Raw genomic sequence first — 68,462 nt, 5'->3', positions numbered from 1 at the left:
GACTTTGCTGGTGGTCCAGTGGCTAAAATTCCATATTCCCAATGCAGGGGGCCCGGGTTTGATCCTTGGTCAGGGAATTAGATCCCACATGATGCAACCCAGAGTTCACATGCCCCCCCTAAAGATCCCACATGCCACAGCTAGGACCTGGTGGAGCCAAATCAATGAACACATATTAGAAAAGGAGAGGGGAGCCTAGATTATCCAGTGGGGCCCAGTGTGGTCACAAGGGAGCTTGTAAGAGGAAGCTGGAGCATCAGAGTCACGGAAGGCGATGTGACGATGGAAGCCGAGGGTGGGGTCAGAAGCCAAGCGATGCAGATGCCTCTGGAAGCTGGAAAGAGTCTCCCTTCAGCCTCCAGAAGGAACACACCTTGATTGTAGCCCAGCGAGACCGATTTGAAACTTCTGGTCTCCAGAACTGTGAGAGAATAAATCTGTGTCTTTTAAGCCACTAAGTTTATGGTAGTTTGTTACAGCTGCAATAGCAAACTCATACAGCCATGAGTTATTTTATTTTGAAAAATAACTCTTTGAAGTATATGTAATATAGGGCTTCCCTGGTGGCTCAGTGGTGAAGAATCTGCCAGCCAGTGCAGGAGACAGGGGTTCGATCCCTGGTCCGGGAAGGTCCCCACATGCCCCGGGGCAACTAAGCTGTTGTGCCACGACTGCTGAGCCTGGAGCCCAGTAGTCGTGGGCCAAGTCCAGGCTGCAGCTAACGAAGGCCAAGTGTCCTACACCCTGTGATCAGCAACAAGGGAAGCCAGTGCAGTGAGAAGCCCGTGTCCCACGCTAGAGAAAGCCAGAGCAGCAACGAAGACCCAGCACAGCCAAAAATACAATAAATAAATAATCCTATTTGAAAAGCAAAACTTTCAAATATATGTAGTATACACAGAGAAAAGGACATAAGTGACACGCGTCCAACTCGGTAAATTTCTGCAAGGTGCACACGTCCGCGTGCTCAGCTGCCAGATTAAGAAAGAGCACTTGCAGGCAGGCCCCCAGAAGCCCTCTCACGATCCCGGCCAGGCACCACCCACCTTCAAAGGGCACTCGCTAGCCTAACCTCAAACCCCACAGGTTCTTTTTGCCTCTTCCCTGGTGGTCCAGCGGCTAAGGCTCCACACTCCCAGTGCAGAGGGACCCAGGTTCAATCTCTGGTCAGGGAACTAGATCCCACATGCCACAACTAAGCCTTGACATGGCCAAATAAGCAACAAAAATAAAATAAGTACACTTTTAAAAAGTAACGCAGTATACTGACATGTGGCATTAAAAAATAAAATTTAAAATAAGCTATTTTGTTCCACCTCTTAGGTTCACATGTATAACCAGTCTAGATTTAATTTTTGTAAATTATATGAGATAGAAGCCAAAGAATTATTTATATATATTTTTACTGACGCATAGTTGATTTACAATGTTGCGTTAGTTTCAGGGGTAGAGTAACAGTTATAGATCTATAGATAGGTAGATTCTTTTTCAGATTCTTTTCCCTTGTAGTTTAGTCACTAAGTCATGCCTGACTCTTTACGACCCCGCAGACTATAGCCCACCAGGCTCCTCTGTCCATGGGATTTCCCAGGCAAGAATACTTGAATGGGTTGGTTGCCATTTCCTTCTCCAAGGGATCTTCCCGACCCAGGGATCTAACCCTCATCTTCTGCACTGGCAGATGGATTCTCTACTGCTGAGCCCCTGGGGAAGCACATATTTTAGGTCCTTGTTGATTATCTATTTTATACCAGTTATTATCACTTTATATCAGTTATTTTGAGGAACAGTTTACATACAGTGAAATGCACAGAAACTAAGTTTACAATTCCATGAGTTTTGACAAATCTGTACACGCATAACCAACACCTCATTCAGAACAACAGAACTTTTCCATCAACACAGAAAGTTCCCTTCCAAGGAATCCCCAACCCCCACAGGGAACTACGATTCCGATTTCTATTACTAAAGAGTAATTTTGCCTTTTCCTGAACTCTGAACAAATAGAATCATACTGTATGTACTCTCTGTGTCTGTTTTGTTTTTTTCTTGCTCAACATAACATCTATGAGATTCATCCATGTTACTGAATCTGTCAATAGTTTATTCCTTTGTGTTGGTTAAGAGTATTCTATTTTATGAATACACCACAATTAGCGTATCTGTTCCATTGTTGATAAAAGTCAGGGCTATTTCCAGTTTTATGTTATTATTAACAAAGATGCTTCAAACAGATTTATCTAAGCCTTTTTCTTTTTTTTTTGGAAGTTGTTTATTTATTTATTTATCTATTTTGGCCACACCGCAAGGCATGAAGGATCTTAGTTCTCTGACCAGGGATGGAATCTCCACTTGGAGACTGGAGTCTCCACTTGGAGGCTTGGAGTCTTAACCACAAGACCGCCAGGGAAGTCCCTTATCTGAGCTTTGAGTGGGATGTATGGATCCGTATTTTCATTTCTTTGGCTGAGTACCTAAGAGTGAAATTATCTTGTTATAGCAGAGGTTATAGGACCAGCGTTCTCTTCCCATCTGTTCAATGCCTGAGAATGCTGTTGTTCAGTCACTCAGTCGTGTCTGACTTTGCGACCCCATGGACTGCAGCAGGCTTCCCTGCCCTTCTCTATCTTCCAGAGCCTGCTCAAATTCAAGTCAATTGAGTCGGTGATGCCCGAACATAGTGGCCTCATATGTTTTGTCCAGTTTTGTCACGGGAGGGCTGTTCTGGTACCAGTTAACCCATCATGGCCATAAGCAGGAATTCCCAGTGTATCAGATTTATAATGAAAAGAAACTGTGATTCAGTCAAGTCCCAGACAACATGGCAGAGGGGGAAGAACGTGGGCTTTGGATTCAAAAAGAGCAGATTTGGAGTCCAACTCTAACACTTCTTCACTGTGGGGTCTTGGATCAGTATTCACCTCTATGAACTTGAGTCTTCTCTGTAAAATGTGGGGGAGAGATAATAGCATCTTCCTTGAGTGATTCGGGGAAAGATTATGGAAGTGATAACGTTAAGTGCCTGTCTAATGCATAGCAGACGCCACAAACACAGTTCATGTTTTGTTATGTTGAGGGATGGTTTTGTTTCAAGAAAATCATTTGTGTAGTACTCGGAAGACTGGATGGATTATGTATTATATTCAACAAACGTAATGAAAAGAGACCCTTTTTCTGACACGTTTTAGACACTGGGGATATAATGGTCACTGAGGATAGACTGGGTCTCTGTCCTCAAGGAGTCTACCTACTAGGGAAGAAAGACAGTCAGTGAACGGTAGGTAAACAAACAATGAAGAAAAGTTCAGTTATCATTGCATTCTATGAAGAAAATAGACAAGGGCCATTGTAGACTGCAGGTTTAACTCGAATCAGGGTGTGAAGTCTGCAGAGTGTCAAGCGGAGGGTACCATGATCTAATTTACACTTTAACAAGATCACTCTGTGGAGAAGAGGTTGTAGGGAGGCAGGAGTGGCCACAGTCAGGCCAGTGAAGAGGCCTGGAGCCTGGCATTAGAGAGGGGATGTTGGTTTTTGGTACCATGCTGGCAGAAGAGATGGAAAGAAGGGACTGTCTGCAGCCTCTTTAGAGGAAGAGCCACAGGACTGGATGAGTTGAGTTTACGGGTGAAGAAAAGAGCCCCACTGAGAACAATTTTTACATTCATTTTTTAAAAAATCTGTATTTATTTATTTTGGCTGCTCCGGGTCTTGGGTGTGGCCTGTGGGATCTAGCTCCCTGACCAGGAATTGAACCCAGGCCCCCATGCATTGGGAGCTCAGAGTCTTAGCCACTGGACCACCAGGGAAGTCCCCTCTACATTCTTTTTTCAACAACTCAGTGGAGGGTAATGCAATTTGCTGAGATAAGGAAAATGGGAACCAAAGCAGGTGTGTGGGGTAGGGTGGGAGTGGAAAGCTGTGCTGGAGAAGTCAGTGGGCCTCTGTGAGCTTGCCTGAGGAGAGTCAGGGCTGGAGACCCACGGGGGCAGTCACCGGCTGACTGGGTTTAAAGCTGAGAACTGGATGAGATCACCCTGGGAGAGAACAGAGCTCAGAGCCTGGCCCCCTGAAGCTCTCCTCCCACATCCTGAGACCTGCAAAGGAGTCTGGTGGGGAAAAGAGAACGGAGCGTGTGGCTAAGGCCACACTTGGGCCAAAAGAAGAAGTGGTCTCAAGGAGGTGCTGTGTTAAGTGCTGCTAAGTGGATGCGTAAGATGTGGGTCTAGAAGGAGCCCACAGATTTGCAACATGGAGGTCTTTGGTGACCTTGACAAGGGCAGCTTAGCTGTGTGTGGGGGGGGCGGGGGCAGAAACCCAGCCGTGTTTGAAGAGAGAACAGGAAGAAGTGGGGATAGTGAGCTCTTCCCTTCAGCTCAGACAGTGAAAGTGCTAGTCTCTTGGTGGTGTCCAACTCTTAGCAATCCCATGGACTGTGGCCCGCCGGGCTCCTCTGTCCATAGGGTTCCCCAAGCAAGAATACTGGAGTGGGTTGCCATTCCCTTCTCTAGGGGCTCTTCCTGACCCAGGGATCGAACCCAGGTCTCCTGCCTTTCAGGCAGATATCTTCTTTACCATCTGAGCCACCAGGGAAGCCCACAATTGTCTCAGGAGTTTTGCTGAAAAGAACAAAAAATGAGGTGCAGGCGATGTGTTCTCAAAGGTGGAAACTTTGGGAGTTCAGGGGGGTTTGTTTTGTGTTTTAATATTTACTTGGCGTTGTTGGGTCTTAGTTGGGGCACACAGGATCTTGGCTGCCTCTTGTGGGATTGTTGTGTTTTGGCATGCGGGCTCAGTATTTTGAGCACTCAGGCTTAGTTGCTCCATGGCATGTGGAATCTCAGTTCTTCTATCAGGAATCGAACTCATGTCCCTTGTATTGCAAGGTGAATTCTTAACCTCTGGACCTCCAGGGAAGTCCTAGGAGTTCAGGTTTTCTGAGAGCGGATTACCCGTCCCCTGCTTGGCCCTGCAATGAAGATTTCTGTGCTCAAAAAAAGGAAAGAAAGAAAGAGAAAAGAAAAAAAAGGAACTTTGGGGTGATGCTTATTTGAGATGAGAGATATCTTGAATGTGGAGGCAAAAATTATTAATATTTATGCAGGAGGGGAAAGGGGTTCATAGCAAATAACAACTGCCCTAAATGTCACTTCTCTCAGTGGACTGCCCCCTCCTGATTTTGTATGAAAAATGTCAAATATATAGAAAATTGAAAAGCAAATTTCAATGAGCATTCACACACCCATCATTTCAGTTTCACAATTGTTAACATTTCAAATGTCGACTTTTTAAAAGTTAAGTTGCAGGTGTAAATATTCCAGCATGAATCTTCTAAGAGTAAAAACATTCTCCTACATAATCACAATATCATATTATCACACTAGAGAAGACTAACATTAATTCCCTAACGTTTTCAAGATCAGGTTTAAGTTCCATTTTCCCAATTGCCCATAGACTGTCTTTCAAACCGGGATCCAAGCAAGCTCTATGCAATTGCATCTGGTTTGGGGGCGTCCACGGTGGCTCAGCAGTAAAGAATGCGCCTGCAATGCAGAAAACGCAGGAGACGCAGGTTTGATCCCTGGGTTGGAAAGATCCACTGCAAGAGGGTATGACCACCCACTCCAGTATTCTTGCCTGGAGCATCCCATGGACAGAGGAGCCTGGGAGGCTACAGTTCACAGGGCCACGAAGAGTCAGACGCGACTCAAGAGACTGAGCACAGGTTGTATCTCATTAATACGTTTCAATCTAAAACTGCTCCTCCCCCCTTTTTTTGCTCCCTCATGACACTGACTTTTAAGAGACCAGGCCAATAACCTTGTCAGGTTCTCTACCTTCTGGATTTGTCTGATCATTTCTTCATAGTGTCTTTTGACTTGTTCCTCTGTCCTTTTTTCTGTAGGATGGAAATCAAGTCTGAAGCAGAGGTTCTGAAACATCCTCATTGCACAGTACCTTTAGTGCCTCAGTAATTTTTTTCATGGTATTCCTCAAGACCCTAAAGGAATACCTAACTCTCCCATTTATTAAGTAGCTAGGTCCTTGTGATGTAAGAGTTAGCTACAACGGAAAACGTAATGCACATAAATCAAAAGACAAAAACATTTTGTTTCATCCTAACTGCCCACTAACAGGATTGTGTGCAACTGTTAGGCGCTGCAGAACCTCTCAAACTTCAGAATCAGATTAGACACCACGACCCTCATTTCCAGTTCCACAAAGATTTTCAGGGCAGTGCTGGCTTTTAAGCACAGCACTGCCAAAACCCCAGCTTCACATAGATACGTCAACTCAAAAAACATAGCACAAATCTAACGTTGAAACTGTGAACTACTTCATACACACACACACACACACACGTTACCAGCATCACGTCATTCCTCCAACTGTCCCAACTTCTGCCAATGAGAACCCCTTCAAGTTGGCACCTAGGTCCCTTTGAACTGGCCCCACTAGTATTTGAGTACTGTCCCAGGCTTACTTTGTAATTGTCCTGCCTCACACCCAGAAGCAGCTACTTTCCCGAGGAGTCTGGTTCCTTTTAGGGGGAGCAATATCTAGAAACCAAGACCAGAGTGGTTCAGTTTATTTCAGCCAAACATTCAACCACTGATGGATGTAGATGGTTTGAGATTGCCTGTTTAATATAAAGAACTAGAGTGTCGTGTCCCGTGTCTGTGACTGTTGCCGTTAGCTATTGCTGTACAGCAAATCACCCCCAGTAATTAGCGACTTGAGGCAACAAGATAATTTTATTATCTCTTCAGGTCTCTGCAAGGCAAGAATTTGGGAAACAGTCAGCTGGCAGTTCTGGCTCTAAAGCAGACGCTGTGAAACTGTGGCTAGGGCAGTCACGGAAGGAGAGCTAACACAGCCACGGGCCTTCGTCCCTCTTCAGGTAGCGTCAGGGCGTCCCTGGGTGGCCTCTCTCTGGATAGGACAGTTTGAGCTTCCTCCCAGCACAGCAGCCTCAGTGCCCTTAGTCAGCTTATGAAGCCACCAGAGGCTCAAGAGCCAGGATTCCAGCAAGCAAAGCAGGAGGCGCAGCTCGTTTATGACCTACCCTTGGAAGTCACGTGGTGTTGCTTCTGCCACTCCATTGGTCTAAAAGGTCATAAAAGCCCTCGTAGTTCTGAGGGACACGCACGTGGAGGAGGACCAGAGTGTGCGGGATGGGAGTGGAGGGGGTGTCGCAGCCACCTTTGGGAAACATGGCCAGCCACACTGACTCAGGACAAACACAGAGGTGTTAGAAACTGGACAAGCGAGCTCACAGGGACGTTGTTCTGCACCTAACTCTGTGTCCCTTGGTCAGCAGTTGCCATCTCTCCAAAGAATTAGGGATTAGGTTGGAGGCACAGTGAAAGTCAGGGCTTCCCAGGCGGCTCGGCAGTAAAGAATCTGCCTGCCAATGCAGGAGATGCAGGCTTGATCCCTGGGTCAGGAAGATCCCCTTGAGGAGGAAATGGCAACCCACTCCAGGACTCTCGCCTGGGAAATCCCATGGACAGAGGAGCCTGGCGGGCCACAGCTGGACACAGCTGTTCTGCACACATTATGCTTTTTATTCAATTACATGTTTAGGGCTGGTCTGGTGCTGGAGAAGACTCTTGAGAGTCCCTTGGACTGCAAGGAGATCAAACCAGTCAATCCTAAAGGAAATTGACCCTGAATATTTATCGGAAGGACTGATGCTGAAGCTGAGACTCCAGTACTTAGACAACCTGATGAAAAGAGCAGACCCATTAGAAAAGCCCCTGATGCTGGGAAAGACTTGAAGGCAGGAGGAGAAGGGGAGACAGAGGATGAGATGGTTGGATGGCATCACTGACTCAACGGACATGAATGTGAGCAAACGCTGGGAGGTAGTGGAGGACAGGGAAGCCTTGCATGCTGCAGTCCATGGGTTGCAAAGAGTCAGACGTGACTTAGTAACTGAACACCAACAGTGAGGGTCAGAGCTGGAGGCTAGATCAGAGCTTACCTGAGCACCCACTGTGACATTCTCCCACACCTAGTACTCTCCAAGTCAGTGACGATCTTGTTTATGACTTGTTTATCCACAGTAGCTGCTCAGTGCAAGTGTATTGAACAAAATATAGGAACATAGCTGGGGGTGGGGTGTATGTGACACCTCTAGCCGTTAGGTCCCATGGATCCCACTTAGAAAGAGTTTTCTGGGAAAACCAAATTACTTTAAGTGAAAATTTCCTTCCTTGGCTCATATTTTATTTATCAAAGGTAAAGCTAACTGTCCATGAGAACTCTGATCAGGGTGAGATGAACAGTTAACACACAGAGTGGATTAAAAAAAAAATTTTTTTTTTTTTTTTACAGCCTGAAGCAGAGAAATTTGATTTGGGGTTAGCCTCTGAAATGCTATCCCAAAGGAAACGTATACTTTACGTTTGATTTTTTTTTAATGGTAAACGTACCTTTTGACTGTCCATTACTATTCGGGGGAGGGGGAGGTCTTGGGGTCAGTGCCACTCCTTCTTAGGTAATAGAGTTTCTGGTCCATCATAAGCCCCACTCAGGGTTGAAAACGTGCATGAAAAAAATGGGGATCGAGGTTTAGGTTGCTCAGGACTGCCACTAGAGTTCAGCTTTCGGACAAAGTTTAGGGGACAGACGGTCCCCTGGGCTTGGTTTTGTGTTTGCGCTAATCTGGGGTTCTTCCTCCTCCCTTTCTGCTCTCCTGTGTCTGCTCTGTTTCTGCCACACCTGTCCCATCTCCTCTCTCAAACAGGCCAAGCCTGCAGCCAGCCCCATGCCTCTGCTCACCATACCTCCTCAGCCCATGGACTCTCTGCTGCACACCCAGGCGGCTGCTTCCTCATCATTTAAATCTCAGCTCAAATGCCACTTCCTCCGAGAGGCATCCTCCTCACCTGCAGCCTGCCGCCCCACCCGCCTCTGTCTTCCTAGTGTTTTTTCTTTTTTTGCTGCATGGGACCTTAGTTGCATCACTGGAGATCTTTCATGACGGCGCACGATTCTCTACTGGCGGTGCACGTGCTCTTCAGTTGTGGCACACAGGCTTAGCTGCTCCACAGCGTGTGGCAAGTAGGATCTTAGTTTCCCGACCAGGAATTGAACCCATGTCCGCTGCATTGCAAGGCAGAGTCTCTTAACCACTACACCACCAGGGAAGTCCTGTCCTGGTGCTCTTAATGTTTCTCTGAAATAGGTTCAGACCAGGCCAGGAAAGCTTGGGCTCAAGATGTGGAAATTCTGTACTTCCCCATTCTGGCCTCTCACCAGCAAGCCTCCAGGAACTGAAGGGTTAACTCTGGGCACAGCAGGGCGCCCCCAGATCCTGCTCAGCCTGTGTCCACCAGTGCCCAAGCATCCCTGAAAGTCCAGCTGAGGCTGGTTGTAAGGAATCATCTAGATGTTCATGCTGTACTCAGCATAGTGTCCAGGTCTCACTGAAGCCAGGAAACGCTGGCTGTTATTACTATTACTGTTTTACCACCATTATCACCACTGACCTTGAGCCTGTACTATGCTGTGCTCTGGGGTGGCCATGTTCACACCTCCCATCTCCTAAACCCGGTTTCTGTAGCAGCACCAAGGTGGGGACCCAGTGCTCCACGACCCATCTGGGGCTCCCAGGCCCCGGCCCCTCTCTCTCCCCTCCCTCAGTTTCCCTTCTCTGTAGTGCTCATATCTCATTAACCAGTCACGACCCACAGCCTCTTCTTAGGCACCCAAAGGTGACCTACTTTCCCTCCCTGCCTCCCAGCCCCTCTCTTTCCCCAAGCAGGCTTCCACTTCACTCTATTTCTGCCTGTGGGGAAGAAAGGGGTACCTCGGCTGCTCCTGGGGCTCTCAGAAAAAAGAGAGGAGTCAGTCTCTCTAGGGACCTTGCCACTAAGAGAACTTGTACCTTTTCTCTCTTTGTCCAAAGTTAGTAGCCGGACTTTGGGGGAGGGGGTGGGACAAAGAAGAGGTGAATTTCCTGCCTGGGAGGAAATTCAGTGCTGGGGATAGGGGCTGCCTTCTTTGAGCCCCCTTCTGAATTTCTTTGCCCCCTAATCCCCCATGCCCCCCATCCTTGGTCCCTGAGCCTTTGGGGGCAGCAGATGGCAGGGCTGGGGGGGAGTTGATGAGGCAGGAGGAAGGCGAGGTGACCTCTCAGAGGCCCCTGCGGCCTCTCCCCACCTCCCTGCACCCAAGGTGCAGAGCGGGTTCACAGCTCTAAATGTATCCCCAGCACCCGCTGCCAACACCTGGGGAGGTGAGAGAATGCAGTGGGGGTCGGGGTGGGTGTGGGCCCATCCTCTGCCCTGCCACCCGACATTATCTGGGCCAGGGGCTCCTTGCCAGGGCCCGACGTCCTCTTTGCTCCTCCAAGATACTCCATGCAGAGCCGGGACTCCGCGCTGAGAGGCTGCCGCCCTGGTCCCCCGGAAAGCCCAGTGTCCTCATCCGGAAAGTGGGTATGAGGATCCTCTCTCAGGTGCTGAGTGGGGAAGGGGTGACGAGGCGGGCAGCCCGTGGGGTTCAAGTCCTGCCCAGGCCCCCGCCCTCCCTCTGCCATCCTGCCTTCACGGCTCTAGCTGCCAGGCTCCTTCCTCCACTGCCCTGGACCTCCCCTCTCCCCCGACCCCTCCCTCGGTCTCCGTCCTCTCATCTCGGTCCGGCTCGGTTTCCCTGGGGCTCCCTCCTGGCCCCCATATTCCTCCCCTCCCAAAGCTCCCTGACCTTTCCTCCCGCCCTCTCCCACCTCTCCCCTTCCTCCTCCCTTCCCCCACTTGCCAGCTCCCGGGGCTCCTCCAGGCCCCCGACCATCTCTCCCCTCGAGGTCCCTGTCCTGTCCTCTGCCTGCCCCCTTCCTTCTCCCCAGCTCCGCTTCCCCTCCACCCCTTCGCTCTGGCCCTGCCGTGCCCTCCCGCATTCGCCCCTGCAAATATTTACCAAAGGTGCGCTAGGAGTTGCTCCTCTCCCAGCCTCCCATCCCGGGCAGGACAAGCTCGCCTCCCTCTCCCCTGCCCTCCATCCTTCCTGGCTCGTCCCCGGGTCCCTCTGTCTCTTCCCGGTCTCTGTCTCCCCCCGCTTCACCCCTCCCCTCCCCCCTCGGCCGTCCCCCTCCCCCCTCGGCCCTCCCCCCCGTTTCCTCCCTCCCTTCCTCCCCCCCCCTTCTTCCTCTCCTCCCTCCTCTCCCCCCTCTGCTCCTTCCCGGGCAGCCTCCCCCCTCCCGGCGCCCTCCCTCCCCTCCCTCCCGCTCCCCCTCCATCATCAGTATTCCGCTCCCGTCTCTGCCGCTCTCGGCTGCTCCCGGTCGCTGCCGCACCGTCCGAGGCGGGGGCCGGGGCCGGGGCCGGGGCCTGGGGGGGTGGGGTGGGGGGAGAGCGGCGCCCGCGGCCCGAGGAGGGAGGGAGGGAAGCAGGCAGGAAGGCTGGAAGGAAGGAAGCGAGGAAAGAAAGAAGGGAAGAAACGAAGGCAAGAAGGAAGGCGGGCCGGCGGACCAGGGCGCCGGGCGGGCGGCGGGCGGGCGGGCGAGGAGGCAGAGCGGCCCCCCACCCCCCGCCGAACCCCACCGCTGCCGCTGCGGAAGCCCCCTCCCCATCCATAGCCGGGGAGGGGGGCACAGAACGCGAGAGCCCCGGGCCCGGCCGCAGCCCCGCCCCCCCGCGCCTCCCCGCAGCGGGCCTCGCACCCCGGATCCCGGTGCCTCATTGGGGGGGTCCTCCCCCCGCTGGCTGGGCATGCTGTCCCCCGGAAGGAGCCCCTTTCCTCGCTGTGAGTAGCCGCCGAAGGGCCCGGGCGGGGGCGGGAGGAGGAACCGCGGGGGCGCTGGGGGGTGGGGGGGCATTCTCTAATTAGGGGACCGTGGTCTCAGGCCTCCTCCGGGATGGGGGGGGGCGGCAGAGGACAGTGGGCGGGGCCTGCTGGAGAGCAGAAGCCGGTGGGAGAGGCGGTCGGGTGGGGGTTCTTAGTTCTGTGTGAGGGGTCGCCGCCGCCGAGGCATGGGGGGTGGAAATGCACGTCTGGCGGTCGCTGCGTATCCAGCTGTGGGGCTTAGGATGGAGGCTTGCGGGGGGGGGGGCCTCGCTGGATGTAGGTTTGGGCCCCCTCTCTGGGTCGGGGAGTCCGAGTTCTCCCCCCATTGCCCCTCCCACCTTCCACACCGCTGCTGCTTGGGGTGGGGGGGCACTCCAGTGATGGGGAGGGGGGGAGAGGCGGGCACGGGGTTTCCTTGGTGACCGCGCCTGGCAGGAGCGGTTGCCGTGGCAACCGGGGAGAACCGGGGAGTTTGGGAAGTGAGAATGGGAAAAATCGGAGGGGTGACTGGGGAATGAGACACCCCCTCCCCAACCTGCAGCCCTTCTCCCTCTGGGGTCCCCCAACCTTGACTGCGGGGCCACCGAACCCCGGTCCCTCCCTCTTCCCAAGACCTCCTTCCTTGACCCCATTCTGCTTCGTGGGGCCTTGCATCCCCAGGCACGTGTCTCTCTGGGACCACTACCTGCCCCCCACCGTCCTTAGCCTTCTCCGCTTGGGGCCCTCCCCTCCCCCACTTGCTGCCCTCCCAGGCCTTCCCTCCCTCATGCCTGCTCTTCTAGGACCTTCTAACTGCTCCTCATCTTCCCTTCAGGATCCACTCATCTCTCCCCCCCCCGCACCCCCTACGCCCGTCTCTCACTCTCTCCCCAATATCCTCCCTTGATCCCCTCTCCAGGAGACCCCAACTTTAGCATCTTTTTCCTCTAGCCCCCAGTCCCTACCTTGTTCCCCTCAGGACCCTTACCACTTCCCCTCTCTCTTTAGGACCCTCACCTGGGCAGGGGTCTAGAGCTCCTCTCCAGCACTCCCAGACTCTTTCGCTCCATCCTGCTCTGTCCGGGACCCCCTTCTGTGACCTTTCTTCACTCAGGGCCTCCATCCTCGCCTCCTCACTTCAAGGGCTCCCCTAGTCCCCGTCCTCCGGTCGTAGGGGCCTCCTTTCTGGAACCTCTCCTCTGACTCTCAGGTTTTCCCGACTCCCCTTCAGTCCCTGGGAGCCCGAGACCCAGGCTCTGTCCAGGGTTCCTCTGTCCAGGGTTCCGCCCACGTTTTCAAGCCCCCACATCCGCAGGCTCCTCCTTCTCTCAGGCCAGGGGTCCAGCCACTCTCTCTGCAGGCCTCGGGGTCCTGAGGCCCAGGATGCCCCCTCGCCCGCCCACCCCTAACCGGCCGCTCGGGCACTCCCATCTTCCCCCTCCCTCCCCACCCCCACCTCTTCCGAAGCCCCGGGCCGTTCTCCCCGCCCCGCTCCCTGCAGCCTCAGACCAGGCTTTCTGGAAGAGACTTTCTCAGGGTGAGGAAATCCCCTGGGGAGAGCCCAGCTGGGGAGGGGGAGGGGGAGGGAGCCTCAGGGCCGCCCCTCGGCCCCCTCCCCACCCCCTCCCCAGCTGGGAGCTGCAGTCGAGCCTCCGCAGCGCCCCATTGCTATGCGCCTCACATCCCGAGTTCCCGGCCGCGCAGCCGCCAGACAGGAACTCGGGCTCCGGCGGCAGCTGGGAGTAGCCTTCGTCGCTCCCTCCTGGTCCAGGCCGCGGGCAGCATCTTTTCCCCGCTTAAAAAACTCCCCGCCCCCCACCCCCGACCTGGGCCAGGATCGGCCCCCTTCCCTCTTCCTGTCTCTTTGCTCCTTCTCACCTGCACCTCCTTTTCCCCTCCCCACCGTCCTTCTTCCCTGGGGTCTCCTCTGATCCTAGCACCGGAGCGTTCGAAAGCACACTCAGGAAAGAGGGACACAGAGCAGAGCGGGAGGGATTCAGACGAGGCAGGGAAGGGAGGGAGATAGAAGCGACAGAGAGAGGCACAGCCAGAGTGAGAGAGGGGGCCCCGACTCCCAAATACACACACACACAGCTAGGGCGCATCACCACGGAGCCAAACAGACACGAAGTTAATTTCCAAAAGAAAGGAGAGTCGGGGAGAGAAGGGAACACACACCATCCTCACACACAGGGAGCAGGCGAGGCAGAGACACAGGGAGCCACAGACTCTGGGAGCGTGGGGACAGACCCGGGCACAGGTGACAGGGAGTCCGGGGGCACCCCAACACCAGAAAGGTGCAGGGGCGACTAAGAGGCACAGGGTCCAGCCTGCTGCAGAGTCGGCCATCGGTGGAGGGCAAGAGGGAGAGTGTGCGAAAGACAGAGGCATGTGCAAGCAGAGGTGCACATGAGCGTGTGTGCACGCGCACGCACACACACACACACACACACACACACACGAGTCATTCACTCGCAGCCAGAGACTCAGATGTGGAATCAGACAGACCCAGTTAAACACTCGGCTTTGGTACCCAGAGCCAGGGAGGAAGACCGGAAGGAGAGACGAAGCGGCCAGAGAGAGGCCCTCACACCTGGTAGCCCTGGGACCTCACACTCACAGAGACACAAATGTCGAGGCGCGGAGGCGGTGGCCTCAGAGCTGTGAAGGTGCAACTCCATGTGCTTCTGGTCTAGTCTCAGAGCCCAGCTCGAGGGGCCAAGTGTGTCAGTGTGTGAGTGTGTGTGTGTGCGTTGAAGGGACCCAAGCAATCGCCCTCCAACCCACCCTGAAGTTAGGAGAGTGCCCGGGTGCCCCGAGTCAGAGAGCTCGGCAGAATTAAGACATCAAGTATTAGAGGGCCTTTGACGCTTCTCTGGAAAATGGAGCCAGGGTCCGGCGCGCACACGCACACAGGCACCGAGGCCGGTGGAGAGAGGCAGGTCTCCTGGCGGAAGCGGAAGCGCGGAGGTCTCAGCGTCTTCCGGGGTCTGTGCCTCCCCTCCCTACCCTCTTGACTCACCTGTCTCCTCTCCCTAGACGGTGGGGCTGCTCTCTATCCACCCTCGCCCTCCTTCACACCCTCCGTGGCCTCCCTGGCTGCTCATCTGTCCCAAGGTGGCGCCTGGACCTCCTGTCTCCTATCTCTGCGCCTCCATGTCCCGTCCCTCCCCTCGGCTGACCCTTCACCTCCCCCCTCCCAGCCCAGTGCCTTCGGGTCCTAGCTCCTCTGCCTACCTTTGCCTCTATTTCCATTTCTCTTCAGCCAGGCTTCCTGCACCCATCTTCTTTTTCTTCCATGCGCTTGCCCTCCCCACAACCCTGAGCAGTTACACTGGTGTCCTGAAGACCACGAGTCTTAATTCCCCCAGTACTTTTAAAGTGTTTAATGTGTTGCCAACTTTTTTTTTTAATTAGCGATTTCACATAAAAAACTCATCAGGAGAAAAACAGTGTTTATATGTGGTGACTTGTAACTAGACATTGCGGTGCTTATTTTGCAAATAATGAATTATTATGCTGTGTGTTGAGGTTGTTTAGTCGATAAATCGTCTTCTACTCTTGCTACACCATGGACTTTAGACTGCCAGGGTCCTCTGTCCCTGGGATTTCCCAGGCAAGAATACGGGGGTGGGTAGTCATTCCCTTCTCAAAGAGATCTTTCTGACCCAGAGATCGAACCCGTGTCTCCTGCTTGTCAGATAGATTCTTTACCACTGAGCCACCTGGGAAGTCCATTGTGCTATACACTTAAAGCTAATATAATATTCAATTATACCTCAAAAAAAAATAGCAAACTTATCAGCTTCTTTTGAATATTTCTCCCCCACCTCATACCTCTGGGTAGCAGTGGGCTGTGCTCAGGTGCCCTGAGGGCCAGCCCTCCCTACTCTTGTCTAATCTGCTTCATCCATCTGTCTTCCCTACCCTATAGTCAGCTGAGTTTTCCGCCTCTGCTATTTTCTCTTCTCTTCCTCCAAGTGGCTCTTACCACCACCCCCCACACGCACTGTCTACACTTCTTCCCCTGGTTTTCTTCCAGAATTGGGGCTCCCTCTGCCTGTCCCTCTTGCTCCATCATTCTTTGGGGCAGTTTTGCCCCAGCTCGGAGACTCCTTGGAGCCAGGGGCTGCCTCCCTGCCACACCGAGGGAGGGAAGACTCATAAGACCACCAGGCTGCAGAGTACACACAGTTCTCCATGGCCACAGCCCCTTGAGGTGTCTAGAGCCAGTGCTGCGTGAAGCCACCATGTTACAGCCCGTCCTTGGCTTACTGGCAGCCAGGGTGGGCCCCAGACCCTACCGTGTCCCCCGTGGGTCAGGTTGCAGCCCAAAGGCAGGGGTGGGCTTCCCTGTGTGTTGAAGGAAGGCAGGTACACACTTGACAGCTCACCTGGTGCCAGGGCAGGTCTCAGAGGACATGGGGCTCGGTTCCAGGGGAGGAGGGGCTTCACGTGGTCTCATCTTGGAGTCAGGGTGACAGGAGGTCCCCTTGGTGCCGTGACCGTGCCCAGCCCCACCATCAGTTGCCCCGCCGTCACCCTTGTCGGGGTGAAGGCAGAATGACTGTGTTTCCTCTCTGGCAGGGTGTAGGAAGCCTCTTCATCTTTGACTTTAGAAACCCCCTCCTCTTTGCTAGGAAGAACCCCCTTCCCCTTCCCAGTCCCTGAGAGTGGGTTGGCTCTGCCAGAGAGGGGGGTGGCGGGAGAGTTAACAGAGTGGCAGAATGCCCCCTTGTTGCCTGGAAACCTACGTGCAACTGTTGTCATGGCAGGTGGAGGGGACAGGCTGCATCTGACACCTGAGAGATGGGCTGGTGGGGGCTTTGCAGGCGGGAGTCCATCCCAGGGGACAGCTGGTTCCCCAAGACAGCTGCAGAGAGTGAGAACGCTGGGTCCCGGTCTGCGTGTGTGGAAGGGGGATTTGAGAAGCCCGTGTGTGACCCAGATGGGGAGGAGAGAGGGAAGGAGGTGGGGCTGATGCAGCGACCCAGGCCACCCCCTTCCTGTCTCCAGCTGGGTCCCCCTGAACCCCTCAGCCCACACTCCTGTCAAAGTGTTGAGCTTACACCCCAGAGCTCTTGTTCAAACACTGTGACAAGGGTCAGAAACAGCAGCAGCTCCAGCTCTCCCAGAGGGCCAACCCCAGGCAGTAAGTGTGGGGATCTGCCATCCGCTTGTCTGGAACCCTCAAACACAGGGCTGGAGATAGTGATAAGAGCTGACATTCATTAGAACTTACCCTGGGCCAGGATCTGTGCGGGTCATTCCATGCGGATTCGTCCTGTTATCTCCTCTCGGGAGTCCTGGGAGGGAGGCACAAGCATTGTCCCTAGTTTGACAAAAGGGGGAACTGAGGCTGGGAGAGATGAGGTCCTGTGCCCAAGCCAACAATGGCAGGGCTGGGACCGCAAACCCAGGCACTGGTCACCCTGTGGATTGCCTGTCCCAGCTGAGACACTGCTTTCCAGAGGGGGAAACTGAGACCCAGAGAGGGCAACGTGCTGGCCCATCAGGCCCCTGAGTGGCAATTAGGATTGTTAATAATAACGATAATGAGATTGTTAATAATAATCAATTCAGAAGGTTGGACTTCAAAGGAGACACTAGAGTTCTGGTAACTCACGGGTTCTGGCCTCCCAATCTTGTTAATGCCCTTCAAACCCTAGAGGAGATAAGACATATCCTATCCCCTGGGGCCCGTTGTCACAGACGACTTCCCTTGCCAAGGTGAGGGTGTCCAACTGGGCCTGGGTAGGGCACAAAAGCCCCTCAGGTGATTCTGTGGGCCCCTCCACCCAGTGATAAATGGACATTTTTGATCCATGTAGAAATGCTGGATATACATATGGGGGGGTAAGGGATGGAGTCACAATGAGAAAAAGATTTGTTCTTCTGACCCAGTAAGGATAAACAATAATGGTTATTAATTATTTACTAATAATAATACTGGGAAAGACCCTGAAGCTGGGAAAGACTGAGGGCAGGAGGAGAAGGGGGTGACTGAGGGTGAGATGGTTGGATGGCATCACTGACTCAATGGACGTGAGTCTGAGCAAACTCCCGGAGATAGTGAAGGACAGGGAAGCCTGGTGTGCTGCAGCCCATGGGGTGGCAAAGAGTGGGACACGACTGAGCGACTGAACAACAATAATGATTGTTACCACTAGCACCGTACCGAGCACTAGACAGGTCATCCTGAGTCCCCACCTGGGGGGCCGGAGGGGAACATGGCGAGAAAGGAGCGAGTCAGCGTAGACCCAGGCCTCCCTGACAGCCATGCTCTTCCCACTCTGACAGCTTCGCTATCTAGGAGGAGAAGGATGGTCACAGTCACAGAAGAGCTTTATTGAGACCTTTCTATGTGTCGGGCACTGCGCTCAGCCCATCACAGATACCATCACAGATATGGGACCACACATTCCTCACCATCCAAGGAAGCTGATTAGCTATTTTCCCTCATCATTAGCTATTTTCCTAAGTTCTAATGAAATAGCTCATTAGGGGCCCTTGACTATTTGCTGCAGGACCAGCGTCCCTGGGAGACGCAGGATCTCCACCTTGTCTTGGACCCACCGAATCAGAACCTACACTTTCACAAAGTCCCCGTGGATCTGGATGCACCAATGTCTAAGCAATGTGCTCCTATTCAAGGAATTTTCAACTTCTGGTCACTGTTAGTAGAACCACCTCTTCGCTCTCCCCCTTTTTTAAAAAATGTAGTAGTTCTGCACACCCTGGGATGGAAAACAGAGGGCAACATCACCCTTCCAGGGGACAGCAAGGGAAGCAAGGGGGAGGGAGGTCACAGGCAGGCTGGCTCACACCAGGGCCCTCCCCGCCTGCAAACTCACCCCCATGCACCCCTGCGAAGCTTTGGCAGTGGCCACTGTTTTGAAAGCCATCAATACCAGGCTAGGTCCTAGTTCTCTCCCGGGTAGATTCAATTCAACAGTGGTATTAGCTCCTCCTCACCCCAACATCCAGAGTCACGCAGAGTATAGGGGGCCTGGAGGTTTGGCTTCCTTCCCTCTCTGGGCTCCTACCCAGGACCAGGTGGTCACAGGTACATTGAGGACTTGGGAATCTCACTGCACCTCAGTATGCTCTTCTGTGAAGTGGGCCCAAGGACCCCTCAGCAGAAGCCTGGCGTAGAGTAGGCCTCATATAACAGGTGGAGCCAGCCTGGCTTGGGTGCCCTGCTCTCAGTTAAGCTTGTTTCTCCAGCTTTGATCTTCAGAGTCCTTCCAGAGTGCTGTGAGGCTGTCGGGCAAGGTGTCTGAGCAGGAGCCCAAGTCTCGGGGACTCAGAACTGGTTCCCAGTGAGACTGAGGCTGAGCTGGGAGACACTGGGATGGAGACGCTGGGATGGCCGTACCACGCCACCCAACACAGGAACCACTACGGCCGCAGTCACGTGTAGCCATCGACATTTAGATTAATTTAAAGTGGGACTTCCTTGGTGAGCCAGTGATTAGGCCTCCGCCCTTCCACTGCAAGGGTATGGGTTCGATCCTTGGTCGAAGAACTAAGATCCCTCATGCCACAAGATGCAGCCAAAAAAAAATTTTTTTTCTAGATAAATTTAAAGTAAATCAGCAGCTCAGTTCCTCAGTTGCACTCACCGCGTGGCAAGTGCTCGAAGTGACACATGCTGGTGACCACACCCAACAGCGCAGAGAGAAGGTGCTGGGGGACAGTGACCCATTCAAATACTGAACTGCTCCCACACCGGTTGGCAAACAGCTGCTGCTCTTTCCTCATCCCCTGCCCTCCCAGCCCTTTCTCATATGGTGCGTGCTTGCATGCTAAGTCACTTCTGTCCTGTCCGACTCTGTGAGACCCTATGGACTGTAGCCCACCAGGCCCCTCTGTCCATGGGGACTCTCCAGGCAAGAATACTGGAGTGAGCTGCCATGCCCTCCTCCAGGGGTATTCCCCACCCCCACCATGAGGGACTGAACCCCTGTCTGTTACATCTCCTGCATTGGCAGGCGGGTTCTTTACCAATAGCACCACCTGGGAAGCCTCTGTCATAGGGTTCAGTTCAGATCAGTTCAGTTGCTCAGTCGTGTCCGACTCTTTGTGACCCCATGAACCACAGCATGCCAGGCCTCCCTGTCCATCACCAACTCCCGGAGTCTACCCAAACTCATGTCCACTGAGTCGGTGATGCCATCCAACCCTCTCATCCTCTGTCGTCCCCTTCTGCCTTCAATCTTTCCCAGCATCAGTCTTTTCAAATGAGTCAGCTCTTCCCATCGGGTGGCCAAAGTATTGGAGTTTCAGCTTCACCGTCAGTCCTTCCAACGAATATTCAGGACCGATTTCCTTTAGGATGGACTGGTTGGATCTCCTTGCAGTCCAAGGGACTGTCAAGAGTCTTCTCCAACACCACAGTTCAAAAACATCAATTCTTCAGCACTCAGCTTTCATAGGGTACCTGTTTTCAATTCCCGTTTCTCAGATGAGGAAACAGAGGTGGAAAGTATGGTTCCCAGCAGAAAATTGGCAGCAGCCTGGGACTAGAGTGGGTTCACTTCTTTGCCCACTCACCAGCTGGACTTCAAGTCCCAGTTCACCCTTGCCTGGGCCACCTTGCTCCAGCTCGCAGCTGCTCTGTCACTGACATCCTGTGTTAGAGGAGGAAATGGGAGCCCAGAGATGGGGAGGAGCTGGCCCCAGGTAGCACAGCCGGTGACACAGAGCACCCAGCCCAGGGTCCCTCCACCAGTGCCTCCGGCAGCATGGCTGGTCTGCCACCTACAAGTAAAGGTTGTGGTTAGGAGCTGTGTCTAGCCACCTCACCGTTCTCCTCCCTCTTCAACCCCTTTCCCCACCCTCTCCACTTCTCTGTCTCTAAGAATTTGACCCCTGGACGGATCAGAAGGCCCAGGCCTCTCCTCCTGCCTCATAGCCTGCTTCTGCCGCTGTTGCAAACTGGCAGCGTCTTTTCCTTCTCCTCCTCTCCATCCCTGTGGTCCCCTTGCCCCAGCCTCATCCTCTCCCCTTGGACCTTTGACCCAGCTCACCCCTGGCCTCCAGTCTCTCCCAAGAGTCCACTCAGGGGGGACCTCCCAACCCAGAGCGGACCCCACCCTCCCCTGTCACAGCCTCCCAACCCCAGCGTCCACAGCCCTGCCTCTCAGCGGGCAGTGGAGGCAGGACGTCTTTGTAACGGAGCTGGACTCTGCAGATCCCCGGCTCCCATCCGCCTCTCTGGTCCCCAGGGCTTTGTACGCAGGGGGTCCCTCCACCCCACTCGCTGCGCCCGCCCGTCTTCACCTGCGAGCCTCGCAATGGTCCTGCAGCTTTCAGCTTTGCCATCACCTCCTCCCGGCCAGGGGTGGCACCCCTCGGAGACGCTCCAGGGCCTTCAACCCTGAGCTCACGCTCTCACTCAGCCCTTTGTGGGTCTCCCTTCTGGACCGCTAACTCCCCCCAAACAAAGGCAGATTCCTCTGCCCCCTGAGGCCCCACAGCCTGCAGGGAACTCGGCGGTAGGCGGCGCTCGCTGGCACCTCCATTCCTCGAGTGTGGAGAGGCTCTGTGGGCGCCCGGAGGGTTACAGGCATCCAGGATGCAGCTGGACAGAGGAACCCCCTGCCTGGGGAGCTCACCTCCTAGTGCGCAGACAGGCAATCAGCAGGACCAGTCGTGATCCATCAGATAAGGTCGGGCCAGCCATGAGGGTTGTGAACGGAAGGAAGTGAAGTGTAAGGGGTGGGATGGGGAGCGGAGGGCCGAGACACCCTCCCGGAGGTGGCATTGGAATTGGAACGGAGACCGGAATGGAGACAGAGGGAGACGCGCAGACCCAAGGAGGCCTGCTTCAGGCAGAGGCAACAACAGGAGCCAAGGCCCAGAGGAGGGAACAAGCCTGGGATGTGGGTGGAACCTCGGGAGCTAGTGCGGGGCAGCCCCTCTGTAAATATCCCTTCAATGAATATATGGAAAGATCAAATAAATGACCCCGCCAGTGCATCTCTAGGGGGGTGTTGGGGGAAGACAGGAAAATATAGGCTCCCTCACCCGGCAAGTTACCCCTCCCTAGCCTACCCCTGCCAGGGGGAGCCTGGGCCAGTCCTGATCTGAGACCCCAAACTGTCCCCAGCAGCAATCGTGAAGGGTCTGGGCCGCCCTATTACCAGGGTGGTTCTAGCTCAAAAGTTAGGCGACTGTCAACTCCTGAGGCTTTGGGGGTGCTTTTATTTTAAAAGCATTCAGGACACGGACTGGCTCAGAGAGACACACGTGTGAACTTGTTTCATCCATCCCTGAAGCCTGCCAGCACCCTCCCCCCTCCCCACCTTAACAGCTCCCGGCCCCCCCACAGGACAGACATCCAGAGAGGGAAGTGATCCTCTCTGCCCGGCTTTGATGTCTCTCCACCCTCCTGGCTCCAGGCTCCTTTCCCTGCCGCCCCCATCCAGTCCCTCACAGCCGGGAAGTTCTTCTTTAGATCTAACCTCCATCTCTCTTGCTGCGGCGGCAGTCAATTTCCTATCTTTTCTCTCACCTTCTGAACTTCCCCCAGAAAAAAAAAATGAGTACGCCCTGACAGGAATGTTCCCTGCCTCCCTTTTCTGCTCGCCCCGCCTCTCCTGGGCCCCTGAATTTCCCAGCTGCCATCTGCTTGAATCCTCTTAGGCGCGATGCCCTGAGAGTTCTCAGGACTGGGGCTTGGGAGGATGGGGAAGCTGGTGAGGCCTCGGCCCACACCTCGAGTGCCTGTGCCTCCATGCCTCCACCTTCCCCCCTCAGCTTCCTGTCTAGGTTCCTCTGTTCCCCCTTGAAGCCTCTCCCTCTCCCTCCCCTGGTGCCTCAGATGGTAGAGAGTCCACCTGCAATGCAGGAGACCTGGGTTCGATCCCTGAGTCACAAAGAGCCCCTGGAGAGAAGAATGGCAACCCACTCCAGTATTCTTGCCCGGAGAATTCTGTAGACAGAGGAGCCTGGTGGGCTACTGTCCGTGGGGTCTCAGAGTCGAACACAAGCACGCTTTCTGTCTTGCCCCCTCACCAGGCTCCCCTTGGTCTCTGCTTCCTCTCTCCGGCTCTGGGTCTGTCCCTTTGTGCTTCTCACGCCTCTCCTCTCCAGGCCCTCTTGCAGCTCTGTGTCTGCTTTGTCTCTTGCACCACGTAGCGGTGGAGGATCCCAGTGTTGAGGCTTCTCCAGGGCGCTGGGGTGAGAGGCAGCACGGTGAGCTGGCCCAGGGCTGGGGCTTGGGTTCCAATCCCAACTGTCCCGCCTCCGGGCTCCATGACCATCAGCCGTGCCTTCAGCCCTCAGAACCTGCTTCTCCATCTGGGAAACGGGCACAAGGACAATGACCTCCTAGGGCCACAGGGGAAAGCCAGCAGCTCCAGGGGAGGGGGCCTCCCAGGTGGCACTAGGGGTAAAGAACCTGCCTGCCAATGCAGGAGACATTAAGAGGCGCGGGTTCGATCCCAGGGTCGGGAAGATCCTCTGGAGGAGGAAATGGCAACCCACTCCAGTATCCTTGCCTGGAGAATCCCCATGGACAGAGGAGCCTGGCGGGCTACAGTCCACAGGGTCGCAAAGAGTCGGGCACGACCACGTGGCTTAGCACACACACACGAGGTGACGGCAGGCAGCACTCAGTTGGCGCTGGGCCCATAGTGAAAGCTCACTGGAGCTCCCCGTCACTGTCACGGTGCACCCTGGCCAGTAGGGGTCACAGAAGGCAGGTCACATTTGAGCAGGTCCCCCAGGAGAATTGTCCCTGCTCTCATGACAAACTGGAAAGTCTGGAGCCACTCAGCTCTGGGGAGGCTGACAGGGAGGGGCCCCGTCCCAGCTGTGTCTTTGGCCTTGAACAGGTGACTTTGCTTCTCTCTGCCTCACTTTTCCTGTCTGTGAAATGGGGGTAAGAGCAGTCCCCTGTCAGAGGGCCAATGGAAGAGCTATGGTAAATGCTAGCCAACCTACCAGCACGGAACTCAGTCCCTCAAATACTGACAACTGACCAGAGCTGGGGTGTGAAGGTCTTGAACAAATGCAGGGAAGAACTGTCTTTAAAAGGGAGCGAGGTGTTTGGCCCGAGGAGCCTGGGGGAAGCGGCTGGGAGAAATGAAGAAAACCCCAAGAAGTTGAGGTAAAGGGTAAGGGAGGAGCTGGAGAGCTGGGGGGGACCCAGGGAAAGCCAGAGGGAGCCCTGGTGGGCAAGGCTGCAGGAAGGGCCATGAGGGGGTCGCTGGGGCAACTGCTGCACCAACCTCAGTGACGAGCCACTGGGGTCGACGGGTAGAGATCTCGCTGGGCTAGATACATGGCGGACATTCGTACGTTGTGGTGGCATTATTCAAGGAGATGGTGTGAGTCAGGCGTGTACTTCATCCGTGAAGAGGGTTAGCCAGCACTCCTGTTAGCTGGTTTGGAGGGATGTATCTGGGGCCAGGTGTCCCCTCAGCACACAGCAGTGTAGCCCACACAGGTGGCATTGGAGGTGTGGCTCCCCTCAGATTGCCTGTGTTTGGTGGGTGCGCGCAGCTGCCCTGGGGACCTTGGGTAGAGTATCTGGGAGCCGATCAGCCAGGTGGCACCAAAGAGTAGGCACGGATGTCCAGCTGAAGGCGGTTGTGTTCAAGGTATACGGATGTGCTGCCTCCACCAGGCTGGCCTCCTGGGATGGGAGGGAATGTCTGGATCCAAGACGTTGTAAGGGGGTGAGCCTGAGATGTGCAGCTGGGGGTGCGTATCTGGGCTGAGTGTGCAGAGAGGGGCATCGCTGGGTGATGGTAGGAGGGAAGGCGTCTAGATGATGAGTCAGAAAACCTACCTGCTGATGCCTCACCTACCCTGTGCCAGGCGCTAAGTGCCTGGAACCAGAGTGCACACAATAGACGCAGTCCCTGCCCTTGAGGAGCTTACACTCATGGGCTTCTAAGAGGTCATCTTTGTTGTTCAGTCACTGCAGTCAAGTCCAACTCTTTGTGACTCCCAAGGACTGTACTCCGCCAGGCTCCTCTGTCCATGGGATTCTCCAGACAAGAATACTGGGAGTGGGTTGCCACACCCTCCTCCAGGGGGTCTTCCCCCCTCCAGGGATCAAACTTGCATCTCCTGCAATGGCAGGCAGATTCTTTCCCACTGAGCCACCAGGGAAGCCCCGGTCAGAGAGGTAACAAATGCAACATAGACGAAGCAGAGAATGTTCTGGTGTGAGGCTGGGGTGCTGTGTGATGCCAGGTGTTCAAGCTGGCCTGAACTGAAAAAGCAACCTCTGAGCAAAGTCTTGAAGGAGGATGGGACGCCTGAGGGTCCAGGCAGTGGGAAGAGCATGTGCAAAGGCCCTGAGGCAAGAGTGTTTGCCTGGATCTGGAAGCAGTAAGAAGTTAGTGTGTCACGAAGTGGTTGAGTGAGTAGGGGAGCAGCAGAGGGTCCGCTTAACCTTGGTCAGGTTACACACACACACACACACACCTACCCGCCCCCTCCGACCCCCTCCACCTGCCCAAACAGAGTGTGAGGCTGCTGAGCAGAGGCGGGGCAGGACACCTCAGGCCGCCTGTGGGAACAGTCTGGGAGGGAGGGCGAGAGTCAGAGAAGGGAGACCAGGGCACCTCTGATCACCCAGGGGAGATGGTGGTGGGGTTAAGAAGTGGTCAGATCTGCATTTACTGTCAAGAGAGAGCCATTTCCTGAGCCAGTCAGTCCCCCAGTGGCCCCGTGAGATAGATTCTATTATTATCCCTGTCTCACCGCGTTTTTCTGCAGCTCAGAAAAATGAAGTCACTGGCCCGAGGTCACACAGCAAGTCCAGGACTCAAACCCAGACCCCCTGGTGCTTGATCTATGGTTTTCTACTACTGCTGCTTGACGGTGGGGCCTGGAGGGTGGGGGTAGCGTTTGTCAACATCGCTACGGGCATCTGCACATAGAAGGGACATGAGGGGGAAAATCTGTTGGATGGATGCATTCATTGACGGATGGATGAATGGAATGAATGGAAGAGGCTGCCCTGCCCATTTTGCAGAAGTGTATCAGGAGGCAGGTAGCTGGAAACAGCTGAGGTCCAGCAGGAGGGGACTGCGCCTGGGGTGGGTTTCTTTGTGATATGAGCAGGGGTGGGCCCTCGGGCTGAAGGACTGGGGTGACGTGGGCCCGGGTTCGCTGGTATATTGGAGTGGAGGTCTGTGCCCATGTGGTGGGGGGAGCGCTTGGGGGAGCTTCTGGGGTGCTGAGGGGAGCGCCTGCCGGCAGAGGAGCCCTAGCTAGGTTGTCTGCACTCTGGGGGGCAGGTGTGGGAGGGGGTGGTGTGGCCAGCGGTGGAGGGGGGCGGCCAGCGCCCGCCCAGCCTGGTTTTGCAGCCCGTGAGGTTGTCTGGACCACGAGGCCGGGCTTGGCACGGCCCAGAGCCCCCCTTCCCCCCCTTCCCGGGGCAGCCCAGCCTTCAACCTTCCTCCCCCGCTTCCCTCGACCTTCCCCGGCTGCCCACAACCAATGGGTTAATTAGATAACAGAGCCTTTGATTAGCGGGGGAGGGGGAGGCCTCCGGCGCAAGGAAAGGGGGGGAGGCGGACGAGGAGGAGGGAGGGGAGGCGCCCGCCCCGCGCAGGAAGCGAGGAAGAAGATGGGGGGAGGGGGGACGGAGCCGAGGCGCACAGCTTGGCTCTGCACTGCCGTGTGACTAGAAATTGTAATCGCGGAGAAAGCGAGCGAGAGACAGACGGAGCCCGGCCGAAGGGAGACCGAGACGGACGGACCGACGGACAGAGAATCTGACCGAGACGCGCTCCCCGACCGACCTACGAGCGGGTGATGGGGGCGCAGCGAGAGTGAGGAGGAGATGGAGGAGAAGGAGAGGGGGGCCTGGTGGTCCCAAGGGCAGCGAGACAGCGAAGGGGGCGCCTGAGGAGGGGGTTGGAGGGGGCCCCTGAAGAGGTGGACGGGGGACTGGAGGAGGCAGGGGTGTCAGGGAGAGAGCAGGGGGCCGGGGTCCCCGGGGGGAGACGGGAGGCGGACGGAGGTGGGGGCGGGGGTAGCCGACCGGAGGAGGCGAGCCGGGAGGGGAGGAGGAGACGGTTGCTGCAGTGGCCTAGACGAGCCTCCCGGGGGGGTGGGAAGGGCGACAGGCGAGGAGGGGGGGGCGCGGGGAGACCCAAGAAGCCCCTGCGCCCCCCCCCACAACCTCGACGGGAAACCCTGGAGGACTGGGGAGGCAGAGCCCCCGGCGGCTGGAGGCATGCAGAGGGGGGGCCTGGGGCGCAGGGAGAGACCCAGCGGAAGCCGAGCCACTGGGGTGAGTGTCCCTCGCGGTGTGTGTCGGGGGCCGGGGGGCGGTGGGGGAGACAAGGACGGAGAGATGGCGGAGGGCGAGGAAGGAGGGGAGGGAGGCCCAGGCGCCGCAGAAGCGGGTGGGGGTGGCTGCGGGCTGGCAGCGGGCGAGATGGGCACCGAGGCGGCGGGGAGAGAGACGCAGCGGCGGTCTGGACCTGGGGTGGGCGCTACCGGGCTCTCACCGCCCGAGGGGCATCGCGATCTGGGGGTTCCCGGGCCTTGAATCCTGGCCCCCTCGGCCTGCGCGGCCTCTAGGCTCGGTGGCGGGGGAGGGGGGCGGCGGAGAGGGGAGGGCGGGTGGCTGGCTTCTCACCAGTCTCGTGAGGTGGGGACGGGCATGGTGGGCGCAGGACGAGGACCGAGCACCCCACCGCCCTCGCAGGGCACACAGAGAGAGGCGCTCGCAGCTCCCTAGCCCTCCGGGCAGAAAGATGAGTCCTGGGGTGTAGACCCAGGACCAGCCCTCCCCCCACCGCGCCCCCCCCCCCCCGTGTCTGTCTCTCCGCTCTGTCTCTCTTGTCTAGCTGTTGCTCTTCCCCTCACACACGCGCACAGGCACACGAACACACGCACATGCATTTTTTTTTTTTAATCCGAGTTACAATGATGTTGGGAACCGCGAGCGGGAGCGGGAGCGCGTGCGTGACGGAGTGCGGGGGCGAGCCGCCCCTGGTCCGCGGTCTGGGAGCGCCAGGGCGCGCCCCGTCACCGCTGAGGGTGCGCGCGTTTGTGCAGACCGCACCCGCCCCATATCCCCGGTCCCCCTGGACTCCCCAGCGTGGGAAACTCTCGGGTCAGCCGTGTTGAAGCAGAGCTCGCGGGCGTGGGCGCGCGCGTGTGTGTGTGCGCTTGGGATGGAGATGCTGCTTGGAAGGGAGGGCCGGGCGGCCCAGGGATAAACCCAAGACCACAGTCCCCTTCTGCCACTACCCAGCCAGCTCCAGGCTCCTCAGTGGCCTCATCCGTCAATTGGGTATCCTCACAGCTTCCTCCCGAGGCTCCCAGGGAGCTTAAACAAGCGTGTGCAGAGTCTGGCGCAAGAAGGGGCTGACTCACAATTCCCAAGTTATTGTTTTCAGTGCGACCGTCCTGACTAGCCCATCTCCCTCTAGCCCGTCTCTCCTCCAATGGAGATGGGGGTGGGAGGACCTGACCCCACGCCGCCCCCTCCCCTCCCAGAGCTCCGGGTGGGAGTCCCCAGTCACCCAGCCCCTACCCCAGCAGCAGCTCAGCCTTATCCTGCGGCAGCCACTGGCACAGACCCACCAGCCGCCATCGTGGCCTCCAGCGCCTGCCACCCTGGGCCACCTCCTCCCCTGTCATCACGGCCAGTCCCCTACCTCCCCGAGGGCTTCCTCCCAGCTTCACCTGCCCACACCCGGCATTTCCCCACTTGCCTTGTCTGGCACCTCACCTTCTCCTTCAAGGTCCCCCTTTGAGTCTAACTTCAATCTTTCCAGCTGCTGCCAGGAGGCGCAAGGGAAACAGGAGCCCCGTGTGTGATGGTGGGTGGGGTGTCCGGGTCCCTGGGAAACCTGGCCTCTGCAAGCACTCTCTGGAGGGAGGAGTGGGGTGAGGGGGCGTCCAGAGGCACGTGCAGGTGGCAAGGGGACCTGGGTGGATGCTGAGTCAGGCGCCAGACCCCAGCTCTGACTTTCTCAGCTTGGCTCATCACCTTTTGTCTGTCACTTCTGTCTCGTCTCTCATTGCATCTCCACCTATCGACATCCCTTTGTGAAATCACACAAGGAAGCAAGTTTTTAACCTAGCTGCTGTCTCCACCTGTCGGCACATCCTCTCCCCCTAGACTCAGTTTTCTGTTCTGGGAAATGGGCATAAAGTCTTCCCAGCAAGGAGATGGTGTGCTGAGGGCCAGCCCCCGCTGTCTGCCTCCCTCGGCCTGTTGGGCCCTCATCACCTGGGACCTGGGGTGGCCTCGCCCCTTGGGTCCTGAGCCTTGGGTGGCAGCCGCAGCAGAGAGCTGTCTGGACTTGGGGGAGGAGCTGGGCTTCTGGAGGGGGAGGTCCCTTCCCTCACTGAGCCTCTTCTTCTCTCCCCCCACATCACAGCCCCCCGGTGCCCAGGCGGAGCATGAACATTGAGGATGGCGCGCGCCCGCGGCTCCCTGTGCCCCCCACTGCCGCCCGGTAGGATGTCCTGGCCCCATGGGGCCCTGCTGTTCCTCTGGCTCTTCTCCCCGCCCCTGGGGGCCGGCGGGGGCGGCGTGGCCCTGACATCTGCTGCCGGAGGGGGCGCCCCGCCGGCCACCTCCTGCCCTGCGGCCTGCTCCTGCAGCAACCAGGCCAGTCGGGTAATCTGCACCAGGAGAGAGCTGGCGGAAGTCCCGGCCAGCATCCCTGTCAACACACGGTACCTGAACCTGCAGGAGAACGGCATCCAGGTGAGCCAGGCTGGCCGCCATTGTGGGGGCCCTGGGGCAGGGGCGCGGGTGGTGGCCAGTCGGCCGGTCCGTCCTACCTAACCCACCAGCTCTTCGTGCCCATCCTTCCGTCCCCTGAGCACTTCTCGGACGCCGTGTGCATCTTCGTCCCTTGAGCCAAGGCTGCGTCTTGGGTTTTCTCAGCATGAGGCTCCTCCATATGTCTGGGCTGCGGCAGGACCACCTGCCTGCCTCCCACAGCACATTAGCTGCAGGTCGTGCTGGGGGTGACCCTTCGCTGAGGCTCCCTGTGCCATCTGCACTGCTGCGCCTGCAGCCTGGGGCATTGGGCACGTGACGCTGGCCTCAGTTTCTCCATCTGGAAAATGGGGATGATGAGAGCTCTGCCCGCAGGGTGGGTGCAAGGGCGGCTGGACTTCATACTTGTCAAGAGTGTAGACTTGCTCTGGCACGGGTAGCGCTCATTCGCTTATGGTTCGGGTCTCCCGGCCCCACGGAGTCTTTACGAGAGCCAAGCGCTCCCAGGTGCTGGCTCATGCTGGAGCGGGGCAGGTGCTATCTGATTATTATTGTGGTTAAGATGGATCGCCCAGGATGCTTTGGGGGCAGAGCTGTGCTGTTTTGAAGCAGGGTGTCTCCTTCTCTGCTCTGTTGAGTCTCGGGCTGGATCATCCTTGGTTGGGGGGTCATCCTTGGTTGGGGGAAGTCATCCTTGGTTGGGGGAGTCATCCTTGGTTGGGGGAGTCATCCTTGGTTGGAGGAGTCATCCTTGGTTGGGGGGTCATCCTTGGTTGGGGAGGATCATCCTTGGTTGAGGGGGGTCATCGTTGCTTGGAGGGGGGCGTCCTGTGGGCTATAGAATGTGGAGTGGCGTCCCTGAGCACCAGAAGCCAGTAGCATCCCACCTCCCCGTCCCACAGACATCCCTGGGGGACGGAGGGAATCCCCTTTGGTTGAGAGCCACAGCGGGGGAGGGATTGTGTGGGTGGTTTTTTTTTTTGCCTTGAGGCATGTGGGATCTCCTCACCCATGGAACAGACTGTACCTCCTTTATTGGAAGGCAAAGTCTTAACCCCTGGACCACCAGGGAAGCCCTGAGAACCACTGGGGTTGGCTGGTTTGGTTTCTGCTTTGCCCTGTGGCAAGGCAGGCAGAACCTACCCCAACCAGGGGTCAAACCCACGCCCCCTGCGTTGGGAGTACGGAATCTTAACCCCTAGACCCTCCAGGAAGTCGGAGACCCTTTCTTAAAGGCCTTTGGTCAGTCCTCTGTCCCCATGCAGGCCTCTCCCATCCCAGCCTGCAGAGCCATGAGACAAGAGGGGGCTGAGCTAAACATCTGCTCCCACTGAACCTCCTAGCCTGACCCCAGGACGGGGAGGGGTTAGGGACCCCCCATCTGACCATGTGAGGACTGGGGCCCCGAGGGGACCTCTTGCTACGGCGGCGGGGTGGTCAGTGGCAAGAGAAATGCCAAAGGCCAGGCTGTTGCTTCCTGGGTGGCTGTGGTGATAGAAACCCCGAAGCCAGAGTTGGCCCGTCACCCAGCCCCGCTCCCGCAGGACTGTGTACCCCCGCACCCCGTCGCCCAGCCCCGCTCCCGCAAGACTGTGCCCCCCAACCCCGCCACCTTTGCCCAGCCCAGCTCCCGCAGGAGTGTGTGCCTCCACCCTGCCACCTTTGCCCAGCCCAGCTCCCGCAGGACTGTGTCCCCCCCGGGCTCCAGGCCGCCTCCCCAGCCGCCTCCCCCAAGAGGCTCCCTTTCCCGCCCCTGATCTTGGAGTCCAGCTTCAGTCTCACCGCTCTGTCCAGCTCTCCCTTAAGTGGGTCCTCCATCCTCGCCCTTGTTCCCCCTGCCCCCTCGCCCTGTCCTCCGGCACCCCTGTGATGGCAGACCGATGCTGCCAGGCCCTTCCCTCTCCCTGGGCAGCTTCCACTCCAGGAGGGAAGGAAGGCATAGCCGACTGATGGCAGGCCGGGGGAGCTGGGAACTGGGAGCCTGAAGTGGGGAGGTGAGCACGTCAGGGATCCTGTCTGTGATGGAGCTGCAGAGTGCACGCCACAGCGGCCTCCCCGTGGTGGGAGCAGACCGCTGTGGGGAGCTCGATGAAAAATTCCACCCCTCCAACAGCTGCTGAGGGCGTGTCCCCACCCAGGTGCCCCCACCTCCAGCCCAAACTGGGCACTGGCCTCAGACAGCCGCTGAGCAGCACCAGTGCCCCAGCCCTGCCAGCTGCTAACTCCACACACCCAGCCCATCCTCCCAGGGGCCTCCACGCAGGCCTGGCGGTGCCCTCTGCCTGGTTGCTGTTCAGTCGCTGAGTCGTGTCTGACTCTCTGCAACCCCATGGACTGCAGCATGCCAGGCCTCCCTGGCCATCACCAGCTCCCGGAGCTTGCTCAAATTTATGTCCATGGAGGCGGTGATGCCATCGAACCATCTCATCCTCTGTCATCCCCCTTCTCCTCCCGCCTTCAGTTTTTCCCAGCATCAGGGTCTTTTCCAGTGAGTCGGCTCTCCGCATCAGGTGGCCTGATGTAAAATGCCCTCTGCCTAAAATGCTCCAAAACCCCCTGGTCTCTGGAAAGAGTCCAGGCTCTTGCGCAACAACCGGTCACTCTCCCAGCCCTGAGAGGCTGCTCAGGCCATCCCCTCGCCTGAACGTGCCTCTCTTTGGGCCCTGAGGTCCCCCAGGCGAGCCTTCCCTCTGGATCCACAGTCCCCCAACATCCCTGGCCTTCCCTCTTAATGCTTCCATCATTTACTATCACCTGGTCACCTTCCACGAAGGAGGCTGTAGTATAGGTACTTGGGACACATCAGTGAGCAAAATTGACCGCCAGGCGCGCCCTCCCAGCACACGCATTCCAGGCCCCTGTCTAAAAGGAAATATGCATGCGTGCGAAGTCGCTTCAGGCAAGTCCGATTCCTCGCAGCGCCGTGGACTGCAGCCCACCAGGCTCCTCTGTCCATGGGATTCTCCAGGCGCAAATACTGGAGTGGGTTGCCAAGCCTTCCTCCAAGGGATCTTTTCTTTTTTTCTTTTTTTTTTAATTTTTATTTTTACTTTATTTTTCTTTACAATACTGTATTGGTTTAGGGGATCTTTTCAACCCAGGAATCAAACCCACATCTCTTACATCTCCTGCACTGGTAGGCGGTTTCTTTACCACTAGCACCACCTGGGAAGCCCAGGAGGAAACGTGCTTTGTGTTTCAGATGTTAAGGGCTGTGGGGAAGGAGGCTGGATGGGGGTGAGGGGTGGTGGCTGCAGCTTTGTAGGCACAGGGGTCAGGGCGGCCTCAAGGAGAAGGTGACATTTGAGCAAATGTTTGTTTTCAGGTGTTTTGTTTGGCTGAGCTGTAGGGCTTGTGGGATCTTAGTTCTCTGACCAGGGATGGAACCCGAGCCCCCTCCAGTGGAAGCGTGGTGTCCTAACCGCTGAACAGGCAGGGAGTTCCTTGAGTACATGTTTGGAGGAGGTGATGGTGGGAGCCTTGTGGGGGCGTTCTGGGCAGGGAGCAGCAGGTGCAAAGGCCCTGGGGTGGAGCCTGCCTGGTGTGTAGGAGGAACAGCCAGGAGACTGGCGTGGCCAGAGTGGAGTGAGCCACAAGGAGAGGGCGGGGGGTGAGGACAGAGAGCGGACAAAGGGGTCGCGTGGTCACGGTGAGCGCTTGGCTCTTCTCTGCCGGAGCCAGGAGCCAGGCTAGGCACTGAGCAGAGGACGTATGGGCCCTGACTTGGGTCTCTCTCTGGCCAAGGTGTGGGGACCCCAGAGGCAAGAGTGACGGCAGGCAGGCCTGTTCGGAGGCTGGTGCAGAGCTGAGGAGAGACAGGTTGGTGGCCCGGCACACTCCCGGACTGGTTGCGGTGGCGGTAGAGAGAAGCTGACAGATCCTGGGTCTGTTTGGAAGGTGGATACCACAGACTTTTTCAGCCAAGTGGATCCGGGAAAAGAGGGGGAGAGGACGACTCAGTCTGCTCATGTGTCTGTCACCCCCTCTCCCAGGCCACTGGCCAGCAAACCATGAAACCCACACGCCTGTCAGATTATACATGTATGAATTTATTACAAAAGTCATGCAAACGTCTACAGCACCCATGGATCGCATATATTATAAAGCTTATACAAAAACGGCTGCCGTTAAAGGATGATGTACGTGTGTGCTCAGTCACGTCCAGCTCTTTTGTTACCCTAGCATGGACTGCAGCCCACCAGGCTCCTCTGTGCATGGGATTCTCCACGCAAGGATACTGGAGTGGGTTGCCATTTCCTTCCCCAGGGGGATCTTCCCGACCCAGGGCTCAAACCCTCACCTCCTGCATTGGCAGGCGGATTCTTTACCGCAGAGCCACCTGAGAAGCCCATTAAAGGATGGCAAGCATGTCTTTTTTTTTTTTTTTTTGGCTGAGCCATGTGTCATGTGGGATCTTAGTTCCCTGACCAGGGACTGAACCCACGCCCCTTGCAGTGGAAGCTTGGAGTCTTAACCACTGGACCACCAGGGAAGTCCCCAGGCATGGCAGGCATGTCTTGAAGTCCTAACACTTTCGTGTCTCACCCCTGGAGGTTCTTACACCCCCTGCTTTGAAGAGCACTAATCCCCTACCCTAAATCGCATGTTCCTTGAGGTCAGGGAATGTCCAGTCCACAAAAGCAGATGATTTGAAACATTTAGTAGAATCGTACACCCTCGGTGGACACAGGCAGATAGCAGGAGAAGTGAGGTCACTTTAGTTACCAAATAACTTTTTAATTATTCAGATTTTAAAAACTGAAATAACTCACCCTTAGTTCCACCACCTAGATATAAATAACTACTGTTTACATTTTGTTTTAAAGCCTTCCTGGCTCTTTTCTGTGCCTATGTAAATGTGGTTTTAAATTATTTATTCTAGAATAAACACAGATTAATTTAGGAAAACTAGGAAAGATATCTAAATAAGAACACAGGGACAAAGTCAGGTGTCATCCGACAACCACCAGTAACTCCCATTAACATGTGAATTCTTTTCATTCAGAGGCTCAGCACGTGCACCTCTGTGCATAGGACAGGTTCAGGTCTCTAAAGAGATACTGCTTTTATTTTTTAAAAGAAAAAATGGAATCACCCCATTTCATACTGGTTTGCAACTGACTTTTGGCACCTAGGAGTTTAACCGTGAACATCTTTCTCCCTGATTCTGATACTTGTCTGTTGTACGTTTGTGTGTGGTCAGTCACGTCCGATTCTGTGACCCTGTGGGCTGTAGCCCTCCTGGCTCCTCTGTCTATTACTTGTATTTTAACCACCACATTAGATTCCGATATGTGGGCGTCGGGTTAACTCGTCCCTTCTTATTTCCAATGTTTTAACTGATGTAAGCAATACTGCAGTGAACATCCTCAGGGCTTGTTCTTTGTACCATTCTGGATTCTGCCTTGGGGATAAATCCCGAGAAGCGAGACGGTCAGGTCAGAGGCTGTGACCTCCCCAAACACACATGCACACACCCGAGGCCTGGCCCCATAGAGGTGGCCGGGGTTGGGAGATTCAGGAGCCCCACCCCCTTGTCCGTGGTCACCTGCTTGTCATCTGGGCTCCCAGCCAGATGGTCACCTCCCTGAGGGCAGGGACTTCCCCGGCTCCCTTCTGCTTCCCCAGCACCCAGATCAGAGCCTGGCACACACTAGGGCTCAGCAGGTGTTTGTCTAAGGATAGAAGGCCAGCCCGAGGGGACCCTCCGTGAGCTGTAGCAAGCCTGCCCTGCAGCCCCCCGCCCTAAGAACTGGGGGCAGCCCTCAGGTTCAATCACCCGTTCCCACTCGCCCCGGCCTACGGTCCAGCGAGGGCGAGAACCACACCAGGAGCGCAGTGCCCGTGTAGCCGTGGGGACAGGGGCCAGGCCCTCGGAGATGCTTTCTAGGCAAAGCCCTAGGGACTCGCCTTCCCTCAGCCCCGACGCCACTCAGGCTGGGCACATGCCCACCCTGGCGGGCTCAGGGCCACCTCTGCTCCCCTGGATCCTCTTCCAGGTAGAAGCCAGGCGTCTGAGCAGAGCTCAGCCAGCTCACCCCTTCCCAGCCCCAGCAGTCCTCCCTGGGACCCCTCCCTCAGTCACAGCCTCCTCTCCTCATCTCCTCTCTGCTCCCCTCCCCACCCCCACCAGAGCCGACCATCCGCGTGTGTTTACTCTGGATCTTTCTGCTTGTGTGCATTCTTGCAAAATGTTTATTGTTGCGTTGTGTGGATGCGTTGTTAATTTATGTAAATGAAGCTGCGTTATAGACGGCTTCTTTTGTCTCACTGTTTTCACCAGGCCTGGGGTGTTAAGAGCCTTCCAGGTCGTCGCTGTGTGTGTGTGTCTGTGTGTGTATACTCGGTTGCTTTAACTGCTGCAGAATTCCCTTGATGGGCGCCCCCACCAATCCCCCCAGCCCCCAGGAAGCTTCAAGCTGCCCCCACCACAAGCCCTCCCTCGGGAGCCCCTTGGGGGCTGTGGCGGGATCATGTCTTCGGAACGCACGCCAGGGGGATTCAGAGGACATGATGCATTCGACCCCACAAAGTACACTGACCCGCCCAGGCTTCTGGGGGCTGCCCTGGTCCCTCTGGGGGCCCACCAGGAGGTCCTCTGGGCAACGTGTGTGGAGTCACTTGACTAGGAAATACGCTTCCATCCTAAGGAGATGCTCAGAGTTGTGCTGAAGGCTGTGTGGCCCAACAGCCAAAACACAGAAGCAGCCTGGGCTCCCGGTGATCAGACATCAGTTCAGTGAATCACTGAGCGTCCTAATGACAGAACATCCACGTGCCGATTTAAAATGGAGTTTCAGGGGCTTCCCTGGTGGCCCAGCGGTGGTCCTTGCAAGGCAGAGGACATGGGTTCGATCCCTGTTTGGGGAACTAAGATCCTATGTGCCTTAGAGCAACTAAACGCCAAGCGTTGCAACTACTAAAGCCTGCACGCTCCAGAGCCAGCACACAGCTGCATAGTCCGTGTGCCGTATCAAAAGATCCTTCATGCGCAACTAAGACCCAATGCAGCCAAATAAATTAATAAAAGTTTAAAATGGAGTATTGAAGACTATTGAAGGACACTGGGAAATGCTCAGAAGATCATATTGAACTTTTCAAAGGATGCAAGTAGTATGTCCAATGTGTCTTTAAAATTTAATTTAAAATTAAAACAAAATCCAGGGACCACCCAGATGTATTAACAGTGCCTGTGTTTTGTTTTGTTGTTTTTTTAATTTTTTGGCCACACTGCTGCTTGTGAGATCTCAGCTCCCCAAACAGGGTGCGGCCTTGGGCTCACAACTGTAAAAGCACTGAGTCTTAACCACTGGATCACCAGGGAATCCCTTTAATTTCTTCTTGATGTCTTGTTCATTCTCTAAATTTTCTACAGTGAGGTTAATAATTTTTGTATCTGGGAAAAAAATGAACTTAAAAAATAAGTACAGGGCTTGTTTACGAATCCGCCTGCCCATGCAGGAGACTCGGGTTCGATCCCTGGTCCGGGAAGATCCCACAGCCTTGGAGCGACTAAGCCTGTGCTCCACAACTACTGAGCCTGTGCTCTAGAGCGCGGGAGCTGCACCTACTGAGCCCTCCTGCCTAGAGCCCGGGCTCCGCAACAAAAGACGTCACCGCAAGGAGAAGCCCAAGCACCTCACCCGGAAAGTAGCTCCCGCTCCCAGCAACTAGAGAAGAATCCACGCAGCAACCAAGACCCAGCAGAACCCAAAATAAATACAGCTGTTAAAAACAAAAATAAGTACAAAATGTTACACAAGCCGAAGGAAAAAGTCTACACTGGGATTTGCTCACCTTTCCCTGGAGAAGGGAGAAAGGACTAGTTTGTGGAAGACTTGCCCTGACTCGTTTGTTCCTGTAGCAGCGGGATTGCGCCCATGACGGGTGCGGGAGCAGGGGCACAGGCAGCTTGTCCCCCTGCTCGTCCAAGGCCACCCAAATCGCGGTGACCCCGACGGCTTGCCCCAGGAGCCGGCCTGGAAAAGCGAGGCCCTGCCAACCGGGCTTTGGCTTCAAGAAAGTCAGTCTGTTGCAGAGAAGATCCCACCGTGGTGCGTGACCCAGGCGAGCACCAGAAATGGCTTTGCAGTTACGCGCCAGTTTGTGATTTTCTGGGTAGTCGAGTCCTCACCAGCATCAGGAAACACAGGGAGTGTTTGACTGGATGGACTTTTCCCAGCCAGAGCTCTTGAAGGAGGGGAATGGTGAGCAGAGCGGGTGCAGAAGGACCGTCTCTGGAGGTCAGCAAGGACAGGCTGGTGGGACTCCCCACCCTGGGTCACTGGGGTAGGAAGGGACAGCCAGCCTCCGGGGCCACGCCCAGGTTCCCAGGACTGGATGCCTAACTCAACCTCCCCAGCTTCCATCCTGACTCCCATTTCTTCCTTACTTCCTTCGGAAGCGCCCCCCCGAACCCTGGGTCATCCTACCGCCCCCAGAACCCTGGATCACCTGTTGCCCCCCAGAACTCTGGGTCATCCCAGCGCCCCCCCAGAACCCTGGGTCACCCCAGTGCCCCCCAGAACCCTGGGTCATCCTATCGCCCCCCAGAACCCTGGATCACCCTGTCGTCCCCCAGAACCCTGGGTCATCCCATCGCCCCACAGAACCTATCCCGTCGCCCCCCAGAACCTATCCCATTGCCCCCCAGAACCCTGGGTCTTCCCTTCACCCCCCAGGACCCTGGGTCATCCCAATACCCCCCAGAACCCTGGGTCACCCCAGTGCCCCCCAGAACCCTGGGTCACCCCAGTGCCCCCAGAACCCTGGGTCATCCTGTCGCCCCCCATAACCCTGGGCCATCCCGTCGCCCCCCAGAACCCTGGGTCATCCCATCACCCCCCAGGACCCTGGATCACCCCATCGCCCCCCAGAACCCTGGGTCTTCCCGTCACCCCCAGAACCCTGGGTCATCCCAACGCCTCCCAGAACCCTGGGTCTTCCCATCACCCCCCAGGACCCTGGATCACCCCATCGCCCCCCAGAACCCTGGGTCATCCCATCACCCCCCAGAACCCTGGATCACCCCATCGCCCCCCAGAACCCTGGGTCTTCCTGTCACCCTCTCTGACACTTAGTTTCCGCATCTGTCAAGAAAGGACTCTGGAAGCCTTGGAAGTCAGGAAGACTCTTCCTGACTTATTTTCATTTTGACATGTAACACACACACAAGAAGAACGTGGACGTGAATGTCCAGCTCAAAACGATCATCAGAAAGGGAAGGGCTGGGACTTCCCTGGTGGTCCAGTAGCTAAGAATCTGCCTGCCAATGCAGGGGACACGGGTTCGATCCCTGGTCTGGGAAGATCCCACGTGTCTCCGGACAACTAAGCCCGTGCGCCCCAACTACTGGGCCTGAGCTCTGGAGCCCGGGGGCCAGAACTACCGAGGCCCAAGTGCCCTAGAGCCCGTGGCCCCAAAAAGAGAAGCCCAAGTACCTGCATCGGAGAGGAACTGCCGCTCTCTGCAGCTAGAGAGAGCCCGCATATAGTAATGGAGACCCAGTGCAGCCAAAAATAAATAGAAAAGTGGGAAAAAACGGCTCCTTGCTTCCGCTTCATGGGGTGAGCGTCTGATCCCTGGTCGAGGAATGAAGATCCCACGTGCTGTGTGGCGCAGCCAAAAAGTGAACGTTTTAAAAAAGAGAGAGAGAGAAGGGCCACGTAAACACCACCAGGACGAGAAATGGAACATAAAGAACCTCTGGACCCTCCCCCAGAGTCCTCACTCCGGGCAGCTACCCTCCTGCACATCTGGCTGCTTCTGCTCTGCCCACCTGCTGAGGTGCATCCCTGGGGTTTCCTGTGGCCGTGGCTGCTCCCCTTTCCCTTCTGTATTGTTGGGTCACGTTCTATCCATTGCAGATACCTCAGTTCCGCTTTGCATTTCTGTTGACGGGCATTTGGCCACACCAAGCAGCATGTGGGATCTTAGTTCCCCGACCAGGGATTGAACCCACGCCCCCTGCATTGGAAGTGCAGACTCTTAACCACTGGACCACCAGGGAAGTCCTGTTAATGGGCATTTGGATGGTCTCCAGGTTAGGGCTCTCACAGGCTTCCCTGCTGGCTCAGCAGGTAAAGTGTCAGCCTGCCAATGCAGGAGTCACAAGAGGTATGGGTTCACTCCCTGAGTCGAGAAGATCCCTTGGAGGAGGGCATAGCAACCCACTCCTGTATTCTTGCCTGGAGAATCCCATGGACGGGGGAGCCTGGTGGGGTCCATGGGGTCGCACAGAGTCGGACACAGCTGAAGCCACTGAGCACACACGCAGAGTGAGAACTCTGCCTGCTTTTAAATTTCGTTTTCCCGAGTGGGAGGAGATGTGGGTGGAGCCCCTCCCCCATTTATCCCTTGAGAGTGGGCTGCCTGCCTTGGGCTAGGGTGGGAGGGGCGGCAAAGCTGCCTCGGACTCAGGTTTGTAGGTGAGTGGGCCCAGGAAATGATGCCACACGCCTCGGGCCTCACAGGGCAAGTCCTGTGCCAGCAAGCTGGTCTGCTTCTTTGAACATCGGGCGCCCCGGTGTTCCCTCTGGTACCCACCCTGATGGAGGCAGAATCCTTTAGGTCTTGGCCCCCACCCATCTCTCCCCTCTCCAGCCTCCTGCATCCTGGGCAGGACACTGGCCCTTCCTGCTCCCTCCTAGCTCAGCACCTTCACGTGTGCTGTTCCCTTTTTCTGGAATGCTGTTCCACTCTGCCACTCACTTGGGCAACCCTGGCACTTAGGATGGTGGGGGACTGTTGAGATTTGACTCACGAGCCCTCCGACACATTATGGAACCCACTGGAGCCTCAGTTTTGTCATCAGCAAAACGCAGATAATGGTCCATCTTACAGCTGTCAAGAGATTCCATGTCTCTAACCTTTGGACCAGCACGTACTGAGCACCACTGTGTGCCGTGTGGTCTTGGGGGCCCTGGACTCAGCGCCTCAGCAGGTCTGATGAGGGAAGAGCGCCTGGCGCCTTAGCACGCATGCCCACAGCCGATGAACAGTGTTGTGGTAGTTAGAGGTGAACAGCGAAGGGGCTCAGCCATACCTACACATATGTCCATTCTCCCCCAACCCCCCCGCCTCCCCTCCAGGCTCCCTGTGCTCTACAGGAGGTCCCTGTTCAACCCCAGAGCTTTACCCACCAGGCTGCAGGTTGACCTGTAAGGGTGGCTGGGCAGGGTCTGTCTGAGCACAGTGGCTGTCTGGGGAGCCGACACGTGGACGTCAGGCAGTCTCCTCTCCCACCCTGGCCTGAGCACCCCCTGCTGCCCCATGTAGCTGAGGACAGCCAGCCCAGGGAGCATGCTGAGAGTTTGGTTTCAGCCGCCCTCTCCCATGATGGGTCCTGGGGCACGGCAGGGGAGAGCTGCCCCGGCCCCCCTGGAGCCTCTCGGAGCCCCTGTTAGAGCGGTACCTGGTACGGCCTGGAACCTCTTATCAGGGACAAATTGGCTGGATCTGTGGGCGGTGCAGGAACGGTGATGGAGAGGATGCTGCGTTCTGGGTGGCCCCTGGGCTGGGCCGTGTTGTCGTGATACATATTTGTTCTCAGTCCTCAGGGCCCGTGTTCCCATGTTCCAGAGGGGACTCAGGTCCCAGAAGGCCGAGTCTTAGGCCTGGTGGGGCTCCGTGAGCAAGGTGGGAGCCCTCAGTGGTCCGCACGCTTGCCCAGCTCTGGCCACATCCTTGCAGTCAGACAAATCCCCACTGAAAATGGGAAGCATGAGTCCCTGACCTCAGAGAAGCAAGAAGTATGAGGAGTCGTCATAAAAGCAGTGGGTACAGGAGAAAAGAAACAACTAAAAAAAAAAATCTGGGAATGTGGACTTCCCTGGCAGTCCAGTGGTTAAGACTCTGCACTTCCGACGCAGAGGGGTGCGAGTTCGATCCCTGGCTGGGAAACTAAGATCCCACATGCCGTGGGGCAATTAGGCTCAAGTGCCCCAGCTCCTGAGCCCAAGTGCCTCAACTAGGACCCAACACAGCCCAAGGGGAAAAAAAAAAAGTGAACCTAAAATAATTAACGAGAAAAAAACACCCGGGAATCTTACTAAATTTTTGTTTCCAGTTCATTACGTTCAAAACCTATAAAAGCGATTTATCTTCATAGTGTTCAGATGAACAATTCGCCTCATGGTTCTCCAACCACAGTTAAATTTTTAATAAGGGATTTCTTGACAGTTTATTTTGTTAAAAATCCCAACAGAACACGGTGGGTTTTTTTTTCCCCCCAACGTTAATAGCATTTATCTACCACTACTGAAGTGGAAAGTCCCCTAATTTATAGGCGAGGTTACAGGATGGAAGGAGCCGGGGAGAAGTCCCCGGTGGGGAGGGAGGTGGTCAGGGATGAGACCATGTTCCCAGGCCGGCCTGACTGCTGTTTGCATCCTTGACAGTTAGCACAGAGCCAGGCTCTCGGGTTGTGGGGGGAGGCGGGAGGGCTTGGCAGGATGTCAGCGTTCCCTCGAGCTAGAGACATCAGGCTCAGAGAGCAGGGAGATTTGCCTGCTCCGGGAAGCCAGTCCCCACCTTGTCCATCCCACTGTGTGTCAGTGGACACAAGGGTGAGCGGCCCTTAGCACCAGAGAGGGTTTGGGGAGGGGTTTCAGATGGTGCTGGGTGAAGGGGCCGCAGGCCTGCCTCTCCCCTGCGGCCAGGGCACCTCCCAAGATCTGTTTACACCATCACCCCTTAAATGATCATTTGCATAATTAGTATGTTGGGTATCTCTGGTCCCCTCTCAAGGTCGGGCTCTGGGAAGTCAGCTGTGGCTGTGTCTTGTCCCTGCTGGATTCCCAGAGCCTGGCACAGTGCTTGACACATAGCAGGCGCTCAAAGAGTATCTTCTGAATGAGCGAGTCAGCAGGTGGGTAACGTGAACAACGGACGGGCTCTGCAGCTCAGAGAAATGCATTGGAACCCACAGAAGCCCCAGCCCTCTCGGTTTAGGTGTGGGCGTGGTGGAGACCCGGTGTTTCGATTCAGGAGATGCAGACACTGAGTCTTTGTTCTGCTACTCTGGAGCTGTGAGACTGAGGGCAAATGACTTTACCTCGATAAACCTCCATGTCCTTAGCTGTAAACCACCAAATGTGCAGAGAGAAGGCAAGGGCATGTGGTTGGTCATCTCCATGTGACAAGATTTCCACAAGGATCAAAGCAGATCACAACCTCCAAGTGCTTAGCACAGGGTCTGTGAAATGCTAGGCACTCAACAAATACTAGTTTCCCCATTTGACTTGTCGGGAACCTGCCTTGGATGGTCCTTTGTTAGAGTCACAGATGGGATCAGCCTTGTATTCTCTGGAAGAAGAGGAGAGGAGTTGACTGGCTTTGATCTTTAGGTTGTTGTTCAGTCGCTCAGTTGCGTCTGACTCTTTGCGCCCCATGGACTGCAGCACACCAGGCTTCCCTGTCTTTCACTATCTCTGGGAGTTTGCTCAAACTCATATCCACTGAATCGGTGATGCCGTCCAACCATCTCATCCTCTGTTGTCCCCTTCTCCTGCCCTCAATCTTTCCCAGCATCAGGCTCTTTTCCAATGAGTTGGCTCTTCCCATCAGGTGGCCAAAGTATTGGAGCTTCAGCTTCAGCATGTCCTTGCAATGAATATTCAGGGTCGATTTCCTTTAGGATTGACTGGTTTGCTCTCCTTGCTGTCCAAGGGACTCTCAAGAGTCTTTCTCTAGCACCACAATTTGAAGGCATCAATTCTTCGACGCTCAGCCTTCTTTATGGTCCAACTCCCACATCCATTCATGACTACAGGAAAAATCATAGCTTTGACTCACAGCTGGATGCTCTCCAAATAAGCCTTGTCCATTCTAAGCCTTGGCTAAGCCTTGAACAGGGTACAGAGAAGGCAGAAATGATTCAGATGAAGTCTACTCATGAAGACTCACAGCCCAGGCAAGGAGACATACACACTGAACCAGCACAATAAGGGTCTGCTCAGAGAATGCCTGTGACGAGTCAGTGAGCGCCAGCCAAAGAGAGACTCCTGGCAGAAGGCGATTGGAATGTTCCAGGGAACTAGAAGCCCAGGTGGCATTAATGGTAAAGAACCTGCCTGCCAGTGCAGCAGACGTAAGAGACATAGGTTCGATCCCTGGGTTGGGAAGATCCCCTGGAGGAGGGCATGGCAACCCACTGCAGTATTCTTGCCTGGAGAATCCCATGGACAGAGGAGCCTGGCGGGCTGCAGTCCTTGGGGTCGCCTAGAGTAGGACACGACTGAAGCAACTGAGCAGCGGTGGCAGGCATTCCAGGCGGAGGGCACAGCCTGTGTGAAGGCAAAGAGGCTGGGCAAAGCATGGTGAGCATATAGAACCTCGTATGTCTCCCTGTGGCCAGAGCAGGGGGCGGGCAGTGAGGCAGGTCCAGAGCCTCTGATATCAGGCAGAGGGTCACAGGGAGCCGTGGGAGGGCTGTGAGCAGGGATGTGGCAGGATCTGAACTGCACTTTAGACAGTTCTGGCAGCTGATGTAGAGAAAACGGCCGGGGAAGAAGCCAGAAGCCCAGAGGTACGACAGTTGTTAACGGTCATCATCAGCCTCATCAACAATTTAAAAATATGTATTACTGCCTGCTTGCCGTGTCCCGGGCATTCAGTATCTTGTCCGAGCCTCACAACGCTGCAGGACCTGCAAGGAAAATGGTTTCAGAGACGCACCGGCCACCTGGCCAAGCGCGCACCGCTGGTCAGCAGCAAAGCCGAGATTCGAACCCAGCCAGCGCTGACTCCCACCCGCAGCCCCCACCCCCAACGAGGGTGCTCCCCAGTCACCCTGCAGAGAGGAAGAGGGAGAAGAGACTGGAATCCGGTTACAAATAAAGGGACTCACTATTTAAAGCAAGCCTACAGTGCCGCCTCAGTAAACCCGGGCTTCGCTTCTCTGCCACACCCCCGGCCTGTGGCCTGCTTATTCCTGAGTGCATCATTAAAGGGGCTGCCAGGGAGATCCCCCCAGCCCTGCCTGGGGAGTGCCCCTGCAGCTCCCGTCACAAACCCCCTTCCCAGCATGAAGGGGGCAAAGCATGTGGACCAGGAGCAGCCACAGCCCTGGGTGGAGCCGGACGCACCTTTTGGATGTGGTGTGGTTTCAGTTGCTTTGTGCAGAGAACCAGGGAGACCTGGGCACACCTACCAGCTGTGGGCTTCCCCCAGGCCCGGTGAGCAGCCCTGCTGAGTCACTCGACCTTGCTGCGCTAATAGCACCGGCCCCACCGGGCTGGGCAGGACAAGCCGGGCTGGCAGTTGGGGATGCCCAGCCCAGAGCCTGGCACTCATCGCTGCAGCTCAGATGCTGCCTGCGGGTGCCAAGCCTTGTGCCGAGCCAATCTCGCCGAGCACCTGGTGTCCTCCAGCCGGCTCTGCAGGCCTGGTGTTGAAGGTGCCCTTCCATGGAGGACGGTCCTGCTCCATTTGCTCCTTCAGAATTGCCCTATCCTGACTCAATAAGTAGGCAAAGGATGGGTGAATGAATGAGAGACATTTGGGTTCAAGAGGGTGGACCAGAAAGAGGGCTGTTAACGTGGAAGAATTGATGCTTTCGAACTGTGGTGCTGGAGGAGACACTGGAGAGTCCCTTGGACTGCAAGGAGATCATACCAGTCCATCCTAAAGGAAACCAACCCTGAATACTCATTGGAAGGACTGATGCTGAAGCTGAAGCTCCAATCCTTTGGCCACCTAATGCCAAGAGCTGACTCATTGGAAAAAAACCCTGTTGCTGGGAAAGATTGACAGCAAGTGGAGAAGGGGACGAGAGAGGATGAGATGGTTGGATGGCATCACCGATTCAATGGACATGAACTTGAGTGAACTCCGGGAGATGGTGAGGAACAGGGAGGCCTGGCGTGCTGCAGTCCATGGGGTCACAGAGTCAGACACGACTGAGTGACTGAACAAGAAGAACAAGAGGGTCAGTTCAGTTCAGTCGCTCAGTAGCGTACAACTCTGTGACCTCATGGACTGTAGCACAAGAGGGTGGGCGGGAGTTTTCCAGGTGGATGAAAAGGGTAGGGCATTCTGAGCAGGGTAAGAGTGTATGCAAAGGTGGAGTGCCTGTGAGATAGTTCTAGAAGTTGATACTGGCTGAAATGCAGCTGGAGTGATGGCTGCAGGTGAGGGGGCCAAGCCAGGCTTCCAAAGCAGGCTGAATCTCCCCGGAGGGCACTGGGGAGCCATGGAGGGCTCTAGAGGAAGGCAGAGGCCAGGTCAGCTCCAGGTGTGGCAAGGCCCTGCAGATGGACTCAAGAGGAAGAGATTGGAGGCTGGGAAGGTTGAGACATAAGCTGGGCCATGGGAACAGAGGAGGCGTGAGACATTCAAAAGGGACAGAACTGGCTGGCTTGCTGGCCGACCAGCCCTAACATGGGGAGGCTGTGGACAATGCCGGGTGCAAAGCTACATTCCTGCTTTTGACTGGGAAGGCGGGCTGGAGGGGCCCTGCTGAGAACGGGGACCCTGGAAGGAGTGGGGCAGGGTGGGGCATGTGGACGGATTTGCTGGGAACTAGGGAGGACCACAGGGCATTGTGTGACTCAGACAGGGTGAGGGGGCGATGGGGCAGCTCCCAGAAATTCTTTTCATTTATTTATTGGTTGGTTTGGTTGGCTTCACCTGGTCTTAGCTTCGGCACGCGAACTCTTAGTTACGGTGTGAGGGATCTAGTTCCCTGAGCAGGGATGGAACCCGGCCCCCTGCACCGGACGCATGGAGTCTTAGCCACTGGACCACCAGGGAAGGCCTTCCCAGGGGATCTTGCCGGCACCTGGGCCAGCAACCCGTGTTCTCAGCTTCTCAGTCTAAACCCTCAAGTCTGACCTTTGAAGAGTCCACCTCATTCTCTGCCTGGTAATTAGTAATGACTGCATATTACTGTTATTATTATTGTTGCTATTAATAGAAACAGCAACTAAAAGGCCTGCTTGGGGCTTTGCCAGCGTTTCCCAGGGCGATGAGGAAAGGCAGCCTGTGAGAAGGGTTCTGTGGCTATTATATTTGGGAAACTCAGAGTTGTTGAGCAAAGCAAAGGGCCGGCCAGTTTGATCGGGAAAGCTTTTTGTCATGCTGCTGTTTCGAAGCTCACAGGATGAGCGGGCTAGAGAACACACTGGGCTCTTTCTGGGGTCGCTTAGGGAAGGAAACCCAGGCTCCCGCGGCCCACGCAGCAGGGCTGGGGCTCCAGGGCCCCTGAGAGCTGCCAGGCCAAGGCTTTCGGGCCCCCCTTCTTCTCAGCCCCAACTGCAGGCACAGACTTGGTGGGCTGCAGAGTCCCCAGGCCAGTCCGCCCTAGCTGAGTCCAGGTCTAAAGGTGAGCCTGTTCACTGCAGGAATTGAGACGAGGCAGGGGCATACACAGGAAAAGAAAAAACTGACCTTGTCAATTCCATCACCGAAAGCAGGTGTAGCTCCAGGAAGAGATTCTAGGTGGGCACGGAAGTCAGGTTTCAGAAGCATATTTATGACGTGGGGAAGGCTCACAATATCCTATTATTGAGGGGAAAGGCAGGAACCGGCTGCTAAGGGCGTGGCCTGTCAAACACACATCAGACCTCAAAGACTTAGTGTGGAAAGAGTGTAAAATAGGGGCTTCCCTGGTGGATCAGTGGTAAAAGACCCCAGCTGCCAATGCCGGAGACACAAGTTCGATCCCTGGTCCCGGAAGATCCCACATGCAGCGGAACAGCTAAGCCCGTGGGCCACAACCATTGAGCCCGTGACCTAGAGCCGGTGCTCAACACCAGGAGACGCTACCACAATGAGAAGCTAGAGCATCACAATTAGAGAGTAGCCCCCATTTTCTGCAACTAGAGAAAAAGCCCACGTAGCAATGAAGACCTAGCTCAGTAAAAATAAATTTTAAAAAAAGATTGTAAAATATCTCATGTGTAAGTTCTCCCCTGGATTACATGTTGAAATTATAATGTTGCTGTTCAGTCACCAGTGAGTGTACGAAAGTTGCTCAGTCGTGTCCAACTCCTTGCGACCCCAAGGACTATACAGTCCATGGAATTCTCCAGGCCACAATACTGGAGTGGGTGGCCGTTCCCTTCTCCAGAGGATCTTCCCAACCCAGGGATCGAACCCAGGTCTCCCACATTGCAGGCAGATTCTTTACCAGCTGAGCTACCAGGGAATCCAGTTCAGTCGCTAAGTCGTGTCCGTCCAACTCTTTGCGACCCCATGGACTGCAGCACGCCAGGCTTCCCTGTCCTTCACTGTCTCCCAGAGTTTGCTCAAACTCATGTCCATTGAGTCAGTGATGCCATCCAACCATCTCATCCTCTGTTGTCCCCTTCTATCTTGGAACTATCAAGCTAATCAATCACTAAAATTGATTTCATCTGTCTTGGGTTTGTGGTTTTATTTTTTAATGTGGCCTCTAGGAAATTGATGATTAAACACGTAGCGGGCATCATGTTTATGTTGGGTCGAGCCAGCAGGAACGGTGGTTCTTGTTTTACGATAACTGCACCAGGAATAACATTGTTCCTTATACTGGGGTGCCTCCCAGGTTAGAGTCTCTTTTTTTAAGTTTATAAAGTGTTCTTCTCCTTAAAAGTAATTTTTCTTCATTAAAGAGAAAGCGTAACTTAAGAGAAATAACTTAAGCCCATAAGCCCCAGATGCTGGAGTTCACCACCAAGAAGTGGCTAGGGCATGTCTTTCCGGCCTTTTCTTGCTGTGTATATGCACACACCCAGTTCCTTGGCTGTTTTTTTTTTTTTTTTTCAAGTTCTATGAAGTCATCAGTACACTGTCTGCTATTTAGGGTTCTCCATTATCCCCTTAATACTCAAATGCAAGCATCTCCATGGCATAACTAGGCTGCAGAAAAGCTGTCTGATGGCTGCGCGGTCTCCCGTGCCTTGGTGTAAGCAGCACGGTGATTGATGAGGAGAATCTGGTAAGATTAGATTCTGTGTCCCAAGCCCAGCCCAGCGCTGCCCCTTCGGTGGTCCATCAACCTCCACCCTGACAGGTGGCAGCCGAGTGCAAGGGTGAAGAGCTGGGACTCTGGAGCCAGACAACCTCGGTCGGATCCCAGATCTGCCGGCCCCTCCTGGGCGTCCCTGGGCCAGTCACTGCGTCTCTCTGCGCTTCCACTTCCTCCCGCTTTGTCCTTGTTCTGTCACTCAGTCGTTCCCCACTCCCTGCTACCCTGACTGCGGCACACCAGGCCTCCCTGTCCCTCACCAGCTCCTGGAGCCTGCTCAAACTCACATCCATCGATTCAGTGATGCCACCCAACCATCTCATCCTCTGTCGTCCCCCTCTCCTCCTGCCTTCAATCTTTCCCAGCGTTGGGGTCTTTTCCAGTGAGTCAGTTCTTCGCATCAGGTAGCCAAAGTATTGGAGCTTCAGCTTCAGCATCAATCCTTCCAATGAATATTCAGTATTGATTTCCTTTAGGATTGACTGGTTTGATCTCCTTGGAGTCCAAGGGACTCTCAAGAGTCTTCTCTAACACCACAGTTCGAAAGCATCAATTATTCAGCGCTCAGCCTTCTTTAGGGTCCAACTCTCACATCTGTACATGACTACTGGAAAAAATCCAAAGCTTTGACTACATGAAATTTTGTGGGCAAAGTGATGTCTTCTTTTGAATACGCTGTCTAGGTTAATCACAGCTTTCTTCCAATGAGCAAGCATCCTTTAATTTTATGGCTGCCAGTCACTGTCCACAGTGATTTTGGAGCCCAAGAAAAGAAAATTTGTCACTGTTGCCACTTTTTCCCCATCTATTTGCCATGAAGTGATGGGACTGGATGCCATGATCTTAGTTTTTTGCATGTTGAGTTTTAAGCCAGCTTTCCCACTCTCCTCTTTCACCCTCATCTTCCTACTTAGATGGAGATAATTCATAACCCCCCGTGTGACACCCTCGAGGCTGAATGTGTTTGGCTATCTGATATTAGGAAGGTATTCATATATAGCATATAGGTTTACAGCACCCCCAACAATCTCATACTTCTTAATTCTGGAATGTTTCTAGAGTGGAATGTTTGGCTAGTCCCAAGAAGGGGATCAATACAAGCTTTAAACAGCTTCACATGAGTTCTGATCAGGTTTTGCCACCAAATGGGGTTTGGTGCCAAAGTTATTGAGAAACCTGGCTTTTGGAGCTCTATGGATTTCATAGTTGCTCTATGGATTTCAGGGCGATTTGTTGGATTAACTGAGTTGTTGGCTGTAAAGCATTTACAATAGCTTCTGGCACCCAAGAAGTATCCGAGGGATGTTAGCTGCTGGCATAGCTTTTTAAAAAATCTTTTGGCCATGCCATGCATCGCGTGGAATCTAGTCCCCCAGCCAGAGACTGAACCCATGCCCCCTGCGAGGGCAGCACAGAGTCAACAGCTGGGCCACTAGGGAAGTCCCTAACTTTTTTTGATTTTTTTTCTTTTTTTTGGCCATGCCACAAAGCTTGTGAAATTTTAGTTCCTTGACCAGGGACCAAACTGGAGCCCCTGGCAGTGAGAGCTTGGAGTTCTAATCACTGGACCACCAGGGGATTTCCTATATTTAATCTTTTTGATTAAATACTTTATATGGGATAAAATGCCTCCCATGTTACGGGTGGGCTTCCCTGGTGGCTAAGCTGGTAAAGAATCCGCCTGCAATGCTGGAGACCTGGGTTCAATCCCTGGGTGGGGAAGATCCCCTGGAGAAGGAAAGGGCAACCCACTCCAGTACTCTTGCCTGGAAAATTCCATGGACAGAGGAGCCTGGTAGGCTACAGTCCATGGGATCACAAAGAGTCGGACATGACTGAGTGACTTCACTATGTTATGGGTACAGTTTCGGAACTTTTGACAGTTGCATTCACCTTTGTAGCCACCACCCCAACTAGGGACATTTCTATCAGCCCAGGAATCCGGTTCCCTGGTGGCCCTTGGCAGACTGTCCTCCCCCTGCCCCGGAACGTACACACACACGTGGAATGGACAGGGTTCTGTGGCACATGCTCCTTTGGGTCTGGCTGCTTTCACCCAACCTGATGCCCATGAGATCCATCCAAGTTGTTGTATCCAAAGTTTGTTCTTTGTCCTTGCTGAGCCATCATGTCCCATCCTGCAGACACAGAGCGTGGCTCCATCACCAGCTGATGGGCCCTGGTTCTTTTCCAGCTTGGGCTGCAATGAACACAGATGCTGTGAGCGCCCATCACAGGCTTTTGGATAGACATCTGCTGTCCTTTCTCATGGGGAAATACTTGGGAACTGGAAGGGCCAGGTCCCAGGTAACTAACTCTCTGTTTCACTTTATAAGAAAAAAGCCTCAAATTACTTTTCCCCAGTGACCTCATGGTCTTACAGCAAAGATGGAGACGTGGGGAGTCATCGCCCGCGCCAGCACTCAGAGCTCTTTGATCCAGACATAGATAACAGACTCCTGGTTGCCAACGGGGAGCGGATGGGTTGGGAGTTTGGGATTAGAAGTTGCAAATGGTTATATATAGAATGGATAAACAATGTTTTACTGTATAGCACAGGGAACTATATTCAATATCTTGTGATAAACCATCATGGAAAAGAATAGAAAAAAGTGTGTTGTATATATATATATTTTTTCATATATATGAATATATACATGTATTTTTCATGTATATATAACTGAATCACTTTGGTTTACAACAGAAATAAACCAACCAGGAAAAGTGTGTTAGTCATTCAGGGTGTTTGACTCTCTGCAACCCCCTGGACTATATAGCCGGCCAGCCTCCTCTGCCCATGGGCTTCTCCAGGCAAGAAAACTGGAGTGGGTTGCCATGCCCTTCTCCAGGGGATCTTCCCAACCCGGGGATCCAACCCAGGTCTCCAGCATTACAGGCAGATTCTTTACTGTCTGAGCCACCAAGGAAGCCCAAACCAACCATACTTCAATAAAATAATTTTTTAAAAAAATCCTCTGTGGTCCACCCGGTTAGTGTCAGTATCACCGATGGTGTTTCCCCTCCCCCACCTCAGGTGATCCGGACGGACACGTTCAAGCACCTTCGGCACCTGGAGATCCTACAGCTGAGCAAGAACCTGGTGCGCAAGATCGAGGTGGGCGCCTTCAACGGGCTGCCCAGCCTCAACACCCTGGAACTGTTTGACAACCGGCTGACGACGGTGCCCACGCAGGCCTTCGAGTACCTGTCCAAGCTGCGCGAGCTCTGGCTGCGGAACAACCCCATCGAGAGCATCCCGTCGTACGCCTTCAACCGCGTGCCCTCGCTCCGCCGCCTCGACCTGGGCGAGCTCAAGCGGCTGGAGTACATCTCGGAGGCGGCCTTCGAGGGCCTGGTGAACCTGCGCTACCTCAACCTGGGCATGTGCAACCTCAAGGACATCCCCAACCTGACGGCCCTGGTGCGCCTGGAGGAGCTGGAGCTGTCCGGCAACCGGCTGGACCTCATCCGCCCGGGCTCCTTCCAGGGCCTGACCAGCCTGCGCAAGCTGTGGCTGATGCACGCCCAGGTGGCCACCATCGAGCGCAACGCCTTCGACGACCTCAAGTCGCTGGAGGAGCTCAACCTGTCCCACAACAACCTGATGTCGCTGCCCCACGACCTCTTCACGCCCCTGCACCGCCTGGAGCGCGTCCACCTCAACCACAACCCCTGGCACTGCAACTGCGACGTGCTGTGGCTCAGCTGGTGGCTCAAGGAGACGGTGCCCAGCAACACGACCTGCTGCGCGCGCTGCCACGCGCCCGCCGGCCTCAAAGGGCGCTACATCGGCGAGCTGGACCAGTCGCATTTCACCTGCTATGCGCCGGTCATCGTGGAGCCGCCCACGGACCTCAACGTCACCGAGGGCATGGCCGCCGAGCTCAAGTGCCGCACGGGCACGTCCATGACCTCCGTCAACTGGCTGACGCCCAACGGCACCCTCATGACGCACGGCTCGTACCGCGTGCGCATCTCCGTCCTGCACGACGGCACGCTCAACTTCACCAACGTCACTGTTCAGGACACGGGCCAGTACACCTGCATGGTGACGAACTCGGCCGGCAACACCACGGCCTCGGCCACGCTCAACGTCTCGGCCGTGGAGCCCGCGGCGGCTGGAAGCGCCGGCGGCGCGGGCGGCGGCGCGGGCGGCGGCCCCGGGGGCGGCCCCGGAGGCGGGGGCGGCGGCTACACCTACTTCACCACCGTGACGGTGGAGACCCTGGAGACGCAGCCCGGAGAGGAGGCCCTGCAGCCGCGCGGGACCGAGAAGGAGCCGCCGGGGCCCACGACGGACGGCGTCTGGGGCGGGGGCAGGCCCGGGGAGGGGGCAGGCCAGGCCTCCGCGTCCACCACGGCGCCCGCCCCTCGCTCCTCGCGGCCCACGGAGAAGGCGTTCACCGTGCCCATCACGGACGTGACGGAGAACGCCCTCAAGGACCTGGATGACGTCATGAAGACCACCAAGATCATCATCGGCTGCTTCGTGGCCATCACGTTCATGGCCGCCGTGATGCTCGTGGCCTTCTACAAGCTGCGCAGGCAGCACCAGCTGCACAAGCACCACGGGCCCACGCGCACGGTGGAGATCATCAACGTGGAGGACGAGCTGCCCGCCGCCTCCGCCGTGTCCGTGGCCGCCGCCGCCGCCGTGGCGGGCGGGGGCGGCGTGGGCGGGGACAGCCACCTGGCCCTGCCCGCGCTGGAGCGCGACCACCTCAACCACCACCACTACGTGGCGGCCGCCTTCAAGGCGCATTACAGCAGCAACCCCAGCGGCGGGGGCTGCGGGGGCAAGGGCCCGCCCGGCCTCAACTCCATCCACGAACCTCTGCTCTTCAAGAGCGGCTCCAAGGAGAACGTGCAAGAGACGCAGATCTGAAGCCGGGGTTGGGGGTTGGGGGGGTTCGGGGGGTTGGGGGAGTGGGCCCCCCCAGGGGGGAGGGGCTGGGGCCGGACCGGGACCCTCCCCACAGCCCCAGCCCCGCACAGGGGAGGTTGGGGCAGGCAGCTCAAGGCCCCCACCCGCGTCCGGACCCCAGGGCGGCTCTCCAACCGAGGACAGGGTGGGGCCCCGGGAATGGAGCCCCCCAGCGGTTCCGGGCCTCGCCCCCCTCCCTGGCCGATGGGAGGGGAAGCAGGAGGAGAGTGGCCGGAAGCCTCCGCCTTTCCTCCTCGCTCTCCGCCCTCCGCCTTCCAGGGGAGAGAGGAGCTTTTTTGAAGGGCGTCCGCCCCCCTCGTCCCCAACAGCCCTCCTTTTACGGTTCATTTTTTGCAGTTTGACGCCTGTCCCCAACCCCCACGCCCGCCCTATCCTACCCCTAACCCCCTGGAAACTGAAGAGACAGCCACGCGGTCAGAGCCTCCGGACACCCCGGCCCTGCCCCGGGGGAGTCCACTCCCAGCCCCTGGCCCCCGTGGGCCGGGGATGGGGCGGCGTCAGCCCGCCCGCCACCGTTATCCCCAACCTTCTTCTGCCCCACAGACTCTTTTGATACTGAAGGGAGGTTTGCGTCAACGACTACCTGCTCTGTAATTACTTAAAAAAAAAAAAAAAAACACGGAAAAAGTAAAAAAAAATTTTTTTTGGTCATGGAAACATGGAGGAGAGAGAAAAAAGGGAACGTGGGTGGGCAGCTGAATGAGAAGAGGATAACTCCAGGCCCCATTGGGAAAGTCAGTGGGGAGCTGGCGCCTCCAGGCGCTCTTAGACCCTTGCCCTTTCACCCCTGCGGCCCCAGAGAAGGGCTGGGCCGCCCAGCGCACCTGGCATCGTGCTTAATCTCCTTGCCCCTCTTAGGAGGCATGTTCTGGGGTCCTCTCCCCTCACCTCCCACCTCACAACAGGAATCCAGGGGGGTTGTTTCTTGGGGCTGCCGTTTCAAGGTACCACAGCCACAGCAATTGAGTGTCTCAGTTCCGAGTCCAAAGTCAAGGTAGGGGTAGAGCCGTGCTCCCTCGTAGGGAAGGGTCCTTCTCCGCCCCTTCTGGCTTCTGGTGGCCCCAGATGCTCCTTGACTGGTGGCAGTGTCACCCCAGTCTCCACAGGCCATTCTTCCCATTTCTCCACGTCACCTTTCCTCTGCATCTGTGCTCAACTCCCCGCCTTCTATGAGGTGCTTGTTGTTTAGTCCCTATGTCATGTCCAGCTCGTGACCCCATGGACTGTAGCCCTCCAGGCTCCTCTGTCCGTGGGAATTCCCAGGCAAGAATACTGGGGTGAGTTGCCACGCGCTCCTGCTGGGGATCTTCCCAACTCAGGGATGGAACCGGTGTCTCCTGCTTGGCAGGCAGGTTCTTTACCACTGAGCCAGTTGGGAATCCCTCGTTATGAAGACAGCAGCCACATTGGATTGGGGACCACCGACTCCAGCATGATCTCAATCATCTGCAAAGATCCTATTTCCTACTAAGGTCATATTCACAGCTTCTGGAGGCGAGGACACAATTCAGCTCATCACAGAGCCAAACCTGAGAGGGTCCGTCTCCACTGCAAACCCATTGGAGACACTGCCTCCGGAGAAAGCCGGCAGGGGAGGGAAGGAGGGGATGAAGCGTGCTCCAACTGCAGCTGGGGCCTGCTGGGCATTAGGGGGCTGCACTTCTGCCTGGTTAACTCGGAGGCACCAGGCAGAGTCCAAGCCAGGGGAGTAGGCGGGGGCTATGCTGTAGCTTCCCAGGTGGCACTAGTGGTAAAGAATCCTCCCGCCAGTGCAGGAGATGCGAGAGACGTGGGTTGGATCCCTGGTTGAGGAAGATCCCCTGGAGGAGGGCATGGCAACCCACTCCAGTATTCCTTGTCTGGAGAAGCCCATGGACAGAGGAGCCTGGCCAGCTAGAGTGCATGGGGTCATGAAGAGTCAGACACGATTGAAGTGATTTAGCAGGCTCGGATGCACGCTGTAGCTCAGGAGGGCAGGGGCCGCACACAGAGTCCTCAAAGAGACAAGAGCCAGCCAGTGGGAGCAAACGACAGAGGTTGGCCAGGCCAGCGGGCAGATGCTGGTGGGGCTGGAGGAGGCCAAGGTGCCAGCATTTCAACCTCCAGAGGGTCCCCCAGGGCAGCTTTTGCATGCTGTGAAGACGAGCAGAGGCCAGTGGAAGCAGGATGAGGCACTGCTCCAGGCAGACATTGCTGCTCACACGCGGGGCTCGGCCCCAGCAGCGGCTTGGGTCTCAGCCGCCTTTCTCCCCTGTGCCCACCCTGGTCCGCAAACAGGGCGGGTCTGGTGCATGCACAGGACAGCTGGGCCCCGTGGGCTTCCACAGCTGCAAGTGAGGTGTGAGGAGAGCTGGAAGCCCCCAGGACCCCACCCAGGCCCAGTGTGCTCCCAGAGGGCCTGGACTGGGTCCATGCTCCTGGCCCTCCACCTCCTCCCTGCCTGTTTCTGAGCCACAGAATCTTATCTCTCCCCCACCTGGAGCTCTTAGAGCAAATTCTTCCCTTATCACCCCTGGCAGCTGCCTCTGCTGCAACATGTCTGGGGTCCCCGGCCCTATTTGTCTGGCCTGTCTGCTGGGTTCTCTCCTCTCGAGCGATGCCTGGCTCCCTCGCTCCCCCTTTCAGGCTCTTTTTCTCTCATCCTCTTTCAGGCGATCCTGGTTGCTATGGCAACCCTGCAGCGGGTACCAGGTGGTGGTTGGGGGCAGGGAGCCGAGAGTGCCGCAGCCTCCACCATTTCCGCCATTTCCGATGCCAGGCACCCTCGAGGTGCAGTGGCGGGGCCTCATGGTGGGGGGTCACTCGGGGCCTCCCCAGGCCTCACAAGTTCCTCCTTGGCCATGGGAGGTGGCGAGAGAGGGGCGGGCATGGGAGTGAGGATATAAGCTGGCATCGTGGCTGGGGGCAGGGAGGATAAAAGGTGAGAAGTCAAGGTGACCAGAAGGATGAGCAGACTGGCAGGAGGCAGGTTTGGAGAGCGGCTGCGGGAATGGACCCCTTCCGTGGGAGCTGGGGGGCGTTGAGGGTGGTCGCTGAGGCTAAGATGAACGCAACTCCAGCTCCTGCTGCCTTGTGGGGAGATGGGCATGAACAGGCCAGGCCTCCCTCGGACTTTGAGGGAGATGAGGGCCTGGTCTAGCTGGGGACAGAATGGTAGCCAGCCCAGAGGAGGCAGGAGTGGGAGCTGGAGGGATGGAGAGCCAGGAAAAGGTGGAGAGACAGTGATGGGAGAGAGAGAGACACGAGATGGAGACACAGAACCAAGGGAGGAAAATGCTGAGGAGGAACATTGACAAGAAACCTGGGTGCCAAGGCACTGGTGGTGGCTGGGGTGGGGCAAGGATGGGGACTGGAAATGCAGAAGCAAGGGGACAAACAGAGCCCAGAGTCCAGCGTCACCATCTCCTCTCCCCTGCTCCCAACCCTCTCTACCCCCAACCCAAGCAGGATGCAGTTTCCATGACAACCTGGCCGGCCAGAAAGGAGGGCGGGGGACTGCAGAGGAAATTTTCCACATCAGCAGGAAGACAGGAGGATGTGATGCAGAGAAAGAAGAGGCTAGATGGCGGGGGGGGGGGGGGGGGGGGGGGGGCGGGGACCACACAACGCAGGGTCCTAGAACCCCAAACCATCTTGCCCACCATCCCCAGGATCCTCCTTCTGCCCCCACGCAGCACCCCCTCACCCCCGCCTCTGGGCCACCTCAGGGAAGGGGGAAGGTTTGGGAGAGGACTGAGGGTCAGAGTCCAAAGATCAGCCGCTGCCCAAACCTCGTGTGTGGCGTGAGACGGGCAGCAGGCAGCAGAGCTCAGATGCAGACCACTGAATTCAAGGGCATGGCCCTCGACAGGGTCCCGAGGAAGGTGGGGATAGTGGGCTACGGCCGCCTCGGTGAGTCCTTGACTGTCCGGGGCCTCTCCCCCAGGGCCCTTTCTGGAGCCTCAAAAGCCTGTGTCCTCCACCAACATTCCTTTCATCTCCGTCTTGATCTGCGGCCTGGCTGATTCTGCCTAAGCATGTTCCACTCCCCACTGGGGGGCTCCGGCCCCTCAGGGTCTCTGTCCTCCGACTCCTGATTCTCTGCCCCCCACCTGTTTTGGTGTCCCCTCCGGGGTCCTTGTCCTCCTCTCTGGGTCCTTGTCCCCCTCTCTCTGGGTCTCTGTCCCCCCTCCCTGAGTCCCTGTTCCCCTCTGAGTACATGTGCCCCCTCTCTCAGTCTCTTTGCTTCTCCCCAGGACAGTCCTTGGTCTCCCACTTGCTGACTCAGGGACCAGAACTGGGCCTAGAACTTGTTTTTGTCTGGAACCGTGACGCAGGACGCATGGCGGGGAGCGTACCCCCTTCCCTCCAGCTCCAGAACCTTGCTGCTCTCGGGGAGAGGTCAGTGACCTCGCCATGAGAGAGCAGGACTCTGAAACTCTTATTCTGGCCTCCTTTAGGTGCTGTGTGCTCTCAGGCAAGGCCCTTACCCTCTCTGGTCCTCGCTCACCCAAACGTGAAACAGGACAAGCCTCCATCCTCTTTCCCCTCCCAGGCCAGAGTGAAACATGACAGGCCTCCACAGACTCAGGGAACCTTGGGAGCAGGGGGAGATCCAATACCACTTCGAGGCCTTCCCCGCCTCTCTCCCATCTCCCAGGCACCCTGACGTTGTGGTGGAAGTGGCCCATCCCAAAATAATCCAGGAATCTGGGGCAGAAATCCTGCGCTACGCCAATCTCCTGGTGAGCCCCGCCTCTTCCGCCCTGACGCCACCCCACCCTAAAGTGGGATCCGTCTCCTGACTTCAGCTCCCCGCTTCATCTGCCCCAGGTGGGGTCCCCCTCAGCCCTGGGTGACCAGGCCACAGAGCGGCAGCTCCTGGAAGCCTCACATCGCTGGGGCCACGCTGTGTTCGTGGCCCGGGGGGCCCTGTGGGGCGCGGAGGACATCACCAGGTTGGACGAAGCCGGGGGCCTCCAGGTGAGGGCCCACTGCACTCCCCGGGAATGAGAGGCGGCCAACAGGCACACTCAGGCTCCCTGACCCCAGCTCTCACTTTCAGAGCCTCCGTGTCACCATGGCCACACACCCCGATGGCTTCCGGCTCGAGGGACCCCTGGCTATGATGCGCAGCACTGGGCCTCGCGCTGTGCTCTATGAAGGCCCTGTTCGCGGGCTCTGCCCCCACGCCCCCCGAAACTCCAACACCATGGCGGCCGCTGCCCTGGCCGCCCCCAGCCTGGGCTTCGACCGTGTGATCGGGGTGCTTGTGGCTGATTTCAGGTGAGCGGAGCTGAGTAGGGGTCTGGGCTGGGGCCAGGCCAGCTAGACTGACCACCCTGCTTGCCCTAGCCTCAAGAACGTGCACGTGGTGGATGTGGAGCTGAGCGGACCCCCGGGCCCCACAGGCCGAACCTTCGCTGTGCACACGCACAGAGAGAACCCCGCAGAGCCAGGCGCTGTCACCGGCTCTGCCACCGTCACCACCTTCTGGCGCAGCCTCGTGGGTACGGCCAGGCTCCTCCTGGGCACTAGCAGCCCCTCTCCGCAAGCCCCAGGCAGAGCTTGAGTCTCAGGCTTTCTGAGTCTGCAGTTCTGATTCCGTCTCTGTCGATTGATCTTTATTTCTGAGTCTCCTTAACCTTCTTCTCCACGACGTTGTCTTTATAGATCCCTCTCTCTCTCTCCCCAAGTCTCCTCTCCCAGCCTCTGTGTCCCTGTCTCTTGGGGACTCTAGCACATACGTGAGTCTCTCCACCTGCCAGGTGTCTATCCCTCTTCCTCTAGGTTTTGGCCCCCCTCTCTGGGTCTCTGTTCCCTTCTGAGTCTCAGTCCCTCCCTCTAAGTCTTTCTCCGTCCCCACGGTGGCCTGTTCCTTCTTCCAGGTGTCTGTCTCTCCTCATCTCTCTGTCTTAGCCTTTCATTCCCCGTATCTCCCCCGCAGGGTGCTGCCAGCTCCCCTCCAAGCCGGGGATCCATCTCTGCTGAGAAGCCCCCCCTTCCCAAGAGGACTTCCTCATCTCATTATTTACCTCCCACCACCACCGACCCACTGCTGCCCTGGCCTCAGTGTCCCCAGCCATCCCTCTGGTCTCAGTAAACATTGGACGCTCTTCTCCCTGCGTGGTCTGGTGTCTGATCACTTTCCCTTCCGTGACGTCACGCTGCGTCGTCACGCTAGGCATGACGCCAGCTCAGGGAACGGACGTACAGGAAAGTAACACCCCTTGAAGCTATCGCGAGAGCCTCCTCACTACGTTTCCCAGAAGCTTCCGAGCAGCAGAAGGCTGCTGTGAGAAGGAGAGGACCGATTTAGGGCACATTTCCGGGACTCTTCGAAGGGCCGACGGAAGTTGTAGTCCCGGGTTCTCGGGGCGACAGCGGACTTCCGGGCCACACTGCCCGGACGTTCCGTGAGGAGCTCTCGTTCTCGCTGGAGTCGCCGGGAATCGTAGTCCGGCTCGCGGGAGCCGCCGGGAGCTGTAGTCCGTCCCACCTGCCCAGTCAGCGCGGTGCCGCCCGTCCAGCGCTCTCGGAGCCCGGAGCCGCCGCCCGGGGGGATGCGGGAGCCCCCGGTTTGGGGGGACAGAGAGGCAGGCGGGGTGAGGGGCATTTCCAGGCAGCGGAGCGGGCGAGCGCCATGTACAGGTCGGGGAGACAGCTCTGTTACTTGGTGTCCGGGGAGAGGGCCCTGTTGCCAGGTGACAGGAGGAGAGAACTCTGTTGGTTGGTGACAGGGGGGAGCCTTCTGTTGCTAGGCGACCAGAAGAGACCCTGTTACCTAGAGACGGGGAGGAGGCTTCTTCTATTGCTAAGTAACCAGAGGAGAGCCTGGTTACCTAGTAGGGGGCGAGGAGGGGGACGAGGAGGCTCCTCTGTTGCTAAGTAACCAGAGAGGAGGCCTGTTAACCTAGGGACAGGGGAGGGGAGTTCTCTGTTGCTAGGTGACCACCACAGGCACCCATTCACTTAGGGATGTGGCGGGGGCCGGGGCGGGGGGAGTGGTCCTCTGTTGCTAAGCGAGAGAAGAGAGCTTTTTTCCTAGAAATAGGGAATGGAGGTACTCTGTTGCCAGGAGATCGCCAGAGTCAGGGGCCCCTCAGGCTGCCCTAGCCCCCACTCAATGACAGTGCTCCCGAGGGCCTGCTGGCAGGTTCGGCTTCCAGATCCCAGACTCCTAAGCACCTTCTCCCCCTACCCCTCCAAGCAGGAGCCGAGGACGGCATGTCCCAGGCCCCAGGAGCTCAGCCAAGCCCGCCCTCCGTGTACCACGAACGGCAACGCCTGGAGCTCTGTGCCGTGCATGCCCTCAACAACGTCCTGCAGCAGCAGCTCTTCAGCCAGGAGGCTGCCGATGAGATCTGCAAGAGGTGACCATCACCCACCCCAACCCCTGGAGAAGCAGGGCTCACGGAGGCGGGGACACCCACCTGGGTCTCGGAGCAAAGCAAGGCCCGGGGCAGAGCCCTGCGGCTTTCTGCTGCCCCATCCCCTGCCCTGCTGGACTCCAGGACTCAGAAACCGAGATGTTACCCAGGCGTCTGCTCACCCCGCTGACCTCAGCCTTTTACCTGGGCCCTCAGCCTCACTCTCTTCCCGCCTCCCAGCTTCTGGTTTATCTCCTTCAGTCCCGGCTACACAGGGCTCCCGCACTGCACCTGCCCTCCCCCACTCCCAGGGCTCCCCCAGCACCCCTGGCAGAAGCCCCAGGCTCCGCGCCCAACCTGATAACCAAAACCCTGTGTGCCGTGGCCCCACCCATCTCTGCAGCTTCGTATCTCACTGCTTGCTTCCAGACAAATTCCCTCTGGTCTCTGAATGAGCCCCACATGGTGCCTCTGGGCCTTTGCACAGGCTGTTCTTTCTGCCTGGCACGGCTCTCTCTTCTTGGCGGCCTGGAGTGTGCCGCCTCACTATTCAGGATTTCAAACATCACTTCTTTGTTATCTCTCTGCCTGAGCTGCTCTTCTCTGGCCCCACTGCCTTCTGGACCCTCCCCTCAGCCTCCAGTCTCTCCCCTCCAGTCAGTCCCCCATGTGATCCTATGCCCCCAGATGACCCTTTCTCCCCATCTCTTGCTCACAGCCCTCCCATGCCTCCACCCCTGCCATCCTCAGGCCAGTCCCAGGCCCTCAGACTGATTATTTTAGAATGTATTCACCCCCTCCCATCATTCAGAACAGGAATCAATCAACTCTTTCATGGCTCGGCCTTGCTGGAGACTCCGAGATGAGTCCACTGTGAGCCCCTGCCCTAAGGGAAGCCAGGGAAACAGATACACAGAGGAAGAATACACAACTTTCCCCCTCTCCCGCCCCTCCCCCTGCCTTGCCCCCCAAAGGCCCAGAGACAGAACAAAGTTGCCTTTGTCTCAAGGAGGCGGGGCCCAGAGACAAGTGGGCTGGGGGACAGCTGGAGAGAAGGCTGGGGGCAGGAGCACAGGAGATGCGCTGGGTCAGGTGGCTGCGAGGAATGGGGTGGGCATGGATCCAGGAAGCCAGCAGGGCCCAGATCCTGCCAGGGACAGCTGGGGGCTAGGGTTCTCTCCTGGGGTGACGGGGGTGCCAGGGACGGCTGGGGCAGGGGCAGTGCTGGGTGTAGAAGGAGCCCCCAGGAGGCGTGAGATTGGAAGCTGGTGAGGGTCCAGGAGGAGGAGGGCAAGGCCTGAGCAGAGCTGTGGGTGGGAGACAGGAGGAACATGGCTGGGGGTGATGAGTCGGCAAAGGGTTGAAGAGAGGGAAGAATCCATGGCTGGATGACTCATGGACCCTGGGACGCTTTGGCTCTGTGAGGGAGGGGGATGCCTTCTCAGGAACCCCCAACTTAGGAGGCCCTGACCACCTCCCACTCAGGTTGGCCCCAGACTCCCGGCTGAACCCCCATCGCAGCCTCCTGGGCACCGGCAACTATGACGTCAACGTGATCATGGCTGCCCTGCAGGGGCAGGGCCTGGCTGCCGTGTGGTGGGACCGAAGGAGGTGCGGGCCATAATGCTGCGTCAGGCATGCTGAGCTGGGCGCGGTGGGTGTGGTGGGATGGTGGCCGCTGGGGGACGAAGCAGAGGGAGGGGCCGGGTGGATGGGAAGGAGGAAGGAAGGGGCAGATGGGTGGAGGGTTTGCAGCGATGGATAACGGGTGGCTGGCCCACTGGGGGCTCGGGAGGTGGTAGAGGGACGGTCAGGGTGTGAGCTGATGGATGGATGATTGGCAGATTGATGGTAAGTGGATGGTGAATGGGTAGGATGGGTGATGGGCTATATGAATGGATGGGTGGTTGAGTGAATGATAGATAGATAAAGGATGGATCATTGATATGTGTGACGTGCTCAGTCACTCAGCCGTGTCCAACTCTGACCCCATGGACTGTAGCCCGCCAGGCTCCTCTGTTCATGGAATGTTCCAGGCAAGAGTAATGGAGTGGGTCGCCATTTCCTGCTCCAGGCCAACCCAGGGATTGAACCCGTATCTCTTGTGTCCCCTGCATTGGCAGGCGGATTCTTTACCCCTGAGCCACCTGGGAAGCCCTCAGTTGATAGGCAGTGGATACCAAACATCCAAGATGGTCGGTTGGATGGACAAATGGAAAGAGCGGATGAAGAGTTGGGTGGGTGGTGGAGGAGATGTTGGGCTGCTGGCTGGCTGGCTGCGGGTTGATTGCATCAGTGGGTGGATGAGTGGGTCAAGGAAGAACGTGGATGGTGGGTGACTGTTCTATGGCTAGGAGGCTTGGATGGGTGGGTGGTGCATAATGGATGGATGATAGATAGAATCAGCGGTAGATGTGTCAGGAGTGGATGGGGAGAGAGTGGATGGGGAGAGGGTGGATGGGGAGAGGGTGGATGGGGAGACGGTGGATGGGGAGAGGGTGGATGGGGAGAGAGTGGATGGGGAGAGGGTGGATGGAAGAGTTGTTGGGCAGGTGGTGCTTGGGGCTTGGCTGGGTGGGTGCATGACGCGTGGGTAACGAATGGTCAGGCAGATGAGGGTGAAGGGTGACTTGCTGGGTGGGTGGCTGACTAGGAGGTCTGGGTGGGTGGGCAGCAGGTAAGTGGAAGGAAGCAAAGGGTGGGCTGATGGAGGTGAGTCCTTTGGTGGGCTGGGGCTCCCACCGCCGCTACCAGCCTGGGCCCCACATACAGAGGGCACCAGCCCAGGGTTGAGGCTCTGCCAGCAGCGTCCCCGCCTCACCCGCAGGCCCCTGTCCCAGCTGGCGCTGCCCAAGGTGCTGGGACTGATCCTGAACCTGCCCTCGCCGGTCTCGCTGGGACTGCTGTCCCTGCCCCTGCGCCGGCGGCACTGGGTGGCCCTGCGCCAGGTGGACGGCGTCTACTACAACCTGGACTCCAAGCTGCGGGCGCCTGAGGTGCTGGGCGACGAGGATGGCGTCAGGTGAGGGGTGGGGGGAGCAGCTCCAGGGCCGGGGGCCACGGGGAGGCGGCCTGTTCCCCCCTCCCCACCCAACCTCCGCCAGGCCTCAGACTCCCCATGTCTGCGCGCAGGGCCTTCCTGGCGGCTGCACTGGCTCAGGGCTTGTGCGAGGTGTTGCTGGTGGTAACCAAGGAGGTGGAGGAGCAGGGCTCCTGGCTGCAGGCAGACTGACCCCAAGAGGAGGGGCCCACGGCTGCCCGTCTGGAGCGGCTCCCACGACCACATTAGCCTTCCGAGCAAGCACTGGGGCCGGGGCAGGAACCTCGTGGACCCAACGGAGGCCCCGCCCCCTGCCCCGTACGCCCCGCCCCTGCCCGGCCTCCTGCCGCTGCTGCCTCAATAAACCCGGTAATTTGCTCCCAGTCTGGCCCGTGTCTCACCGGGGACCCCTCTCCTTCAGTTTATCAGAGAGACCTAAGCGGGTTAGGCTCCTGCGACGCACTCACCTCTCAGGGCCTCAGGTTCCTCATGGGGGTGGGGCGGGGACGCACAGGGGAAAAGCAATGCAAATCCTTGCCCTCTGAAGGCGCAAGGGGGAGACTAGGAACAAACAAATCGGTGCAGGCCAGAGTGTACTGGGAGATGAGCCCCACGGAGAAGGCGAGGGTTGACTTCTCAACGCCCAGCTTGTCCGCCAACTGTCAGTCGTGGCCCCAAAAGACCTTATCCAGGAACCTGTGAGTCTGGCTAATCCGCTGACCTCAAAGGCGGGAAATTGTCCTGCGTGGTCTGGGTCAGCCCAGTATAATCCCGAGCGTCCTTAAAAGTGAAGGAGGCAGTGGGGCTTCCCTCGTGGTGGTGAAGTATGGTTAAGACTCTGCACTTCCACTGCAGGGTTGGAGGAGGTTCAGTACCTAGTTGGGCAACTAAGATTCCACACACCGTGCAGTGCAGCCAAAAAATTAAAAAAAAAAATGGAAGAGAGACACAAGAGGAGAATCAGAGAGAGACGGGTGATGAAGATGCTATATGGGAGGCTCGGGGTGGGGGGCTGGGGGTGTCTGAAGACAAGAGGGGGTCACGAGCCAGGAAACAGGCAGCCTCTAGGAGCTGGAAGTGTGAAAATGAAAGTGTTAGTCATGTCCCATGGACTGCAGCCCGCCGGGCTCCTCTGTCCCTAGAATTCTCCAGGCAAGAATACTAGAGTGGGTTGCCGGATCCTCCGCCAGGGGATCTCCCCAGCCCAGGGATTGAACCTGGGTCTCCCTCATTGCGGGCAGATTCTTAACTGATTGCGCTGAGGGGTCTTGGGCAAGGCTGGCTCTAGGAGGCTGGGCCGGGGCGGGGGGTGGGGGGGTGCCTCTCCAGGGAGCCAGTGGGAAAGGGCCATTCCAGAATTAGAAACAGCCCCCAAGGAGACCTGGAATGTTAAGGGAGGAGATTTCTCCTGTATCTATCTGAGGAGGTGATTAGAGATAACGGTAGATCCTGGCAGGCCCACTGCCCACAGAGCCTCCAAGAGCAGCTGGACCTGACCCAGGGGGAGGCTGTGAGCAGGGGTTGGGCAGATCAGTCCTGGATACAGAAAGACCTCTCTGGGGCCACATGGGGGCAGGCTGGAGGCCCAGGAGGAGGCTGAGCCGGGACACTGAGGGCAGAACAGAACTGACAAGAGGGTCAGGGCACGCTGTGGGGGTGAGGGAGCGGGCAGGGAAGGAGGGACCCCGGGGTCTGGCCCTGAGGGACCCTGGGGTAGAGCAGCTGCAGGGGGCACACTGCCCTCGATGGGATGCAAGGGGTATGACAGGCTGGGTGATGTCAGAAGAGGACCAGGGTCAGGGGCTCAGGAGATGGCTCTAGGGGTCATGGGCCTGACCCAGGAGGCGTGAGCATAAGCACAAGAAGGAGGCAAACGTGGGGCACCTCACTAGGTGCCAAGCAGAAATGAGGGACCCAGAGGCACAGGGAGGCTGTGGGCAGGGAGAGGCAGTCAGGGCCCCAACTCAGGGTGTCTCCCCGCCCCTGCCTCAGGCTGTGTTCCACCCACACAGTAGATTCATCCAAGGGGATAGGGGGACACAAGGAGGAATGCGGGGAGCAAATGCTGGCAGGATGCAATGGCCCGTGGTGATGGGGAGACTCGGGCTTGGTGGATTCTGGCTCCCAAAGCTTCAGAGGTCAAAGGGCAACTGGTAAAAGTGAAGAGTCAAGCTGCACAAGGAACCTCCCTGGTGGTCCCATGGCTGACTCCAGGCTCCCAATGCCAGTGGGGGTATGTAGTGGGCTGGAGGAGTGGGGGGGGTCAAGGTTCAATCCCTGGTCTCCCCAGTTGGGAACTGTATCCCACATATAGCAACTAAGAGTTCATATACCACAGGTGAGACCTGGAGCAGCCAAACGTATAAATATGAAACACGGCCAGGCAGTACATGCAGGAAAACTGCCGGGCTCCCAGGACACCCCAACTCTGGGGGTGCCCCCTGGGCGCCCACACTACCCCCCCAGTCTCTGATCTGGCCCCTGCTTGGTGCCCCTGCCTTGGGCTCTCTTTCCGGGTGTGTCTCTCTCAGCCTTTGTCTGTCTGTCTCCCTGGGCCCTCTGTGACCCAATCCCCACCCCCACACCATGCCTGTCGCCTGTCCCGTCAGGTCCCAGACAGCCTGGCGGGGCTCCCTGAGTGTTTCTATTCCTGGGCCTGAGTGATCTTCCCAGGTGCCTTCTCCGCTGTGGCCTAAATATGGTCTGAGGAGCGGGAGCCTTCAGGGCAGGGGGGTGGGACCCTGGGGGGTGGGGACGAGTAGGGGCATGGGGGTCCGGGTAGCCACCCTCCTCCTACTCCCAGCCCCACCTCAAGTAATAACCCCTCCTGCTCTGCACAGGCTAGAGCACCAACAGGCTGGGCCGGTGCACGTACTGAGCGCCTACTGTTTGCCCCTTAGGGTGGATGCAGGACCACTCCACACAGCCTCTCTGGCCCCCACCTGCTGACCCTGCAACTCCCCCTCACCGCCCTCCTGCGCTTCTCACAAGCCTGTTCCTTGTCCCAGGATGCCCAGCCATGCTGGTCCCAGAGCTTCAAGTGGTGGTGGGGTGCTCCTAGGGATCCCCGATGGCCCGTTAGGGGCGGCCCAGGCAGACCCACCGGGAGTCTCAGTGCCCGAGGGGCTGCAGGAGGGGGAGGGGGCGGCAGGTGCAGGGGGAGGTGACAGCTGTCCCGCGCCCCCCTGAGAGCCGGGTGCCGACAGCTGAGGCCCGATTTAGCTCTCTGAACCCGGGTCTGGCCAGATAAGGCAGTGGGGGTGCGGCCCCGCCCCCCGGGGCGCCCCTTAAATCGCGGCCAGGCCGGGCCGGGGCGGCCGCCGGCGATGCCAGGTGAGAGGGCCGCGCTCCTTCCTGCCTCCCCGCGTCCCATCCTCTCGGCGCTGCCCCTCTCTCCAGCTCTCTCCTCTCTCCCGGCGGCGCCCGTCTCTCTCCCTCTGCCTTTCTCCGTCTCCTCGCATCTCGGACCCGCGCCCCCACTATTTCTCCTCATCCCGTCCCCGACTCCACCTTTGTCCTCTCTTTCTCTCTTCCCCCGTCATCTCTCTGGGCTTTGTCTTCCCACGGCTCTCTCCTCTCTCTTCATCTCTCTCTCTCCCTCTCTCTTCCTTTGCACCGCATAGCCGGCGGGTTCTCAGTTCCCTGACCGGGAATCCAGCCGGCACGCCCTGCAGTGGGATCCCGGAGTCTTAGCCCCTGGACCACCAGGGAAGTGCCCGCCCTCTTTCTTTCCATTTCTCTGTCTCCGTGGCTTTCCCCGCTCTCTCGCTTTCTCTCTCTCTGTCCCCCGCCCAGCCCTTCTCTCTGCACCTCTCTCTGCATCTCCGACCCTTCTGCCCACCCCTCTCCCGTCTCCCCTGTCTGTCTGACTCCCTTCGTCTCTCTCCATCTCTCCTGCCTCTCCCCGTCTCTCTCTCCTCTCTCTGACCTCCCCTCTCCAGCGCCCCGGATGGAGCCGCCCTGGGGCCTCTGCCGCGGTTTCTGCTGAATAAAGCTGTGTCTATCCTCACCTTTCCAACTCCTCTCGCCTTCTTTCCTTTCTCACCCCTCCGCCTCTGAGCTCAGCAACACCGCCCCGGGCCCTGATCCCGGGTACCCGGGGCTGGGGTCAGGGTTCCTGCCTCCCAGAGAGACCAGCAGAAACAGGGGCTGAGAGCCAGATGGAGGAGATGGGGAGAAAGGCAGAGAGATGTGTGCAGAGGGACACCCAGAGGCAGCAGGGGACAGGGACTGAGACAGGCAGACCGGCTGGGCGCCATGGACTCAGAGATGGGGAGGGCCAGTGAGGGCGCAAGACCCGGAGACTCAGACAGACAGTGAGACCCGGAGTGGCAGACACAGAGACTCAGAGGCTGACAGACAGACAGCAGGCAGTGCCTGAGTCCCCCAGACACAGCAGACGGGGCTGGTAGCCAACCCCGAACCTCCGCCAGGCGGTGCCAGGCCCCGACAACGGGCCCTTGTCCGACTGAAGATTGAGGCCTCCAGGCACAATGGGATAATAAGTAATGCCCAATGCTTTGAGACCCTTGGGTGACCTTGGAAGTATGATGTCCCATTGTCACTTTGTAATGACCTGGGCAGACCAAATCTTGGAATGATTTCATGGAGCCAGTTTTTTTTACCACCTCCTCAGCCTTCTCAGTCCGGGTGGAAAGCCTTCAAACCCATCCTGTGAATGTATC

At 57.0% G+C, this 68,462-nt stretch overlaps 3 protein-coding genes across 10 annotated transcripts; all 3 read left to right on the top strand.

Annotated features, from left to right (window-relative positions):
• LRRC4B (leucine rich repeat containing 4B) lies at positions 11,535-54,045 on the top strand. Of its 2 annotated transcripts, none has more exons than XM_018062851.1 (3): positions 11,535-11,751; positions 29,145-29,476; positions 51,478-54,045. In XM_018062851.1, the coding sequence occupies exons 2-3, from the start codon at positions 29,180-29,182 to the stop codon at positions 53,326-53,328; spliced, it is 2,148 nt and encodes a 715-aa protein (XP_017918340.1). In that variant the 5' UTR covers positions 11,535-11,751; positions 29,145-29,179; the 3' UTR covers positions 53,329-54,045. The 2 variants fall into 2 exon arrangements, with proteins under 2 accessions (XP_017918340.1, XP_017918339.1); XM_018062850.1 differs by lacking the exon at positions 11,535-11,751 and adding an exon at positions 26,807-27,037.
• Positions 56,990-59,488, top strand: ASPDH (aspartate dehydrogenase domain containing). 4 transcript variants are annotated; one of them, XM_018062865.1, is made up of 7 exons: positions 56,995-57,279; positions 57,624-57,768; positions 58,028-58,112; positions 58,201-58,350; positions 58,433-58,653; positions 58,723-58,877; positions 59,315-59,485. In XM_018062865.1, exons 1-7 carry the CDS (start codon positions 57,201-57,203, stop codon positions 59,356-59,358), a joined length of 879 nt encoding a protein of 292 aa, XP_017918354.1. In that variant the 5' UTR covers positions 56,995-57,200; the 3' UTR covers positions 59,359-59,485. The 4 variants fall into 4 exon arrangements, with proteins under 4 accessions (XP_017918357.1, XP_017918355.1, XP_017918354.1 ...); XM_018062864.1 differs by having other exon boundaries at positions 58,723-59,488; XM_018062868.1 differs by lacking the exon at positions 57,624-57,768 and having other exon boundaries at positions 56,990-57,279; positions 57,923-58,112; positions 58,723-59,488.
• On the top strand, positions 59,640-64,154 carry JOSD2 (Josephin domain containing 2). Of its 4 annotated transcripts, none has more exons than XM_018062899.1 (5): positions 59,640-59,972; positions 60,578-60,740; positions 62,223-62,348; positions 63,565-63,759; positions 63,870-64,154. In XM_018062899.1, exons 2-5 carry the CDS (start codon positions 60,595-60,597, stop codon positions 63,967-63,969), a joined length of 567 nt encoding a protein of 188 aa, XP_017918388.1. In that variant the 5' UTR covers positions 59,640-59,972; positions 60,578-60,594; the 3' UTR covers positions 63,970-64,154. The 4 variants fall into 4 exon arrangements, with proteins under 4 accessions (XP_017918388.1, XP_017918387.1, XP_017918385.1 ...); XM_018062898.1 differs by having other exon boundaries at positions 59,666-59,972; positions 60,581-60,740; XM_018062896.1 differs by having other exon boundaries at positions 59,740-60,018.

This window comes from Capra hircus, chromosome 18 (assembly GCF_001704415.2).
Source record: "Capra hircus breed San Clemente chromosome 18, ASM170441v1, whole genome shotgun sequence".
Taxonomy (NCBI): domain Eukaryota; kingdom Metazoa; phylum Chordata; class Mammalia; order Artiodactyla; family Bovidae; genus Capra; species Capra hircus.
Note: the sequence above shows the minus strand (reverse complement) of the source record. Positions and strands in the feature narration are given on the sequence as shown.

Bases quoted from the DNA above. Each gene is read 5' to 3' on its own strand.
- LRRC4B (XM_018062851.1), top strand. From the start codon at position 29,180: ATGGCGCGCGCCCGCGGCTCCCTGTGCCCCCCACTGCCGCCCGGTAGG. The intron at 29,477-51,477 runs GTGAGCCAGGCT...CCCCCACCTCAG, and splicing joins TGCAGGAGAACGGCATCCAG to GTGATCCGGACGGACACGTT.
- ASPDH (XM_018062864.1), top strand. From the start codon at position 57,201: ATGCAGACCACTGAATTCAAGGGCATGGCCCTCGACAGGGTCCCGAGG. The intron at 57,769-58,027 runs GTCAGTGACCTC...CCCATCTCCCAG, and splicing joins CTTGCTGCTCTCGGGGAGAG to GCACCCTGACGTTGTGGTGG. The intron at 58,654-58,722 runs GTGAGCGGAGCT...TGCTTGCCCTAG, and splicing joins GTGCTTGTGGCTGATTTCAG to CCTCAAGAACGTGCACGTGG.
- JOSD2 (XM_018062896.1), top strand. From the start codon at position 59,931: ATGCGGGAGCCCCCGGTTTGGGGGGACAGAGAGGCAGGCGGGGTGAGG. The intron at 60,019-60,577 runs GTCGGGGAGACA...TACCCCTCCAAG, and splicing joins CGGGCGAGCGCCATGTACAG to CAGGAGCCGAGGACGGCATG. The intron at 62,349-63,564 runs GTGCGGGCCATA...CCTCACCCGCAG, and splicing joins GTGTGGTGGGACCGAAGGAG to GCCCCTGTCCCAGCTGGCGC.